At 40.3% G+C, this 72,089-nt stretch overlaps 1 protein-coding gene across 1 annotated transcript; it reads right to left on the bottom strand.

The window, feature by feature from the left end:
• Positions 1 to 36,425: 36,425 nt before the first annotated feature.
• Positions 36,426 to 61,671, bottom strand: LOC134222960 (uncharacterized). Its single transcript, XM_062702101.1, has 4 exons — positions 61,582 to 61,671; positions 61,278 to 61,469; positions 38,085 to 38,515; positions 36,426 to 38,010 (listed from the first exon to the last, which is right to left on the bottom strand). Exons 1-4 carry the CDS (start codon positions 61,669 to 61,671, stop codon positions 36,426 to 36,428), a joined length of 2,298 nt encoding a protein of 765 aa, XP_062558085.1.
• Between the last annotated feature and the right edge of the window lie 10,418 nt (positions 61,672 to 72,089).

The raw sequence follows: 72,089 nt of genomic DNA, 5'->3' as shown, positions 1-72,089 counted from the left end.
GCTGAACGGCATTTTTCGTCAAATGCACGACTTCTTAAGGAAAAATCACCTGTTCCACCTTACCACATTTTCGAACAAATGACCTTTTCTGCCAAATGACCATTTCTGTCAAACTGTATTTTCGACCCAATCGGCCAAACAACATATTTGGACACACAACCAGTTCGGCCGAACAATAATTTTAACCGTTTGTCCTTTTCGGCCAAATGAAATTTCCGACCAAACCGTTTCGCCATACTAACCGTTTCGGGCAAATACAATTCGTTCACGGAGAACCGAAACAATCCAAAATTAGGTCGTTTTCACTCAACTTGACAGCAAAGTGCAACCACTCAAAATTGAGTTATTTGCATAATACTTAATTTTGAGTTATTTGAAAACACTTTGCTTTGGATGAATTTTACTTCTTCTAGAAGAGTTGATTTTGGGTGAAAATTTTTATTAACCGTGATTTTCGTTTTAATTAAATATAGTACAAAAATTCAAACGTCCACGCCAAGGTCCACGCACATGTTTTTATTTTAATTTATAAATAATGTTATTCACAAAAGGAATCTACAATATAGATAAAAAATGCATATCATCTTCACCGAGATCTTCACTGCACTCTACTGATGGCTTACTTTCAAGCATGATCTTGACATGGAGTCCGGTCTTTGTCCTGACAACGGGAAAAGTTCCGGCTTCAACGTGGCCCACTGATTTCACCTGCTCCTGCGCCGTGAGCTCGAACCATCAGTCGTTTTCGATTTCAGGGTTTCCTTTACGTATCATCCTGAAATTTGACTTATACAAATTATAGATGTTTTTATTTATTTTAAATCAATAACTTACCCGTTGAGAATCATTTTCAATAGAGATCATTAAGAAATCTTATATTATATTTGAAATTGACTTGAATTAAATTTATCAGCAAAAATAGCGTTTAACCAAAATGGCGACAAGTAAATTTTCATCCAAATCTGTGTGGCAACTTAACTTTGGATAGTTTCATATAAATCAGATAACTCATAGGTGAGTCTTTCGACTAGACTTCAAAGCAAAGCAAAAATCACCCATCTACATAAACAAAAATATATCCAAAATGGGAGTGTTGAGAAAACACTCAATTTTGAGTAGTTTCACTCTCAATTTTGGATAGTTTCGAATTTCAGTGTTTAAATGACTTTCGGCCTTACACGTTATTCGGTTCAGTGGCAGTCTGTTTAATGGCATTCGGTCAAATGACTTTAGGCCAAACAACCCACAGTATAATGCAACGATAAACGAAAATACTAATGAATTTGCCTCCAGAAATCAGCAGTAAATTGCCGCCAACAATTGTCACTCATGATTCACTCCCGTGATGGCGAATTTCTTTCACACAGTACTTCACAAAGGCACTTACTGTTCGGCATCAGTGTTTTTAATTTTGCGAAGCACACAATCGCACCGCACATCGCACAATCGCACCACGGTTTATCCGGCTCGAAGGTCCAATTATGTTCACTCGCATAGAGTGAATTCTGTACTTAATTGACAGATGATCAAATCTGTTTTGCTGCCTCTACGCTAGATAATCTTGGTATCAAGATGAACACGATAAGAAAATTATAATTTGTGTTTTAGCTATGGCTGGAATTATTGTATTGAGACGGTAAGAATCTCTTGGAGAGGATCAGTTAAGTTGACACATATATATTTTTTGTAATTCCGGACCATAATACCTGATTTACATTTGGAGTTTGAGTGACAAAACACACTACTTTGCTTTACAAATAAAATATGTGCTTTAATGACCATTGTGGTCTTCGCCGATGGTTCCGGTCCGTACTCTCTTGTTGATTGTTCGTTGCGTGAGTTTTTTTTTGGCTGGCTTGCAGGGCCTGACACCAAACCCCCTAAATTTCCGGAGGATCATTCCTCCTTATTTCCGGTGGACCATGGTGCACAGTTTCACTTAAAGTCCCTCGCTGGCACCCGGACGATGATCAGCCGCCCCTAACATGGAGAACAGACGCTGTTGTGAGCCGATCCTGACATGGAGAACAGACGCTCAATAAGATTTGCACCTCCGGAGGGAGCAAACCCCTTCCCTGTCAACATACGACCATAGTTCCCACCGGGGTTGGTTACCCGATCTTCCCTAAGGTTGCTCGTATCCCGGCCAGCACCGCGGGGAGGTAGGGATAGGAGTTGCTGGGTAAGAGGCTAAGGACCGCGAGATGGGGTCTATTTTATTCCTTCAGGTACGCGAAGTACCAATGATACGCTTTACCCAGCATTTGCCGTGCCATTATGCAACTTAAATGAGTGGAATACAATTCGTTTTATTTATTACCAGACTAGAGTCGGAGTGGCCTGTGCAATACACAGGGATTGCAGAAATCGCTCTCAATAGATAACGAACAACTATAAAAGAAAGGCAAAAACCTCTTCGAATCATAACAAGCCATGAAAACAAAACGCACTTGTATACAAAGCTGTGTAAAACAAGTTTAAATGCATCATCATGAAGACGGTGGATAAATAAATAAATAAATCAGAAGCGGTGCCCCCGCGATTGGGGCAAAGATTTCCTGCCATGATGCGTCTCCGAATTTCTCTGCTGGTATCGTTATCGGACGTCACCAGTGAGCCCAAGTACACGAATTCTTCAACCACGTCGATTTCGTCACCACAAATACCAATACAGTCCCTTCCCGATTTTGGCAACACGACCGGATTTTGATGTTTCCAAAATGGGGATATTGCCAAAAACAGGAAAAAAATTCAAACTAAATTTCAATTTTTCTGTTTGCATGATTGAAGCTAAATACTTAGAATATGTACTACAAAGCATGCGGAGTGTGTTTAAGTGATGCATGTGCATCATAATCGTCATTTTTGCGATATTCATAACTCGAAGATTGTAGCTCAAACAAAATTGAAACAAACTCAAGAATGGTAATCAAACGATAATGTAACTAATTAGCTAATTTCATAATACAAATTTAATAATAAATAATATTTGAAATTAACAATAGCGTCGGCCATGTCCTTACAAAAAATTGTAGTGATAAAAAAACGTTTATATAGTAGTCCATTGAAGTGCTGACTTCAATCTGACATCTCGTATAAATTTAAGTCCACCGAAAATGCTTGTTTTTATCATAATTCACTATATAAATCAAATAGCCATCCGACGGATACAAGATGACTAAATGTGCTACAAATTTCGGATTCTTATATAATGGATTTTGATAGAGGCAAACTTTCTTGTGGTCGGTATGATTGAGAGTAAAGTTTTGTGCACTATTTTTGCTGACATTATGGAAAAAAAGAACGCAAGGCATAAGACGTTCCATTGTTTTAGAAAATGGTAACGGAAATCTGCATTCTGCACATTGGTCAAGCGTAGTGCGAGTATGGGTTAACTACACTCGACTCACTAAAACCAAATCCCTTTGCACTAGTCGGTCTCCTAGCACTCAACCCAGGAATATTTTAGGCGGCAATGATTGATCCATGAGCACTATGTGCACGTGTGCACCTCGCACTACGAGTGATAGTGTGGCCGAGTGGAACCTGGCGGACCATTTGCGGCATGCCACCTCTGACACTCGATAGCAGTCAACTTACTGGTGCTCGCTGCAGGTCATCGCACTCCATGCACTACTTTCATTATTATAACTTTGAAAAGATGGAAGAATCCTACATCAGACTGAAGAGGGAAGCAAAGCAGAGCGGACTAGTGATTAATACGTTGTAGGCTCAAGAGAAGACAACGGCTATTCGACAAAATCAAGGTGGTTGAAGAATTCGTGTACTTGGGCTCACTTGACCTCCGATAACGATATCAGCAGACAAATTCGGAGACGCAACGTGGCAGGAAAGCGTAAGTACGAGATCTGGACTATGCTTGTGGAGGACCAACGCGCACTTGGAGTAAAAATGGATCTCTACAACGATCCGACAGGCACAAGAAGGCGATGTGTGCAGCGATCAAGGTGGATCGATCAAGTGGAAGACGATTCACGAACCCTCCGTAGACTGCGTGACTGGTAACGTACAGCAGTGAACGGAGGCGACTGTTATATACCTTAGATATACCTTAGATATACCATACCTTAGGTTATATACCTTTGGTTTTATACCTTAGATATACCATCACAAACAGAACACTCGAGAGCAGAAATTGGAAGTGTGAGTGAGTCTTGTGAGCATTGATCTATTGCAATCTATGCTACATCCATAGCCAATGAGTGAACTGCCTCACTCAGATGGATGCCAAACAACGAGTAGGAGCGATCGTTGCTGTGAAAAACAATGAGCCAAGCCGTGGTGAGGTATCCATGTAAGCATAAGCAACGATAAGATAGTCGAGAGAAAGTATCAACGCCTCCCATTCAGTGTACTAGAGTTCCAGACTCATAGAGGTCTTCTTTTTTAGAATGCTTAAATAGCTTCTGCTATCAGTGCACCGGAACGACGCTCATTGTTGTGTTACCAAGTGATTCGCTTCACTCAATAGGCTTCCATTGGTGAGTGTTAAAGACCATTAAACGGTAAATCATCTAACTCCAATTTCAAAGATCTTAGGAAGCTCATAACTTGCCCCGCGGAAGAGCATCAAGTTGGCTTAGATTAACCCGATTTTTTCTCATGATCTGATTTTTTTCAATGCCTGCTTGAGAGCCTTACGATTACATGTTACCAAACTCTTACCATTACTGTTGAACTGTTGGCAAGCATGCTGGAATCAAAAGGCTCGTTATGCAATTGACACATCAGGAAAATGGAAAAGCCAACAGTGTTCTGATATTAATCGCTAGATAAATTTGTGTAAATTTTAAACAATTAGATTCAATAATAAAATTGTTGCTTATTTTCTATATGGAAATTCAGCAGAAAGACGGATAAAATGATAAAATGACAGTTTCTCGGCGCGTAATGAGCAAAACGACTTGATGGCTAAACAGCGTATTTAGAAAATCGAATGTGCCAATCACTAGCAATTAAATCTACTGGAATTGCTTGTTCCTGGATCACTCATGCAGTATCGGTTGCATTGTAATGTAAACAGCGGGCTTAATAGATGTTGTACTATGTACAACGGTGTGAGTCAGCTTATCGACGACAAAATTAGTGAGATGCCAAAAAATACGACATTCTACGGTGGGCTGGTTAGATTAGGGTAGTGTGAATAGGGACATGGAAAACGTGAATAAAAAGAGCAGAAATGTTTTAATAGACATTGTTTGCAATGAGCGGTAATACGAGTGGTGGTTCATAATTTCAGTGGAAGTGCCCACTATTCGAACAGAGCCCAAAATACGCATATGAACCCTAATGACATTCACTTTTGGTTTTGTTTATCCTATTAGATATTAATAAAAAGGTTTTAGCTCTAAAAAGTAATAAAAAAATATTTTCGAGGTTGTTGCCAAAATCAGGAAGAAAATGTTGCCAAAATCGGGGGTAGACAAAAACGGGTGTTGCCAAAATCGGGATGGGACTGTACTCGAGGTGGGCGGCTTACATTGTCCTCTCTTGAGCCTCTTCCTATCATGTACTTCGTCTTCGAAGTGTTGTTGGCTGGTCCAATCCGTTTAGCTTCGTTTTTCAGTCTGATGTGAGCTTCCTCCAGGGTGCTATAATGGAAAGCCCACATTACAACAATAATTTCATGACTATATTTCGCTTAGTTAGCTCGGGTGAGTGTTTAAATAGTTAGTAGCTCAAAGACTATTGAATCCTACCCTCCACAACCAACGTAATGGATGAAAGGCTATGGGAGAAAAGATCAAAAGGGCAGAACGATGAATGAATAACTTTTAAAAATCTTCGATGCTATCTACCTAATTGAAACAAAATGTTGAATGATGAGAATATGAATATGAATATGCTTCTGAACTAAAATTTAGAGTCTACACGTTCGGAAGCCTCCATTTAAAAGACATGGAGGCTTTTTCCGAAAAGCTCTGTTGCTTCGAAAGCCTACTATTAAACAGCTCGGAGAACTCCTTTCAAGAGGATCGGAGGACTTATTCCAAGAGTTTCGGAAATCCACTTTCAAGAGGTTCAGAGGACTCGAAAACCTTCTTTCGAGAGGCTGGGAAACCTACTTTTAAGAGGCTCGGAAACCTCTTTTCAAGAGGCTCGGAAACCTCATTTCAAGAGGCTCGAGAGCCTCAAGAGGCCCGGAAGCCTCCTTTCAAGAGGCCCGGAAGCCTCCTTTCAAGAGGCCCGGAAGCCTCCTTTCAAGAGGCCCGGAAGCCTCCTTTCAAGAGGCCCGGAAGCCTCCTTTCAAGAGGCCCGGAAGCCTCCTTTCAAGAGGCCCGGAAGCCTCCTTTCAAGAGGCCCGGAAGCCTCCTTTCAAGAGTCCGGGAAGCCTCCTTTCAAGAGGCCCGGAAGCCTCCTTTCAAGAGGCCCGGAAGCCTCCTTTCAAGAGGCCCGGAAGCCTCCTTTCAAGAGGCCCGGAAGCCTCCTTTCAAGAGGCCCGGAAGCCTCCTTTCAAGAGGCCCGGAAGCCTCCTTTCAAGAGGCCCGGAAGCCTCCTTTCAAGAGGCCCGGAAGCCTCCTTTCAAGAGACCCGGAAGCCTCCTTTCAAGAGACCCGGAAGCCTCCTTTCAAGAGGCTCGGAAGCCTCCTTTCAAGAGGCTCGGAAGCCTCCTTTCAAGAGGCTCGGAAGCCTCCTTTCAAGAGGCTCGGAAGCCTCCTTTCAAGAGGCTCGGAAGCCTCCTTTCAAGAGGCCCGGAAGCCTCCTTTCAAGAGGCCCAGAAGCCTCCTTCCAAGATGCTTAGGAGACTCGTTTTATGTGGCTCGAAAGCCGCCTTCCAAGAGGTTCGGATGCTTCTCTCCAAGAGTTCGATATAATGAAAATTTCAGCCAACCTTAGGGAGAGTCATAGGGGAACTGCTCCTGGAAATCATCTCATGGCTCCGATATTCATCCTATCAAAAACAAAGCAATATAAATCAATCTGATTTGTTTCTTATTTTAGCATTTTTTTCAGCAGTGAGCACGTATGTTGACAAAAAGAAGCAACGAAATTGCTCCTGTATTTCTTTGTTTCGCGATGAGATGAATATATATTCAATGAGATGGAGATCGGGACAGTTCCCCTATATCCTGTTAATTTTCAGTTCCATTTTTCATATATCTTATGAGTTACACTAATTTTCATTTACAGCAAAAAAATGAGGGGTACCCCAATTGATGCAAAAGTGCGAAGGGGTACCTTTCAAGAAAAAGGTTGAGAACCGCTGATCTAACCCAATTCCATTTGACTGACTTGAACGATTGACCGAAATGGTCATAAGGCCAAAAACTATTTAGCCTTCAGGCCATAAAAAACATTTGGGCAAAGAAAAAAGCTTTCTGAATGATTTATCATTGGCAGTGTGTCGTCTGTCTCTTTCCGTGCTTCGAAAACTTGTGGTTGTGTTAGTGAAAAACCTGCCAACGTCACAAACACTCATTCGAATAATACGGATTTATGTAATGGATTGATGCCAATTTTCTTTCCTCCTTAAATGTCTTATGGTCGTAAGTGACATACAGTTGAACTGGTTAATTGGCCGAAATAGACATTTGGCCGTAATGATCCTTTGGCAAAGAGGACCATTTGACCGAAAATATCATTGGAAAAATTTTAAGCTCTTTTTAGTGATTAAGTGATTATAATTGGTGGAATTAAATGGAGTTACTTAACTCGTCTTAGACGATTGAATATCATTGAGATGAAAAGTCGTTTGAGCAAAATGCCGTTTGACCGAAATGGTCTTATGGCAAAATATAAAAAGTGCCTAGTGTTCAATAATAATTCTGAAGTGAGAAGTACGAAATAATATATTGGAAGTGAAGCATCTCATTTCTCACTGTGAGAAGTGAAATGTCCCACTTCTCAATACTCACTCGTTTCTCATTTCTCACTTTACACTATACAAAATGAGAGGTAACAAATGAGTGAGAAGTGAAAATGATAAACGATAATGAAAAAGGGAAAGTTATGAACGTGAGAAGTCTCATTTCTCATTACTCACTCCTCATTTCTGACTTCTTATTTATCACTTCGCACGTTTTACTATTTACAGTGAGAAATTTTTTGTAAGAAATGGGGAATGAGAAGTGAGAAGGAAATCGTCTTTCTTTCCACTTCTCATTTTTCACTTATTATTTCTCACTTTGATTGTTTTGCTACTCACTTCTCAAATATCATTAATCACTTCATACTTTTTATATTAACTATTGTTTGGTCAAAAAAATGTTCAGTTATGAGATTTGTTCAGCCAACAATATTAACGGTCGTATGACCTGTTCGACCAAACGAAGTTTTCGGCCAAATGACCAGTTCGGTTGAACGACGGTTTCGACCGTGTGTCCATTTCAATCAAATCAAATTTTCAGCAGAGGGGTTTCACCCTGATTGTTTTTACAGTGAAATGCCATATTCGGCCAAACCATTTTCAGCCTAGTGGCCTTCGGTCAAATGTCTTCCAGCCAAGCAGAACTTTCTCACCTAGCAACATCACAAACATATTATTATTCTCATTTACTTTGATATTTGCATAACATGTTTCTCGAACAATTTTGTAAAACGTGGAACGTTTTGCCTTTCTCGTACAACAAAGTTGTACCGGCTATCATTGAGCTTAAGCTTGAGCTTGATTGACTGCTCGTAGTTGCTACTCCATTATGACCAGATCAGCTATTCTTGCACAGAGAACCGACAGATGTTTGCTTGGGACTGGCACTTATTAGGTCACACTGGCGCCTGCCACGTCAGAATGCAAGCCAATGAAGCGGAAGGGGGAGGAGTGATTGCATCACTCGCCCACTGCAAGCCGAATATACCTCTGCACTTGTCACGAGTTCATACGGAATTTATTGGAATTATTGGGTTGGTTCGAGAGGCAGAGGTCCGTCTTGGTTAACGAGCTGCCAATGTGATGATAGATAGGAGAAAGCAATTGATGGAATTTCTAATTGGATGTAGAAAACGAGCTTTATAGTTTATTTCCAATTCTAGCAGATTATTGCTCAAGTTGAAGGTATAGGATATAAATGGAAACGGTATGGAAGTCCATTTCTAGTTCTAGCGATTGCTTGAACATGAGAAATATAGAGAAAGATACAAAATAGGAGAATGGAACGGACTTGGGATTGAACCCACGACTTCCTGCTTATGAGGCAGTAGCAGTAGCCATATGACTACCAAGCCCATTGTAACGGTTATCATTTCACTCCAAAAACGAACTTTTTATATAAGGTTCAGAGACCCATCGTGTGATATACTAATCGACTCAGCTTGACAAACTGAGCAAGTGTCTGTCTGTCGTGTGTTTATATGCACAATTGTCATAGAAAATATAAGCCAGTTTTTCACATAGTAATTCTGTGTGTGATGGCATTTCAACTAATTCTTCGATAATCTATTTGATTGATAAATTGTGCTGTTCAAAATGCACGAGAAAGGCATAATCACTGCTAGGTGGATTAATTTGGGTTTTTTTTTCAAATTATTTGAAGTTCGTTGGAGAGTAACACACATGCGGGGTGAATCTTTTGCTGTCATAATTCACAATTAATATCTTTTCTACTTTCAATAGCGAAATCAAACAGAAATCCGCATTGGTTTAAAATTCACGATCACTTAAGTAATTTACAATTAAGCTAACAAGCAATGGAGGAGGTGGGGATAAATCGGACAGGATGGGTAAAACGGACAGGGGTCCCATTTAAGCTCAATCGTTTCAAATTTGGGACTTTATCAAGTGAATATTGCTTGTTTCAAATTATGAGTGCAACATGTATTACTACATTCAAATCATGAAATCCATTCTTATGAATATTTAATGTAAACTATGACTGACATGCCATGGTGATGTCCCAACAAACATTGGAAGCTAATGGAGCGCTTATTCAATCAAAAATAATCTTCTTCAGCCAGAAAACTAGCTTATTCAGCTAAAATTGTTTTTTGGGGTAGTTTTCGATGTGCAGTATTTATGCTTTTTAAAAAAGAAATCGGCAAAACTAATCCGCATGATCCTCGAGGATCTCAAACTTAGTCTATTCAAAGATTGTTTACAGGTTGAATTATTAAATTATCTCAAGTTCGATTTTTTGGGATATTTTTAGGAAATCGGTTCATAGTGTCGTAAAACGGACTTGTTCTAGTTTGGGTAATGTGGACCATATGAAGCGCATAAATTTTTTTCACCGAGATTTTATTTTGAGAAGATTGTATTGTTTACCTCCGAAAACGTCAAGAATTCATTAGGAAATTCGAATTTCCGAGTTTTGTTCAGACCAATGACTGAACTGAATGACCAATGACTGAAAATCACTTTCAAAGATTTTTATTGATGTAACATGATTTCTTGGGAAAATAGAAGAATAGAAAATAGATGTCTGGCCTGTGCATACAATTCATCAACTAAATTAATTGTTTTGAGCTTTATTTCTTAACATGTTCGTTTTATTCAAGCAATTCGTCCATTTCACACGCATACTTTCAAACAGAGTTTTTTTTATCCGGATTTTCATTGCAAAAAAAACACAAAATCCTAATGTTTTCCATTCAGTTGATTACAAGCCATCGTAGTGATTCTATTTAACGTAAGTGGTTTAGGTCCCCAATATTACGACGTTTTCCTTGTCGTTTTCCTTCCTTTCCAAATATAAAACTTCAAGAATAAGACACTCATCTCCGCTCATATTCGTTTGGCTTAAAATTTACCTAAATTTTTGACAGGCCAACCTTGGAATAGCCGATCATATGAAGGCTTGAGCCTCATCAAATATTTCTGTCATCGGAAGCAAAATGACGAGCATTTTCTGAGCGGAAACTGCTCAAAAAATACCACTAACAACTAGGAGAAATATTGTGAAATGATTTTGTGAATCTGATTCACCAGCAAGAGAAAATAAGACCAAATTTCAGAAAGATCGATCTACAAAAACCCCTCTAAATGAAATAAGAAGAACTTTTCAAATTCTCCCCTTTCCATACAACTCATTCGCACGGAATTTCATTCTAATCGCTGCCACTGCGGCCGTGATTAGTCAGACAGGAATTGAAAGGTTGTCGGGCAATGATTGCAAGTAAAATGAGCATTTCTTCGCCGTTTGCACCTTTGACTGTCCTTGAAGGCCTCATTAGCTGTAGCCGCGCTGGCCGGTGTGTCGTTTTCGCATTATTCAACTGATAATAGAAACGAAACGCTCGCTTTTGAATTAATTCGATTGAGTTCTATTAATACCCCGATGGAAGGCGAAAAAAAAGCGATTGACGATGCGACGACAACGCATCGCCGGTCGGCTGAGTCTGGTACCAAGTCCTGCCAAGCGCTTACTCATCCATTGAATCAGCAGCAGCGTACCCGCACTTGTTGCGGAAACTTTTTTATTTTCTAGAAGCTTCCCGCTGCTGACCATCGTTTGTTTTTCGCCAAAACCCAACGGCAACCGCACCGCGAACGGTGTATATAACGTTGATAAGCGAGCGATATCAATACGTGTTTCGTTTCGCAATAATCGAGCGTGTTCGTCTGCTTCGCGCAGTTGTTTACCGTAGTTCCGCACTACGGAAAATATTGGTCACACCTCGCAACTGAGGTTGTTGCTTTTGATGCCCTAGAGCCATTCATGAAGCCGGATCATAATGGCAGCAGATCCGCAACTTCTTCGAACGCGAGGTGGCTACGTGCGAAGGTCTCAATGACTAGACGTGTGAACCGGTGGTGGTTTTCGATAGACCGTGACCGTGAGAAAAATCAACGATTACACTGGGCGTTCTGGTGTTCAGAACTCAATGGTTGGGGAAACTGATTACCTATACAGATATCAATGACAGCGTATTCTGTCCAGCGATAAAACAACTCAAATGTGAGATACCTAAATTGAAGTTACAGAAAGCTAAAATCTTTTCATATCTATAGAGCTTCAGAATATATAAACACTAAGCGCAGAAATTACTTACTTATAGATAGGCTAATTACTTGTATGAGGTGTTATGCAAACTCCAATAGACGACAAAAAACTAATTCTATAAAAAGATAACAAAAAAAATTGTTTTGTTTCATGATATCATATATTTATCCCAAAGTTGCCTTTTTTATGTGATCTTAACAAACATCACCTAATTGTTTGCTATGCTGACAAAAAAAAACCGCTATTCCCTTTATAGCATTGTTATAGAATCATAATGGATATCGAAGAAATGTTTCAAACGTGTCCGCAAACACATGCCCACGCTGGTCTTCGACTAGGACTAGCAAACAATAATGTCATCGAGGGGAAGAACATGTCGGCGCACATGTCTACCTGACATTGCCTCGAGATCGCGAATCGCGAGACAACGCGTTTGATGGACAATCGGGGGCAGGTCACACGACTCCATATCACATCGCCACGAGCCCCAGAACGGAAAACCATACGCGTCGTGGTGTGATGGTTGGTAAGCAAATAAAATGTTCGCGGTTAGAGCTCTGTGAAAGTGTGGAGCAAGATGAATACACAGCTAGGTGTTGCAATGTGCTTAGTTTGTGGAAGAGAGGAACGCGGGGTGAAAAATTAATTTTCAGTGCAAAACGACAACAAACCGGCTGGCTCTCCCATACTAAAATCCAAGATGGCTGAATCGTGAATTTGGCAGATTGGAACACCTAGTGGTGTATTCATCTTGGTGTGGAGACAGAAAAAAAAACCGTTGACGTTTCGCGCGCGTTGTTTTGTGGGTGCCCGCCGTTGCTAGGGAGCAATCACGTTCAAACAAGTAAACGTGCACACGCGGCGGTGAGTCGCGAGGCGAGGCTGACTAAACTTAGTGCAAACCAATCCAACGAACGGCTGCTGTTGCTAAGGGGAATCATCGCGGCAAACACGATGACGAGCGGCGACGGCCGCCGGTGAGGTGCGGCTTATGAGTTGAAGCAGTTGTAATGTATGGAAATATCGTGCAATAGGTTCAAGTTCACTAACGGAACGGAAAAACCTTTTCATCCTTGAATCTGGGTGATGCAATTTGCTTCATCAATGTCGCAAAATTCGAAGAAGGACATTATATGTCAAGGGAGCTGATAACAGCTCACTTGATTGCCACGCACCTATGTATGTTTATCAAGAAATACTTTTTCGCAGCTCGAAAATGTTATAAACTGTACCAGTTTTAGCCATGTTCCTAATTTGGTCAGTTTCTCGCATAACTCAGAAAATAAAGTCATTTTTAAGGGTTTTATTAGCCCTAACAGGAGATACATCCCTTATGCTTCTTCGCATGTTGAAACTGATCGATAGTTTTTGGAAAATATGCATTTTTCAGGGTTGGCCAAATTAGGTACTAAGGTGGCCAAAACCGGTACACTTACCATAACTATTGGAAGTCGGAAATAAAGGAGATTTTACCAAGATTTGAAATGGACTAAACCACATTTTTTTTCAATTTCAATTAATAACTATGGAAGTACTTAAGGTCCAAATTGGGGTGATTGGTTGCCAAAAGTTATTAATAAGATCCGAGCTGCTACAGATGAGCATGGTACAGTTGAGTAAATGTTAGCATGACATTGATAACGCACAGATAACAAGTGTGGCCTTATAAGTGATTAATAGAACACTTTTAGAACGGTTATCGTTACTTTTAGAAATATGTATATAGTTGGATTTCAACACATTACGTACATATGCTGGGCACCTATTGAGCTGTCTAAAAGATATAGTTTTTTTTTCCACCCGTGAGTCTCAACGTTCTAACAATAAGCTCAGCTTTGTTCAAGAAGGCAGCAAGGTGTATAACTTTTTTTTCTCGACCTGCAATCATAGATCGTGGGCAAACAACGAACGCATAAAGAAGTAACAATCCTATTTCTTGGCAACAAAGGTAACTTCTACAGTTCGTTTGGATCGTTTCTCGCCCGACATGCACAAATCTGCCTGATTTCCTACTATAGGGTACTTTGTTCGGCATCAGGGATGCGAGCCCAGATAAAGATGCATGACTGATTCTAGAGCACACTGGCTTGACGATTTTTTTTGTTGTGTTTCGGCATTATGCGTGTGCAGGCACCCGATCGTATATATAGGAGCTGAGGCAAAGGCGTTCTTTATTCGATCGTATGATGAATCACTTGGGCTCGCTGGATTGTGCGATGAGTAGAGTTCGCTTATTATTGTTACACAGTTTTTATTCACCTCATTGACGTAGGTACCCACGGGAAGGGATGGAAACATCAGTTTTTTTTATTGTGGATGGGCACTGGGATCTGATTTCTTTCTTCTAGTTGATTGCACAAAGCTGGCAGCGTGATTCATCGCAAGTTTTTGTGTAGCACGGTGAACGAGTCATAAAGCAATTAATTGTTCAAATATGAAAAATTAAATCAACGTGAATTTTTCTCTAATTTTACACTCATTAATGTGTAACTGATGATGAATAACCGAAAAACAGATGTTAGTTATGATATTCATCACCTATTCACAATTTTCTCATAAGGAAATTGTCAAAAGCATGTCATTCGAAAACCAGAAAATAAATCATGAGTTCATTTTATTAATACTTGTGCTCACTTGTTGCTGCCTTATCCTACATTTCAACTGGAACTTGGCCTGCTTTTCAACTTAGTATCAGATGTTGACTGAAACCTTTCCTGCATTGCATGAATATGTATCTTGAGTAGCAAGTGCAATGGATACACTATGCCCAGGGTGTCAAGAATGTTTCCCACCCGAAAACAACCGGGACCGGACCGAGAATCTAACTCGCCATCTCCTTTGCTCGCAAGGCTAACTGGAGACCATACGGTTGCTGCCTACTGCTTCAAAATACTTATAGATAAGAAAAATTTGGGCTTCTAAATCTAAACCGGAACGGTAGTCTTATCTGAAAATTATATTTAGAAAAACACGTCAATGGAAAAATTCTAACGAGTGAATGTTTTCTATACGTAATGAAATTTGCAAATCGACTGAACCAAGTGTTGGGATTTAGTTTGATAACCAGGGCGTTAATGAATAATCCGGGATAGGTATCGGTAATCCCCATTGGCGTAAACAGGGGGAGCTGAACCTCCCCAGACCTACTTGCGCTCCCTACCAGAAATTTTTAGAGGAAGTTCCAAAATAGTAAATTTTCAAGTACCAAATGAATATTTTTTCCTTCAGATTTGGAATTTCAACCGAATTCTTTTGTACGCATTGAATCGTAAAGTTACGCGGTTTTGGAAAAAGTTCGTTTCAGGTGAGTTCCGCGAATTTTCAAAAAAAAAATCGCCAGCAAAAACTAGCTTTTAACGAAATTGAATTGATTCCAAACTTCATCTAATCGAAATATATCGGCTGCGCCACCAAACAAAACATTGAAGGTTGTACTCACGATTATATGATATACATATTCTTCTATTTACCTTTTCTCGAAATTCCACTCTTAAGGGTGTTGCTAGAAATGTTCAAGCAAAAACAAAATATGCACTTGTTGATTTAGCAATTTAACATATTGTTGTGCAGACATATCGTCGATATATAGGGGAGGAGGTTCGGTTGGGGGCACCGTTCGGTTATGAGCATCCATACCTATCATTTTACAGATAACATATGCTGTCAGTCTGACAACCGTCATTTGTTTGCTATAGTAAGATGTTTTGTGCTCAATTTCAAACCGGATGGGCATCTCTACTTTAAACTAGGCACAAATCTTTTTTTTTCTAGAAAAACAACACGAAAGTTTTTTTTGCCTTTTTAAAAGTGTCAAAAATTGAAGTGATTTATTTCAAAAAGTGAGTTCCAATGCGTATTTATACAGTAAATTTAATCCATTTTAAGGCTCAATGACGATTACCATCAAAATTTTAGCACGATTTTTTTTTCTTCACATTTTGAAAAGGCTGTGAAATTCGGTTGGGGGCACCATTATTGGTTCGGTTATGGGCACCCTCATTTTATTGACAAATCATTCAAAACCGTTATGGTTGTCCCCTTACTTATTTAATGACGTTTTTATGCAGTTTTAATAATTATTTAGACATAACTTTTTGAAACGAAGCGTTGACCGATTTACTTGCAACAAATTGCATTCGACGGGGAATCTTGTGCTATTATTTTTTTGTTATGAACGAGAAAGGTACTATTACCGCTAGGGTGATAATTCGGGATTTGTTTTGACTGTGATGCATATCAATGAAACGTAAATCAATTGAAACTTATTTTCCTAAAGTGCTATTTTAGACCTTTCTTATGTGATATTTCTCAATATCCTCTCAAACACACGAAGGGAGGCATCTTCACTTCTAGGTGGATTGAACTGAGTTTCAATACCTCCTGGCTATTAGAATGAATAACTTATTCCTTTTATTTATATCTGGGTGGTTTTTATTCATGCTTCTTTATTTTTAGCTGAGTTTTCAAGGGTGCCCACAACCGAACCATAAAATTGAAGTGTCCAAAAATGTCAAATTTGCAAAATTGCCATTTTTTTTCAAAACCGTGAAATCAAACTAATTTGTTCGCTAGTAGTAAGGTTATTCGTCTAGCTTTCCATTTGTATACAAATGTCGGTATAAGATCAACTAGGATCAAAGCTATGGACCAAAGACAAAAGGGTGCCCACAACCGAATCTGTTCCCCTAACATTATGGATCATCTGCACAATTTGCACAGCTTTTATGGATACAATCTAGTAAATATGGCGATCAACGCTTATCTGAATGATTTTTTTTATGTTGAATGGAAATAATTAATCTATAAAAATATTCTAATTTATGTCCAACGAAGGACTTCTTGATCAAAAATGTAATTACACGGGGAACTACTAAAAATAACATCCTCATTTCATTTCATTTATTTAGTTAACATCTAAACAGATAACACTGAATCAACAATTTGACGCCACAATGCACGGTTCGAGGCCGCATCTCTCCATCCTCGGATACGCCCCACGCTCGCCAAGTCGTTCTGCACCTGGTCTGCCCATCTCGCTCGCTGCGCTCCACGCCGTCTCGTACCTGCCGGATCAGAAGCGAACACCATCTTTGCAGGGTTGCTGTCCGGCATTCTTGCAACATGTCCTGCCCATCGTTCCCTTCCGGCTTTAGCTACCTTCTGGATACTGGGTTCGCCGTAGAGTTGGGCGAGCTCATGGTTCATTCTTCGCCGCCACACACCGTCTTCTTGCACACCGCCAAAGATGGTCCTAAGCACCCGTTTCTCGAATACTCCGAGTGCTTGCAAGTCCTCCTCGAGCATTGTCCATTTTACATGTCCGTTGAGGACAACCGCTCTTATTAGCGTCTTGTACATGACACATTTGGTGCGGTGGCGAATCTTTTTCGACCGCAGTTTCTTCTGGAGCCGGTAGTAGGCCCGACTTCCACAGATGATGCGCCTTCGTATTTCACGACTAACGTTGTTGTCAGCCGTTAGCAAGGATCCGAGGTAGACGAATTCCTCGACCACCTCGAAGGTATCCCCGTCTATCGTAACACTGCTTCCCAGGCGGGCCCTGTCGCGCTCGGTTCCGCCCACAAGCATGTACTTTGTCTTTGACGCATTCACCACCAGTTCAACTTTTGTTGCTTCACGTTTCAGGCGGGTGTACAGTTCTGCCACCTTTGCAAATGTTTGGCCGACAATGTCCATGTCATCCGCGAAACAAATAAATTGACTGGATCTGTTGAAAATCGTACCCCGGCTGTTACACCCGGCTCTCCGCATGACACCTTCTAGCGCAATGTTGAACAACAGGCACGAAAGTCCATCATCTTTTCTTAGTCCCGGCGCGATTCGAACGAACTGGAGTATTCACCCACAATCTTCACATAGTGTTGCACACCATCCACCGTTGCTTTGATCAGTCTGGTAAGCTTCCCAGGGAAGCTGTTCTCGTCCATAATTTTCCATAGCTCTACGCGGTCTATACTGTCGTATGCCGCCTTGAAATCAGCGAACAGATGGTGCGTTGGGACCTGGTATTCACGGCATTTTTGAAGGATTTGCCGTACAGTAAAGATCTGGTCCGTTGTCGAGCGGCCGTCAACGAAGCCGGCTTGATAACTTCCCACGAACTCGTTCACTAATGGTGACAGACGACGGAAGATGATCTGGGATATCACTTTGTAGGCGGCATTAAGGATGGTGATCGCTCGAAAGTTCTCACACTCCAGTTTGTCGCCTTTCTTGTAGATGGGCCATATAACCCCTTCCTTCCACTCCTCCGGTAGCTGTTCGGTTTCCCAGATTCTGACTATCAGTTTGTGCAGGCAAGTGGCCAGCTTTTCCGGGCCCATCTTGATGAGCTCAGCTCCGATACCATCCTTACCAGCGGCTTTGTTGGTCTTTAGCTGTTGAATGGCATCCTTAACTTCCCTCAAGGGTGGGGCTGGTTGGCTTCCATCGTCCGCTGAACTGACGTAGTCATCTCCTCCGCTGCCTTGACTTTCACTGCCTGTACTCTCAGCGCCATTCAGATGTTCCTCGTAGTGCTGCTTCCACCTTTCGATCACCACACGTTCGTCCATCAAGATGCTCCCATCCTTATCCCGGCACATTTCGGCTCGCGGCACGAAGCCTTTGCGGGATGCGTTGAGCTTCTGATAGAACTTGCGTGTATCTTGAGAACGGCACAGCTGTTCCATCTCCTCGCACTCCGCTTCTTCCAGGCGGCGTTTCTTCTCCTGAAAAAGGCGGGTCTGTTGTCTCCGCTTCCGTCTATAACGTTCCACGTTCTGCCGGGTACCTTGCTGCAGCGCGACAGCCCGCGCTGCGTCCTTCTCCTCCAGAATCTGTCTGCACTCTTCGTCGAACCAATCGTTCGTCGTCGACTTCGACTCATATACCCGACGTTGTTCTCCGCTGCGTCGTTAATGGCTGCTTTGACTGTATTCCAGCAGTCCTCAAGAGGGGCCCCATCGAGCTCACCCTCTTCCGGCAACGCTGCCTCGAGATGCTGCGCGTATGCAGTGGCGACATCAGGTTGCTCCAGTCGCTCTAGGTCGTACCGCGGCGGTCGTCGGTACCGAACATTGTTGATGACGGATAGTTTTGGGCGCAGTTTAACCATCACCAGATAGTGATCAGAGTCGATGTTAGCGCCACGATATGTCCTGACGTCGATAATGTCGGAGAAGTGCCGTCCATTAATCAGAACGTGGTCGATTTGTGATTCTGTCTGCAGTGGTGATCTCCAGGTGTACCGATACGGGAGGCTGTGTTGGAAGTAGGTGCTGCGAATGGCCATATTCTTGGAGGCGGCGAAATCAATTAGTCGTAGGCCGTTTTCGTTCGTCAGCCGGTGAGCGCTGAACTTTCCAATAGTCGGTCTAAACTCCTCCTCTTGGCCAACCTGAGCGTTCAAATCACCTATGATGATTTTGACGTCGTGGCTTGGGCAGCTGTCGTACTCACGTTCCAGCTGCGCGTAGAATGCGTCCTTATCATCATCAGTGCTTCCGGAGTGTGGGCTATGGACGTTGATTATGCTGAAGTTGAAGAACCGGCCTTTAATCCTCAACCTGCACATTCTTTCATTGATCGGCCACCACCCGATCACGCGCCTTTGCATATCGCCCATCACTATGAAAGCTGTTCCCAGCTCGTGTGTTGCCGCAGCTCTGGTAGATGGTATGATTACCTCTAAATGTTCGCACCATTGATCCCTTTCAACAAACATCCTGCAGCGCTACGATGCCGAATCCACGGTCCTTGAGCACATCGGCGAGTATGCGTGTGCTCCCGATGAAGTTGAGAGATTTGCAGTTCCACAAACCGAGTTTCCAATCGCTAGTCCCTTTTCATCGCAGTGGTCTTCGCCGATGGTTTCGGTCCGTACTCTCTTGTTGATTGTTCGTTGCTTATGATTTTTAAAGGCTGGCTTGCAGGGCCTGACACCAAACCCCCCAAATTTCCAGAGGACCATTCCTCCTTATTTCCGGTGGACCATGGTGCACAGTTTCACTTAGAGTCCCTCGCTGGCACTCGGACGATGATCAGCCGCCCCTAACATGGAGAACAGACGCTGTTGTGAGCCGATCCTGACATGGAGAACAGACGCTCAATAAGATTTTGACCTCCGGAGAGGAGCAAACCTCCCCTTCCCTGTCAGCATACGACCATAGTTCCCACCGGGGTTTGGTTACCCGATCTTCCCTAAGGTTGCTCGTATCCCGGCCAGCACCGCGGGGAGGTAGGGATAGGAGTTGCTGGGTAAGAGGCTAAGGACCGCGAGATGGGGTCTATTTTATTCCTTCAGGTACGCGAAGTACTAATGGTACGCTTTACCCAGCATTTGCCGTGCCAAAAAATAACATCCTATTAGATTCAATTTCTTACAAAACATGACAATCCAAAAACTGAATACAAGGGAGAAGGAACATTTAGCCGAATACCGTTCGGCCGAATGCCATTTGATCGAAGGCAACTATGCCGAAACTTATTTTCACGAATATACCATTTGGCCGAGATCATGGATCCGAATAAGCCATTTACTCTAATACGACATTTGGCCGAATACGATTTTTGGACGAATAGGAGAGAAGTGAGAAGTGAAACGTCTTACTTTTCACACTTAATTTCTCATTTTTCAAATGAGCTTTTCGTCCATATAACATGTTCGGTCAAATGACCTATTCCGTCAAATGTCTTATTCGGCCAAATGTCCTCTTCGGTCAAATGACCTTCTCGTCCAAATGACCCGTTACCTGATAGAGAGAAGACAGCTCGCTTTATTTACGTTGTCACCGCGAACCAGTCACTGCGAACCGGAAAAGTAAACACTGCGATGCAACTTCATATGGCCGTAACCAAAATTATTTATTTGACAATTTACGTTCGCAACTTTTCTTATATCCACTGCCGTGAATTGAAACCTTAATTATCCATGTGAATGATCCCGTATTATGAGAAATCGGTTTTATTCCACGTTAGGAATTTTATAACCATTAAAAACAGCTAATTCGAACAAGTTTGTATTGGAGTGAAAAATTTTGTTTTTCGACGTTATGAAATGTTAACTTTGATTTGTTGAGTTTCCACGGTTTCTACATAAATAAAGAAGAAGAAGACATAGTAAATAAACGATCTGTCAGTGAGCTGGCTTCTCTCAGTGCGTTACTACTAGGAATCCTATATTAAGAGATGTGCGAATACTTTTCCAGACGATTTAGCAACGCTGTTACTTTCGTAAACAAACACTGCCAGCACTTGCCGCAGTGAAAAATGTTTAGGCTTGCACATGACTTTACATTCGAAGACACTTTTTGATTATTTTGTCTATCCTCTAGCAGTGCATTTTTGCTAAAACTAAAGAGCAATACGAATGAACACAATATAAAACATCAACTAGACTACTTTTACATACGAAAGCAAAAAAAAAAAAGTTTATTCAATAAAACTTTTCATAAAATCTATTTCACCAAAATCGCAATACCTTTCGATCTGCAACAATAACGATGTTCATTTGGCTCATATTTTGACAGTTCTCAATGCTCGATTGGCTCAAGATGGCCGCTTTCGCATATCTCTGAATGTAGGATCCCTAGTTACTACATTCTACGGCCTTTCTACGGCGAGTTTTAAACAAACCGTCGTGCGGGACTACTTTCGACAAATCGGGGGCTACTTTGGACATTTTTAAACAAGAATTACTACGTAAATTACTGTCAAATTGCCATCATCACCATTTGGGTGCCTTAGTTGACAATTGGATGGCAACTTCTGTTTCAAATTTAATATTTCTTTCGTTTATTTTTTCAGAAAATCAAGAATCCAAACTAGTCCCCGGAGTTAAAAGAATTGATTTTCAAAAGTAAACAAAAAGGCAATCAAAGAAACCCAAAGCACTCAGTAGTTGTTTTGTTTCCACAATTGTTCCAATCCAGGTCATCCAAGAATTCCCTAGATTATAGGCCTTAAAGTCTTCATGCGTATCCAAAGGACTGTTATCTCTTTTTTTAAATGGATCATGCTCTATTGGACACACAGAACCCAATTGGATACTACTTCAACATTTGCTCAATTCCATCATCCGAGCATAGTTTACATCAAGGTCTTCATGCGAAATCAATGGTGTTTGCCCTATTCGATCCATGAAACTAAATTGGACACGCCTAACTATTTTGTTCCAGCACATCGCAGAATTCCCTGGATTATGTACTTTAAATTCAATGGTTCTTAGTGATATATAGAACCAAACAGGATAAGCCTTAAACATGAAATCAAATTCTATTTTATTCAAAAGACCACTAAGAGCATATTTCACTACTAAAAGGAGTCAATTGATCTTTCGTTACGCGTATATACCAAAAGAACTATACTCAAATGCTAGAAATTCTTGGATGGCAATAGAACAATAGAACAAGCATTCAAAACATATCTTATTTGGTTTGAATTAACACTAACCGCCTTCATTAGCTGTGTGGTACGATGCGTGGCTATAAAGCAAGACCATGCTAAAGGTGGCTGAAGCATCATGATATAAAATGCAAAAATAGTAAGTTGGTTTAGAAACCTCGCAGTTAATAACTGTGGAAGTGAAATAGCATTTTTCTCATAATTGGAATCCGAATATTGGAAATCTCACACTTTCAATTTCTGTACTTACCTACGACAAGAAACACTTCGCATTTATCAAAAACTGACATAAAAATGACCAAATTCGGGGAATTTTGAATAACCTTAATTTCGAATCTTTTCGAAGTCGCAGAAGTAATTTATATTGATTTATATTTCGCTTCGTTTCGTTTCGGATCAATATCAACATTTCAAATTCCATTTCGTTTCGTTTCACCAAGAAAAGTGTGTAATCGCATACTTTTATTGAATCGTATGACTTTTAGACCATTCGGCATTGGCACAAATCTCCCAAATTGAGGTGAACGTGCCCCTGTAGCCGACGTTCTGATACTGTCATACAAAGCACGCCAAGTTTCATGAGATGGTTTTTGCTAAAATATTACCAAACATTGATGAAAAACTGAAGTGATGCTTTCTTATTTCACACCTTTTTTTTAAGAGTTTTTCAGCTTAAGTGTAAATGGTCAGCATTAATGCCAATGTAAGTTGCGACACAAAATGTGCTTACACTCTGGATTGAAAAAAACCGTCATCTGTTCATAATTTTAGACTGAACGATTGATAAATGAATTTAGGACTAGTGGAACGGTTGAAACATAAGAAAACTGAAATGCGATAAAATGAGTTTCTTAAGCTTCAAAAAATGTCAAAATTCTGTCTTCCTTCAATGTAATTTAATCACGAATAATCAATTCTCAGTATTTTTCGTTTATTCTGTATGTTCACATCTATTTTTTATGTCTTCCGACTGCGTTTTCTCAGTTTTCTATTGCCTAACATTGCATAAACATTTTCGAAAAGGTTTTAATCAAGTTTACTAGGGGCTGTCCATAAACCACGTAGACTCTTGAGGGGGAGGGAGGGGTTTCAAAAAAGTCTACGTTAGTCTACGAAGGGGGATGGGGGGGTATACCAAAAGTCTACGTAGACTTTTTTAATTTTTTGGAAAAACATTTATACACCAGTATTGTGCAAAATTTACTATTGTTTGATTTATATTAGGATTTTCCCAGATTTTTTTGAACGACTTTATCGAAATAATCTCTTGAATTTCTCTAAAAAAATCTAATGAATTTCACTGATGTAACAGTCTGAACTGGGGTCCTCCTTAGCCGTGCGGTAAGTCGATTCCCGGTGCCGGTCTAAGCAATTTTCGGATTGGAAATTGTCTCGACTCTCCTGGGCATAAAAGTATCATCGTGCTAGCCTCATGATATACGAATGCTTAGAAAAAGGCTATACAAACTTTCGAAAAAAATTCAAAATTTCCAGTTGGATTTTATTGCAGATTCTACTAGAATATCTTTTGATTTTCGCCGGGAACTTCTTTAGAATTTTCACGAAAAATAATGTCGCACTTCAACGGGGAAGTCCCCGAAATTTCCGCGAGAAACTCTTCACTGGAAATTTCCTGGGAAGTCCCCAGGAAATTTTTCGTAATAAGAAATTCTTTGGATAGATAAGCGAAATTCTTCGAAATGTTCATGGGAAATCTTCGTATATTTCATGGCAATTTCTTTGGAAGTACTAATGCGAGTTCTTTGGAAAAATCGATGGAAAATCTTCTGTATTTCTAAAGAAACTATTAAAATTTTCCACGAGAAGTAATTTGAATATCCTCCCAAAAACTCTTTGAGTTCCCGCAAAAACAAATATTTGCAATTTTTGTAAAAAGCCTTTGTATTTTCATGGAAAATTATTCGATTTTTTTACGAGAAATTCACCAAAATTACAACTGAAAATACTCAATAATTTCCACCGCAAATTATTCGGAAAAGTCTTTGGAATGTCTATAGGATTTTTTTATTGTCTCAGGAAATTGTTCCAAATCTGCAAGAACGTATGAAACCATTCTAAAATTCCACGGGAAATATTTCGAAATGTCCATTTAAACTTGAAATTACCTCGGGAAACAATTCTAAGATTTCACGGAAATTGAAAAAATATTGACGGGAATAGCTTTAGAAAGAATTTAGAAGGAAATTCTTGGGATTTCAACGGATGGTTATTCAATGGGATATTGCAAGGAATTTGCCAGAAAAGCATCGGAATTTTCACGGAAAGTTCTTTGAAATATTATCGGGAAGCTTTAAAGATTATCAATCGGGATCTTCTACGAAAATTTCCACGAAACATTTATTGGAATGTTGACTTGGCATTCTCGGAATTTCAACTCGAAATTTTTCGAAACTCTGAAAACTATTCACTTTTCTACATATTTGAACCGGCGTGGAGATTTATAGGTCAGATGCGTGACAGATTTTAAGCAGTGGCGCGCCGATGCAAAAGTGTGCACATCTCTAGGAGGAGTCGAATTCAACAGAAATTAAATTAATTTACTTTGAGATTTTGTTTCAGGAGTTGTGAACAGAGGATTAAATTTGATTTCGATTTTGATTGTCCATCCCATATGATATTTTGTAAAATTTGAAAAGTCTACGTAGACTTCAAGGGGGTGGGGGAGGGGTTTCGGAAAGGCTACGAAAGTCTATTAGGGGGGAGGGGGGTTTTGAAAATGTGAAATTTCGGTCTACGTGGTTTGTGGACAGCCCCCTATTAAAAATCCAGATGTTTCAATTTAAATTATGAAAACACACAGAAAATCAACAGATTCGTACGGAAATTGATGTAGAATGTGGTATTTTGATCATCAACTCGACAACAAATCCTGAATATTATTCAACTGATCTCACTTTTTGTGAGTTTTTTTCAAAAGCATGTTTCAATTGTGGTTTTATAATGTTTTGATTTAAAGGGTAACTGAGCATACAGCAGCAATTTTCAATTTATTCACGCAAACAAACATAGTACCACCTCGGTTCACCGAAAGCACTACTAACAGTGTCGATGAAAGATATTTTAGTTGCAAGATAAAGATTGTCGCTGTCGTCGCTGTCCGGAACATCTTTTACTGGCGAGGACAGGATGCTAAATGCCAATGTAGGAAAACTACATGCGATTTGACAGTTCGGTACCCAACATGTTTCAGACAGCAGAACAAAGGGAACCGAAGCGACAATCTCTATCTTGTAACTAAAATATCTTTTGTGTCGATCGACTTCAGACTGTGTTGCCAGTCTTCTTAATAATGTGGTGTAATGGAACGTACACACGGTCAAGCAGTTTGATCAACATTGACTCCACCTCTCGTTTATTAAAACATCCATAAAGTTTTACAAACAGCGGCACGCACAATAAATTTATTCGACCAACAATATAACCCACGAACGACCGACGCGCCAACTTGAGCACCAACCATCAAAAAATATATGAGGGTTTGTGCAACTTCACTACAAATGCACAAACATGTTCGGCGAACCTTGACTCCACCCCCGACAACTCAAACCAAAATCAAACCGTTTTATTTTTTTTTTTCAACCGAGCCGCCAACTGTCAAATGGTTGTTCGAACAATTTCACACACGTTCAAACAAAGCAGCAACCGAAGCGTTTTCTGGGGGGCGGAGTTAATGTTCGTCAAACTGCTTGACTGGTGTGTACGTTGCATAATGTGGTCTTCGTTTTACGTATACTTAGTATACGAGAAGGGCAAAATATCATGCATCATACAAAAACATTAGAAAATGTTATAACGGTAACGTAAGAACGGAAGTCAAGGTAAGACCAAAGTTCAATCGATTGTATCTAATTCAGTCATTTGTACTTGTTTTGAAGTATGGCTTTTTAGTTAAACTTAGGGGCGATTCAAATATGACGTCCACTACTTTTTGGGATTTCTAGACCCCCTCCCCCCCTCTGTCACGCTTTTTTGTATACCTAGTACATGTACTGTCACAAAATCTTAGACCCCCTCCCCCCCTAAAACCTGTGACATCATTTTTGAACGACCCCTTAGCGAAATTTTGCTTAATAATATATATGGTCATATGTTGTATGCTTCTCTTTCACTTCTTTATAGGGTACAGGTGGGAGAGATTCTGGTTGGGTTATTGGAAAAGAAACAGACCTAAGGTAACGGTTGACCTACACGAAGTTCAGTTGAGTGCGCGTCTTATCGTGTTCCGCAAAAAGATCGCGCGATCATCGGAAAGCTTTGTTCTGCTGTATTTCGGTGAGTAGATTGATTTGCAAATAAAAATCAATGTGCGTCCTATCATCAGTGGAGAACATTCAACGAATGCAGGTGCTAATCAACAAAATGTCCATAAAAACCAAGTTCTTGAGTTGGTTTCTTTGGTAATTCTGTAACTCTGGACAGTTTTTTAAATCACTAGGAGGAATCTCGAGAAATCTTGATTTAAAGTTTTGAGCTAAGGAATTTCAAAAGAATCCATAAATGAATTTAACAATATCAACCGTCTAAGACGAGATTAGTACTCTCCATTTAATTACACTACGTTTTGTCATTTTGCAGACGGTTGAATACAATCCACTAAAAAGAGCTTAATAGTAGTTTGTTCAACTAGTTGCAAAAAGATGATTTTTTTCGGCACGAGTTTTACGTTTATCCAACGAGGCTTGCCGAGTTATCTTCCAAAACTGACTTAACCCGTTTCGGCCCGGACCACGATTTCAAATTATAAAGATGCATTATACTTTTGTGTAGATGTATTGATCTGGTGGTTGGGTACATGGAAATGGTTTTATCGAGGGGTCCTCTGGGTCAAATGGGGTCAATAATAGGCCAACTTCCTTTAAAACGTAGGTAACTACAATAGTAAATGCTCATAATAATAATGCAATCACTTTTATTCATTACTAGCAGACCCGACGAACTTCGTTTTGCCTAAAATTGATCTATTCTCAGATTAGTTTTCGAGTTATGCAGAAATTTCAGTTTCATTTGTATGGGAGCCCCTCTTTCCAAAACGAGGAGAGGTCCGAACCATCTTGAGAACCTTCCCCGGCCCCATAAACCTCTACATACAAATTTTTCTCGCCGATCGGTTCAGTAGTTTCCGAGTCTATAAGGTTCAGGCAGACAGAAATTCATTTTTATGTATTTTTATGTATATAGAAACTGAACGTTTAGACCTCCAAAATCCGGTTACACATGTTCCAGGAACCTGATTCCCCCAAAGAATGGTTCTTAAGCTCAGCTTGAGACACATCAAACTTAATGATTTTTCAGCACTAACACAATAGAAGACCTTTGAAGAGCATCTGGGGCACTTTGGCCACTTCCGGAAGTTTCCTTTAAATCTGGTGCGCCTCAGGGAAGTAGTCACTTTTTGAATGATGGCTTGTCGAGTTAAGTACGAGACACTGAAGACGGCCTCACAGTTAAGATCGAAATACGTATCTGTAATCTGATTACAAAACGTGGTGGAATTAAATGAAATAGTTCCAAACTCAACTTATAACAGATGATTTTATCTTTATTAGATTTTCAGCCGGAGGTTAATCTTCGTGCATGATTGGCTGTATATCAAAATGAAACCGTCAATTTCTTATGTCTAATTTAACACTCCAGCACGGGTACTGTTGTATTTTGTACAACACTAACGGAAAAACATCACTCGCGGTACACAACACGAAGGAGTATGAAGGAGCGCTCCAGGACCGCGCACGTAGAAATGTCGTAAAATCCCGATTAATCGATTAGTTACTAATCGATTACTCTTGATTCTTGTCGATTATTGAATCGATTAATCATTGTGTAGTAATCGATTCAAAATTAATCGATTATCACAACGATGAATCGATTAATCGAAATAATCAATTAATTTTCGACATCCTTATGATGTCGTAAAATTCTGATTAATCGATTAGTAACTAATCGATTACTCACGATTCATCTCGATTATTGAATCGATTAATCGTTGGGTAATAATCGATTCAAAATTAATCGATTAATCGAAGTAATCGATTAATTTGCGACATCTCTACGCGCACGTGATGAGCGGTTAAGGTAACTTACGACAGAGCCCAAAATGGCTGCCACAATGGCCGTGCTAGTCATCACTTCGCGTTTTTGCTCGCACAAATGTAAATTTAAAGGGGATTAGCTCATCTGAAAACCATTTTTTCGTGTAAGCTGCAAGTGAGCAAAGGTCGAAAACGTCTTTTCGCTTTTGCCTATCGTTTGCTTTTGGGGCTATATGCCCATGAAAGCGCTATGTAGTTTTGAAATTGGATTCCAACGTGATTCACATTAAGTAAAACCCTAATTTTAAAAATACAAGCAGTTTTCATGAAACAAAATGTAAAAAAAAACAATAAAGGCGTAGGGAAAATTACATGAAAAATACAAAAAAACAAGCCGAGATTATTTTTAATTTAATAACGGGCTTTTCCAAAAATGGAGCAATCTGATGACGGAAATTAAAACCAAATAATATCGTATTTGAAGATATTAGAGACAAAAGGACAACAAATCGTCGAAAATGACGAAAGAGCAAAAAGGACAAAAGGTCGAAAGGACAAAACGAGGAGATCTTTCAAGACGGGCCATTGCACCACCGGAGGTGTACAGGACCCATAAGTAAGTAAGTAAGTTTCGCATATGACTTATTATACGAGATTTCACCATAATAATTTTCGAGGCACTTGATTAGCCTGAAGCCGTAAAGATCTTGAAGTCATCGGAACAGATCATGCGGCAACAAAGATACCTTAAAGATATGATGCAAATTAATACGTAAAGTAAGAAGAAATACCAATCGTTTCGAGCCATCTCAGCAGTATCCCGTGATCAACTCTATCAAATGCAGATTGGAAATAAATTTTCTCAATACCTTCTCCTTGGATAGAATCCATGTTGTACTATTGAGATAATGTTTTCTGAGAATTTGTGCGTTTTGGAAAAAAAAAAGCATAATTACCTCGCAGAAACACTTAATTCAAAATTAATGAGTAATCACTTTAATTCAAATTTTCATAAGACTTGCCGACAGATCAGTTCGTTGGATTCCAATTGGATTGAAATTTAAGACTCCGACGTTTGATGGGTTTCCGTGGCCTACGTGACTATCGTGGAAACACGAAAAGATGAAATACAATCATCTTTGTTTGCTCGTTTTTGGTAGTGAAGGGTTTATTGGGAGAGAAAGAAGCTGGAGAGGAAAGTTTCCACAAATATGGAATAATGGAACCATTCAAGAATTGACCTCCTTGTGGAGTCGCCTCATATTTCGAATCGAGAAAGCACCTTCACAAATAGCGCACAATGGATAGCCGTAGCTTTGGAAATGCTTCCAGCGGCACATCAGGAGTAATGCGTCTTGAAGTAAGTATGTATAGCGATTCAAGACGTAAAAATTTAACAGAGGAAGAAAAAGCAAAAAAAATAATACTCTAACGATGTGCAACTGTCTTTAATCTTCTACTAGTCTCACACTTTATGGGTTGTTAGTGCCATACTTCACTCATTAGGTTTAATTAGGACCTATTCTTAACATCGACAAATCAATGAATACAATTCGGATAAACGGGACAATGGATTCGACTGGATACTTGACCAAAAAGGATTCTCTAAGCCGTACATTACTGTGATCCGCAAAGTACAGCTGTTTCGATTTTATCCCTTCCCCATTATGCAGCCTAATCTGAAAATGGATTACCTCGAAGAGGACAGTTTAGGATTACACAACCATTGTGTCTGCAAATTAGTGCAATTGATTTGTGGTATTTATTCGAGTGGGTTAGATTTGTCAAGTCTAAGATGTTGGCTAATCTTGGTAAGAGCTTTAAGGACAATCCTTACGGAATCCAAATTTAAAAGTACTCGAGTTTTCAAGGCACATACCTCAATACGGTAGAAACAAACAACATGCATCGCAGCATGCGTGAAATAATAAAAATGACAGTTGTTTCCGTATTGAGTGATGTGCCCTTGAAAACGCGAGTACTTTTAAATTTGGATTCCATGAGGATTGTTCTTAAAGCAGTGAACGATAACTTCTACCTTTTCCTCATTCAATTTAACAACTTTGATCAATTTGCAGAAATCTATATGTAATGTTCACTTCCAAGCTTCCCATTGCTAGCCGCACTGCCTAGAAAGGCATCAATTTATTCCTCGAAATTCTAACTTGCTAAGTGGGAAAGTTTCGGCAAAAATATTTCTCCACACCAACCCAAATAAGTAGGCAATTTCTGCTCGGCATTTTTGGAAACCGCTCCTCGGGGAGCGACACCCACTCATATTGCGTGTCTTCTCCGCGTTTACAGCACCACTCAAACTCAAGGATTGCGGGCCGTGGTGGGTCGGATTTATACAGCATGAGTTGGTCTTTTTTGGCTGTGGCTGCGGCCTGGACCGTTGCCGTGGGTATTTTCCACTGCATACACAATGACAAACCGTAGGACCAGTGGACCGTATAGTACCAACACAAGCGATGTTCAGTCGAGAGTAGGAAAAAAAAACCTACACGAGGGAGACACGAGCGGAAAAATTTTCCATTTCTGGGATGATCTTTTTTTGGTACCTTGCGTTCGTTTTCCTGTTGGAACCGTAAAGTTAATTTTCGATTTACACAAAAAGGTCCATTGAATGCTTATTGGAAAGAAATCCAACCCAACGGAAACAGAACCAAAAAGGATGGAAGGCTCCCGAGCTCTGAGCTACAGCGGTGGACTACGTGACTGTGGTAGGAACATGGAAAATGAAAAGGATGTTAATTACGGCTTACCTTTTCATAGGGCTATTTTTGGACCTTTCCCATTTTTGTTTGTCGAATGGAACTTGAGAATCGGAAATCTAAACATCATAAACAACATCATAACTTTCCTTCCAATGGATCTTTGGAGGCTTGTTTTCTTTTTTGTTGTAGGTTGATTTGATTAGGAGCGTAATGCGGTAGCGCTGTACCGGTCGAGGGATTGAATTAAAAAATGTGAAATATTTCTTACGTGGGCCATTCGGTTTATTTTAATTTATGTTGAATATGCCTTTCTTATTCACTGAAAACATCTCATTGTTCATCTGTTTTATTGAACAAAATAATAAGTATTGTTTCAAACGACATTAAAAGACATGAAATTCAAAAATTGCATTGAAATATTTAGATAGAAGTCTTACGATTATGTTTGAAAAGCGCGTTTCTGTTGAATATAAATATATTGGAGGGACACTAAATAGAACAGTAGGACTTCATCAGACGCGTAAAGAACAGTTCCGCCTATTGCTGCAGAGAAGACAATAAGCAAAAATGGAATAGCTTTACCGTTTTTTTTAATTTTTTTTAACAGGCATTACTCAATGTATTCTGAAAATGGTTCACGTTGTAATCTGAAATATGATTAATGAATAAAAATTAATGGATCGATTGATGAGCCCATTGTCCCTCAATGAGCACCTAAATGATGCATAAATCTGACGCAGTGGAAGAGATTTAAATTTCAGTTCTGTGGACAATGCATGTAAGGGGAAAGGATGATGTTAAGCGACTTGAGCTTCAGCAAATATATTTTACTACTTTCAAACTTTGAGAAGATGGGATTCGTTTAGTTTTAGAGCACTTTCAGAAAATGATATTTTTTTAATCTGGCAAGTGATTATGGTGTTATTCACTACCTACCAGTCTTCAAAAAAGATGACCTTCACTAATGACAAACATATCGTGGAATTTCATCTTATGAAAGAGAATCCTCTGTTAAACTTAAATATCACCTGAGTGAAGATAGCTTTTATCCAACCCGTTCCAGGCGCGGTGTTCTTCACTTCCAATTCTGAACAGTGATGATTCAACTCTTCCACTCAGATAACGACGAAGAAGGGAAGCAAACAGAGCTCTGCCGGGTGAGTGTGGTTATTTTTTCTCATTTTCTTATGTAAGCAAACCACATAGGAACTCCAATAGTTCGAAAGACGGAACAGTGAGCAAGCAGCAGTCCGGGAACGAAGGCAAAAAACGCTTTACGAGTAGATAGACTCAAGTAACCAACAGCACCTTCTCGATCTCTGGACATCCTCCATCGTCCAGCCGGGCTGTGGTTCGAACAGCGTTACTCATCGTCTAGGGAACAAGTCTTGGTTGTGAGCACTAAACATGTCTGTTATTCAATTTGCCTTTATTGAACAAACCTTTTTCTTCATCCGGAGCTTGAAGTTTCAACAAATTTCGTTTCGTGTCCTTTGACTAATTTGTCGATTACTTCTTTCAAAAGTCATTTCACAATTCAGGATTCATGATAAATCAATAACGCTAAATGATTCTATAACCTTGTTTAACAGAACATTGTGAAGCGCGAGAGCCAAATTAATATCAAGTGACATTACCATCATGATATTTTGGTAATTAGGCTCCTACATTTGGTGTTTGATTTGAAGTGATCTTGTCAGAAGTCACCGTCAATACTATGGACCTAAAATCAATGTTTCGATCTTATTTATTCAAAACTGTTTTGGCAATTCAGCATAAGTTAATTAGCACTGTTTGTAAGATATTTTCGTTACATCAAACTGTTGCAACATCATTCTGCAGCAAACTTGGACCATTACTGCTGCACCCACCCTATCTACCTAGGAAAGTAATAAAGTGTTTCTTCTCTTCGTCACTTTGTGCACTGCCTTTTCATCGTCGTCTTTCTTTTTATCATCAGCGTGCGCTCTGTCTGTGGTCATCGTCCAGCCCTGGCAAGGCAAGGGGGTGAGCGTATGATGGCATAATAACAAATTTATGTGTTTACTTTCGGCTAACCTTGACGGAGCCGAAGTGTTTGCTTTCTTACGCGCTTCTCCGCTTATCGCTCGCTACAAGTCAAACCGACTCCGTCCCAACCCGGCATGTCCACGTTCGACATCGGTCATCATCATTAACGACGGACAGCGGAAGTGAGTCTACGAGAAGAACGCAGAATCTACATTCATTTTTCCATAAGGCTCGGTACAATGCTCGATCCTTTGAACACTTTTCTGCTCTCTACGTCTTTATATTGGTAATCCTGTGGATTCTTCAGAAGAAAAAAAACACACTATTGTAGATAAAATTTATTTGCGATGCCTCTGACAGTGGTTTATGCACATCTTCGTCATTGGTTTATGCAACTGATATGTGACCAGATTCAGTCACAATCAAGTTGTTGTAACCATTTTTGGCTGACTTGTGCTGCTGCTAATTTTAGAGTTCTACTGTCAATTTTGACCCCTTTGGATTCATAAGAAACATCCCGGAACACCCAGAACCGTTTCCGCAGGTGAAAGACTTCACGCAAAAAAAAAGCGTCCATGAATTCGTGAACTAACGAGTTCACGGTGTATTTTTTCGGGAACAACAGTCACGGATTCGGGAATACAGTCACGTTTTCTGGAACGTTCTGGAAAACGAATTCGGGAGCGCTTTTTTTGCGTAATGAATCCGGTTGAAAAAAAAACATGACATTGTGGTCTTTTTCGGAACGTTCCAAGACGATTTATATCGAATCACGTTTTTAACTAAACAAAAGTAGACGTGTTTAATGCGCGACGGTTTGGTCGAGAATGAATTTACAAGTCGTAACGGAAGTTCTTCTCCCGCTTGCAGAAGTCCTAACATCAGGTTGCTACAGCACGTCCATCCTGACACTGCTGTCGGCCGCGACAGTTTAGAGAAAAGCTTATGCTTAAATACATTGTTTACATTTTTTCTTACAGCTATTTCTTCACCAATACTAATACAGCTTGTGTTTAGATCTATCGTAGAATAATTTGGTCATTGAAATTCTTTGTCTAAGAATTCGACTTCTTCATACTCGAACTCTGAGTCTGTAAAATCGTTAACCTCATCATTGTCGGCCTTTTGGTAAAGTCTCATATTCATGGGATCGAATATGCCTTCAAAACGTCGGTTGGATACTTGGTATCCGTCTAAATCGGAAATCAAATAACGATTGCGATCAAGAACCTTCCTGATAACGTAAGGGCCTTTAAACTTCGGCTGCAATTTTCCTCTAACACCTACTTGTTTCACGTTACGAATCGACCAAAGATCGCCTTCGGAGTAATGAGTTCGAACCTTACAACGTTTATCGTATTGCTGTTTATTGTAATTCTGCAGCTTACTAAATAATCGCGATGCGTTTCCTCGGATTTCGGTCAAATTCCGTTCGCATTTTGCATTCAACTCTTCCACGTATTCAGTCAATTCATCAGAAACATGGCGCTTCTGAAGCACACCAAATAGCAAACGCGATGGTATATCACCAATAGAACGATTCAATGTATTGTTCAGCAGGAATTCTGCCTCAACGAGAACAGTATCCCATTGTTGCTTCCGAGTCTCGACGAGTTTACTAAGCAAAAAATAAGAGTGCGATTATATCGTTCGATTTGGCCGTAGCCACAAGCTGGTGCCGAAATCCATGGTCGCTAGCGAACGGTTTGAATAGTTCCGATGTGAACGCGGAGCCTCGATCCGACACGAGGACAAATGGAGTCGAGTAATTGATAAAATGCGATTTAAGATGCTTCAAAGTTTCGCGTGTATTTGTCGTCTTTACCGGATATAGTTTCAAAAACTTCGTGAACGCGTCGATCACTGCCAGAATGTGCTCATTCTTCCCTTTCGTCTTGTCCAATGGACCCAAGTGATCTACATGGATCGTCACGAATGGATCGTTTGGCTTGTCAACAATATGTAACGGACCATCTAGTCTTTTCTGTTTCGGGTTGAACGAAATGCACATCACACATCTCGCGATATGCTCCTTCAACTTTACACTCAAACCGGGGAACCAATACGACCGTTTGATAAGCTCGCTAACCGTATCTATCCTCCTTAGCCGTGCGGTAAGATGCGCGGCTACAAAGCAAGACCATGCTGAGGGTGGCTGGGTTCGATTCCCGGTGCCGGTCTAGACAATTTTCGGATTGGAAATTGTCTCGACTTCCTTGGGCATACAAGTATCATCGTGTTAGCCTCATGATATACGAATGCAGAAATGGTAACTTGGCTTAGAAACCTCGCAGTTAATAACTGTGGAAGTGCTAATTGAACACTAAGCTGCGAGGCGGCAATGTCCCAGTGGGGGATGTAATGCCAATGAAGAAGAAGAAGAAGAACCGTATCTATACCGAAATGTCCAAGATTATCGTGGTATTCAAAAATCACCGAATCTTCCATGTTCTCCGGAACATACAACAGGAGTCGGTTCTTGTATTTACGGAAAAGCAAATTATCGCGTATTTCGTATTCTTTACTTTCCGACAGCTCTAGCTCTGACTTTATTTTTATGATTTTTGGATCTTTTATTTGATTCACGTACAACGCGTTTTCGAATACGTTGCTTGATTCTCCCGCTGGGTCAATCATTAGGCAGTACATACGAGACAGTGCATCAACGTGCTGCATTTTAGATCCGGAACGATGCTCGATTGCGTAATCAAATTGTTCTAGAAAAAGTGCCCAACGCGCGATTTTTGGATTTACGTCTTTTCTATCCAAGGTCGCTTTTAGTGAATTACAATCGGTCACAATTGTAAAACGGATACCGAACAAATAAACGCGGAACCGTTGTAGGCTGTAAACGATAGCCAACGTTTCAAGTTCGAAAGAATAAAGTACCGATTCCGCTGCTGTAGTTTTACGCGACAAATACATAGTTGGATGAAACTGATTGTCATACGTTTGACGCTGTACAAGAATACCGCCGAAACCGTTTGACGACGCGTCCGTGTGAAGCTGCGTTTCAAGCTTCGGGCTGTAAATGCTCAGAACCGGTTTCGAGGTTAACGCCTCCTTGAGCTTTTCGAACGATTCGAAATGCTTCGCTTCGAATCTAAAATCCGAGCCGCGCCGATTTTGTAACTCGTATAATGGACTCGCGATGTAATTGTACCGATAAATGAATTTACGGAAATATCTCATCAATCCCAAGAACCGTTGAAGCGCTTTTTCGTTTGTTGGTATAGGAAAACTACTCACATTTTCTATGTGCCTATCACTCGGACGAATCTGGTTAAACATAACGAAATAACCCAGGAACTCCACTCCGGTTTTCAAAAAACAACACTTTTTTACGTTCAGATTAATGTATCGGATAAGGTACGGAAGACTCTCGATAACAGATCAAAGTGTTCGCTAACGGTCACAGTACTTAACAGTATGTCGTCAATAAAAACAACAATCTCATTGGAGTCAATGAACTCCTTCAATACCTTCATTACGTATCGCGCGAATATCGACGGGGAGTTTGTATAACCGAACGGTAACTTATTGAACTCAAACTGGCCCTCTTCCGTGACAAAGGACAAGTACTTCTTGGAATTTTCCGCGATGTCAACGTGGTAAAACCCGTTCTTCATATCGAGCGACGTAAAATATTTACGGCCCTGCAATTTCGAAATCTGATCTTCGATAATCGGTAATGGGAAATGATTCCGCTCCACCAACTTATTCAACGGTTTAAAGTTCACGCATAGGCGATACTCGCCGCTTTTCTTACGAGTAAGAACGACACGACTGGAATATGGAGATTCACTTTCGCGGATAATACCGTTCGACAACATTTCTTGTACGATTTTATTTTGTTGCTTACGTTCGTAATCACTGAGACGCAGAGGAGTTGCATTGTAGTAACGATCTTCTTTTAACTTTGTCTCCACGCAATGCTTTATCAAAGCCTCAAGGGGTTTCGCGCGGTTTAAATAATCACGATTGAAAAGTTCGTAAACGTCACCTTCCAACGATCTGGTCTCGACTGTATCACCGATGTCGAGCTCAACATTTGCATCGACAAAAAAAATGCTTGCATCTGCTACGTCGCCATCAAAAACATTCCTCATCGCATCGACATCATACGAACAATCATCGGAAAGAAAAGCTAATCCGCGAAAACAATTGTCTTGTAGAAATCTTCGTCCCACGATTAAGTCAACTTTCATGGTGTTATCAGTAACTACAGTCAAGTTAGCTACATATACAGACATATCAATCAAAATGGTTGTCGAGTACGTCCCTACTATCTGTATCTTCGAATCATTCACGCCAGCTAGATCCCTATCACTGGCCCTACTAAGCTTAATGCTTTCAGAAATACAAGATTGCTTAATCAGACTCACCGGACAACCTGAGTCTGCCAACGCCTGCATCGCCTTCACTTGTCCGCCTATGATGACGTTGCACGCCACCATCGAGTTGGAATTAACTTCGAGAAACTTCCCTTCAGTCGTCGGTATCAGGTCGTTCTGCTTGCTGATTGGATACGCCGTGCTTTCGTTCCTAGCTTCGACTGCTTGGTTCATTTCCGATTCGTCGATTGCCGCTTGACGGTCGTTTCGGGTTCGCTTGAAACAATGCTGCTCGTCGTGTCCCACTTTGCGACATATTTGGCACCTTGGTCGTCGTTGTGGCTGGGGACAATTTATCGAGATGTGCCCCGTTCCATGGCAATTAAAACACTCGTCGCTCCGCTTGTTCGAAGTCGCTGAGCTTCCGGACAACTTACTTTCCTCGTGTGACTTTTTCGGTATCGGATTATTCATTTGCTGCTTCTGGCTGATGCTCCTAGACGGAAAACTTCGACGTTTACACAGCTCCTGATTGGCTTCACAGTACCGGATATGATCCAGTAACTCGTAGATGCTACCGTACTGACGAGACGCGATGCTAGGGTAGAGCGCATCGTACGAAAGGCATACTTGATAATAGCCGCACTGCTGAGTTTACCCTTCTGTCCTAACGCATTCATCCGGAACACATAGTTGTCGTACGTTTCTTTCGTGTCCTTCAAACATCGAGATAGCTTCCGATACACATCGGCTCCATCTTCACGATCTGGGAAAGCCAACAGAATCGTCGCCTTGAAATCTTTCCAGCTTAAAATATGCTGACGCACACCCAAAAACCACTGGTTAACAGCACCTGTTAGACGGCATGTTGCATACAGCAACGTCGATTTATCACTCCAGGCATACAGTTGCTGATAATGATCGATGGAATTAATCCAGTCCATAACGCCACAACCTTCTCGAAAAACAGGAATCAACTGTTTCAGCTCCTCCGGATGGAAAAACCTTTCACCGCTAATTCGACCGCCATCTTGAGCTCCGTTTTCGTCTTCATTTTCGTCGTCCTCCATGTGCTCGTCATCGCCATCCCACTTCTGAAAATACTGTGGTCTTTTTCGGAACGTTCCAAGACGACTTATATCGAATCACGTTTTTAACTAAACAAAAGTAGACGTGTTTAATGCGCGACGGTTTGGTCGAGAATGAATTTACAAGTCGTAACGGAAGTTCTTCTCCCGCTTGCAGACAGGGATGCCAGATACAATTTTCATAAGTCTGTATCAATCTCAGTAAAATGTCTGTATTTGTCTGTATGGAGCTCAGAAGGTTCATACAGGAATTAGAAAATTATTAAATAATCATGCACTTTTGACAACGTAGAATATCGAGGTTTCAATAATCCACACACTTAGTTTTTATTTCTGCAGCTCAGCAAAAATCCGCACAGCCGTGCGTCAGCAAAATAAAAAACTGATATTTCAGCAAAAATGACGTTTGTTAGCTGATTTTCAGCAAAATATTTGCTGATTTTCAGCAATTTTGACAGAAATCTCGGCAAAAAACATGTTTGCTGGGGCACGGCTGTGCGAATCTCGGTAAAAGTTCAACATTTTGCTGAGATCCCGGTAAAAAAAAATTAAGTGTGCAGAAGTCGGTCAAGTCAAGTACGAGATTCTGAAGGCAAATAAGGTTGCTGTAGAGGTCGGAATACGTATTTTAGAAGTTACTGCAAAGCTACAATCTAATGGTGAAATTAAAAGGGATAATACTAGTTCGTCGTATGGCAAGTGAAGATATTCAACTACACAGCTCTGAATAATGTTCTTGCTTATTAATACGTACCGTTTTGACTCAAATCCCGAACGTGACTCATATTCTGAACACTGGCGTTTTAGCGCCCTCAAACTAAAGGTTCAAGATTACAAACGAATTCAAGATCCAATGATGAAAAATACACGAATAAAGCCAAAATGGCAATTTGAACGCGAGTGTTTAAAATATGAGTAATGTTTGCAATTTGAGTCAAAACGGGTAGTTACCTTAGCATAAATTGATCATATTCACGCTATTTTCTAACTGAAAATCCGTCAGGAAGCTCAAAAGAGTTCGGTTCCGAGGAGAGGCATAGAAGGAATAAATCCGTTTGGAAACCCAAAGAACTGAACGGACATCTTTTGGATTCACAAACGGACAACCTTTGGTCTTTCGAACTTCTTTGGGCCTACGAACTATTTTTGCGTTTTTTGAACAAAATTCTTTTGGCTTCCGAAAGGAATCTTTTTAGGCTTCGGAATTACAAAAGGATATCCCTTGTACAGAGAAAGAAAAAAAATCCATTTAAAAGCCCAGCTGGCTCTACTCGGAATTCTAAAAGTATTCCTTTCGAAAGTCTAAAAGGAATTCCTTTGAAAGTAAAATCCAAGATAATTTCGTTCAGGAGCCCAACAAGGTTTCGTTCGGAAATCCACATTAATTCTGTTTTGGAAGCTCAAAAGAATTTATTTCAGAAATATAATAGAATTCCTTTCAGAATTCCAAATAATTTTATTCGGAAAACCAGAGAACGGCCTTGCTTTAGGTTTACGAACCGATTTTTTTTTGGTTTTCTAAACGGAGCTCTTTTTAGGTTTCGGAAGGAACTCTTCTAGGTTTTAGAATCGATTCCTTTTGCGCTTCCTAACAAAATTCTTTTATGGCTTCGGTAGTAAATCCCATAGATATTCTAATCGGGATCATTTGTCCAGAAACAGAAAAAGACTCCGTTCAGCCCAGAACGCTTCAATCGAAAGTTCAAAAGTATTTCTTTCGAAAGTCCAAAAGGATTCCGTTCGGAAAACTAAAAGTTTTCCGTTCGGAGAACTAAAAGTATTCCGTTCGGAATTTTAGAATGATTTTGTTCAGAATCCAAAAGGATTTCTTTGGAAATGAAAGTGAAATGTAGTGATTCGTTTCGAAAGCCCAACAGAAACTCGAAGGGATTTCTTTAGTAAACCCAGAAGGAATACGTTAGGAAATTCACATAATTTTGTACGGAAATCCTTATGAACGGATATCTTTTGGGCAACGTAATGGTATTCTGTTGGGCTTTGAACGGGTTTCTGTTTGAAAAAAATAAAAAATAAAAGATTCTCTTAAAAGAATTGTTTTAAATTCTAGAAGGATTCTGTTTGGAACTCCCATAAAGAAGCCTAAAATGCTCCGCTCAAAATTCCAGAATGATACTGTTTGGAAACCTAATAGAATTCCGTACGAAATCCCCACAACGATGTTTGAATTCCCTAAAATGGTTTAATTAGAAGCCCAAACTAAATGTCTGTAAAATTATGTAACTTCAATCAAAAGTCTGTATAATGTCTGTTGTAATCTGTATGATGTCTGCATGCAAGACCAAATGTCTGTATAAATACAGACATGTCTGTATGTCTGGCATCCTTGCTTGCAGAAGTCCTAACGGATACACATAAACGCAGAGTGTCAAAGTGACAGCTTAACGCAAACAAATTTTTTGAGGGGTAGTACTCTACTGAGGATGAGGATTGTATACATCAGGTTGCTACAACATATCAAACTTCATGATTCTTCATGTAGGATTTCTTTTTTTTGTATTGAGACTACTTCCAACCACTTCCTAGAATATCCCAACTCGAAAGGAACGGTTTTGGAGTTTGTTGCTTGTTTTCAGAATTGTAAGACCGGAATTGTAAGTCCGAGAAACTAGTTGGGGACATACATAGATAAGCCATATTTATCAACCTACAAGAAAAAAGCCGTTTTTTACGAAGAATATAAGGAAGAAGGCTCCTCGTTTGACTGAAAGTCATTCGGCCGAAAGCCGTTTGGCTGAACGTTTGGCCGAAGTTGTTATTATACTAAAATCCAGTTGGCCGAACATACCAATCGGCAAAATAAGACGTTTGACTGAAAAGGTTATTTGGCCGTATGAAAGGTTTGGTGGCACAGATCATTCAACCGAAAATGTCGTTAGATCAAAAATGGCCGAATGAGTCTACGGCCGAAAATGTCCTTTCGCCGATCAGGTCATTTGACAAAAATATGATATTGGTCGAGCATATCATGTGGCTAAACCGTTTATTTTGCCAACAATGTCGCTCGGTGGAACATATCATACGGTCGGGTATGTCATTTGGCCGAAAATGTAATTTGGCTGAACTTACCCATATGGTCACAAGGTCGAACTGATCATACCCTGAAAGGGTCATTTGGCTAAAAAAGCCAATAGGCTAAACGGTTCATATATCCGAAAATGTTGTTTTCCTGAACGGGTGATTTGACCGTATGTAAAACTCGTTCGACTGATCGAGGGTTCGTTACTGGATTTTTCTCAAGAGGTGTTTTCTCAACTATTCGGCGAAATGGCATCGTCAACAAGGCGCTAAATCGTTGGACGACACCAATATTATGGTAGTCGGGTAGTGGGGAGTTCTGAAAACTTTCAATGACACGATTCAATAAGGCTGCTTTTGCAAGTTTACGAAACATATGGAGGTTCAATCAGATTAGTCAACGCATCAAATTTCTTGGGTGCCAGGACCCATGAAATCACCGTCAATCAGCATACTGGCACTGAGTCACTGGGATATAAAGAACTAAGACAATCACCTGCTTTTTGTGAGTTTGCATCATGTGTATTGCGTTTGTTTCTATCTGTTCGGGTCCTTATGGGCTGATAGATTTTTTCGACTAATCTCATGGTCATCCAAAATGGCCTATTTCTTCAAACGACCTAATTGGTTACATGTTAGTTCTAGATCATAAAGTTTATTCGTCTTTCAGTTTTCCGTCATCAAAACTGTTCTGCCAACTGACATCAACGGTCAAACGGCATTTTCAGCGGTATGATTTGTTCGGCTAAATAACATTTGCGACAGTATTACATTATGACATGTTAGACCAAACAATCATTTCGACAGAAAACAATGAACATTTTCGACCAAATGACCTGTTCGATCAAGCGTCATTGCGGACAAATTAAATGTTCGGCCTCATGACTTTTTCGGTCTGAAAGGACAATTCCAGCAAAACGGCATTTTCAGAAAAAATATTTTGTTTCGTCAAACCTCTGTTTGGGATAAATTACATGTTCTGTCAATCGAAATATTCGTCCAATTAGTTTCTGATAGACATCCAAATAATATCTACAGCTCATCTCCGGAACGAGTTCCAGGTGGCCACAGAAATAAGAACAGAAAGTTTTTTTAGTTTCTTTATTAAGGAGACTTTTAGCGCTAGGGTGGCTGGTCTCCGGATATGAGAAAGTTTGAAGTAGAAGTGGGATGTGAAACGCTTTGCTCATTTCTCACTTCTCACTGCAAGTATCTTACTTCGCATTTCTCTTTTTTCACATAACAGTGGGTCAGAAGTGAGAACTGAGAAGTGAGTCTTTAGACTTTACTAAACAATGAACAATTATTATTGAGCGTCTTAGAGGAAATGTTACAAAATTAAAAGACTTCACTATTCCATTTACTTCCACTATAATCACTTTGTATCAACAGATAGGTTTTTCGTTTTCTACTTCTTCAGTGTTTTGTTATCGACTTTTTACCTTCGACGAAACAAGTTTTTCGGCAAAATCACCCGTTCCGGGAAAACCCTTTTGTGGTACGATCTATTCAATCAAATGACATTTTCGACCTATTCCGCCAAATGCGCTGTTCAGCCAAGTAATCTGTTCGGCTTAATGACCTTTTCGACCGGAGGATCCACTCGTCCAAATAATAATTTCAGCCAATAATATTTCAGCCACATTCGGCCGAGTAACATTTTCGGCCCAATGGCCTGAAGTCATTTTCGGTCAAACGTCATTTTCGAGCGAATGATCTGCTCTGCCATATCTTTTTGTCGACCGAACGACTTTTCCGGTCAGACCTCTTATTTGGCCGATCGAAATGCTCCACTAACAAGGTTTTGGTTAACCGTTTCAGCCAAAGCTTAAATTCGACCAAATAACTTTCGGCCGAATGACTATTGATCAAATGGGCCTTTTTCCTTATATATTCCGTAGAAAACGTTCAAGATTGATATGGATTGAAAGTATCCTGAATCCCGATATATGTCCCTAGATACTGCCCTGGTGATTCCGGGTCCTCAAAACTGATCAACAAGGTCTAAAGTAAATTCAGAGGCAAAAATTTGTCTTGGTTCGATTTTAAAAAGTCGAAATATGCGTACAACCAACAGCTCTGGAGATAAACATAAGTCTTATAAAAGTAACTTTAAAACCGCTTCTTTCGAGGTCCAAATTTTCCCGGAAGTGGCAAGAAGTTACCAATATTTTTTTATCAAGAATCATAAAGTTTGATATGTAGCATGCTTTATTTTTTTCAAATAAATTAAAATGAATTAAATGAATATTTAATCAATAATACAGTCCCTTCCCGATTTTGGCAACACGACCGGATTTTAATGTTGCCAAAATGGGGATGTTGCCAAAAACGGGAAAAAAATTTCATACAAAATTTCAATTTTTTTTTGTTTGCATGATTAAATACTTAGAATATGTACTACAAAGTATGTAGAGTGTATTTAAGTGATGCAAGTGCATCATAATTGACAATTTTGCGATATTATTCATAACTCGGAGATTATAGTTCAAACAAAATTGAAACAAACTCAAGAATGATAATCAAACTATATAGTAAATAATTAGCCAATTTCATAATAATAAATAATATTTGAAATTAACACAAGCGTCGGTCACGTCCTTACAAAAAATTGTGGTGATAAAAATAACGTTTCTATTGAAGTCCATTGAAGTGCTGCCTTCAATCTGACATCTCATATAAATTATAGTCCACCAATCAAATGGCGATCCAACAGATACAAGATGACTAAATGTGCTACAAATTTCGAATTCTTATATAATGGATTTTGATTAAGCATATGCGGTATTTCGAAAAATTTCGTTTCAGGTGGTTCGAAACGAAATTCCGCGGAATTTCGCGGAATTTGAGCATGGCAAAATCTGATTTCTTGATTTCGTTTCGTTTCGTAAAATTACAAAAATTTCGCTAGAAAAAACTAGCTTCTAACGAAATTTAACGGAATTTCGCGAAATTTCGAAACAAATTTAAACTAATCCATACTTTATATTATAACAAAATTTTGGCTGCGCCGCTGAACAAAATCGTAAAGTTCTTTCCAAAACTTCAAGTTATATTTTTTTTCTATTAACGCTTACTAACCCCATTCTTAGTCGACAAATACGTAAGTAGTTTTCTTCTATAAAACGTCTTCAGTGTTTCCATGATTAAAATTTTGTGATATTTTTTTACTATTTGCACAATATGAACGCGGAATCGATCGTGTTGCTGCTGGTCATGGGACGGCAGCTAGTCCGGGAGAACGCGAAGTGATAAAAATCTACCTCGCGTAGCAGAAATTTGTTTAACCAGTGTGCAATCGATCGTGTTGATGCTGATCACGCCAGCTAGTGTGGGAGAACGCGAAGTGATAAAACTTATGTCCAGCGTTTGTAATGCTCACTCAATCTCAGGAGCACAGGATGCTCCCTCACGAAAACTTTCGGGGAGAAATCACTTTTTGGGAAAGAAAAACAATCTGGAGAGTGATAACCATTTTTTGCTCACTTTGATTGCCGTCGGAAATTGGTTTACTCGTTTTCTTTCATATCCGAGCATTTTCGGTGCCTTTGTGTATCAAATAACCTGGTACCAAGCAGATAGCTTGGTGGTGTGGCTAGAGTCAGCGCAGCTCTATGGCTATTATTGTTAATATGCTGGGTTTGAGTCCCACCGTGGCCATACAATTTTTATAATTGTTCTGCGATAGTTCTCACGAAAAGTGAGTGAGAGGTTAAAGTGATGAAACGAAAAAGGAATTTCATCCAATTGGCACGATTTTCGTTTATCCTCCAAGGCTAGCTCCAGAGAAAAGATTGGTGGGTGAATGATGTTCCTCACTATAAACAACGAAAATAGATTCTCCCTGGGCCTGAAAAACGCAACGAAAAGAAAAGTCGGAACCCTGCTAATGTATGCATCAGAGAGCACAAAATTATTTAGTGCGGAATCGATTGTGTTGTAGAAGATTATTGAACGAAGCACATTGATCTTGCGTTGGATTGATTTGAAACACACTTTTCATCTTCTTGTTTTCAAAATAACTTCGTTTACAATAAATATTTTGTCGCTTACCAAGGGGTTTTACAGGAATTTCCTTCTCAACTAACCAACGATTCCTTTTCCGCAGCGCTCACGGAGATGCAGAGCATACCTCGGTTTCTTAAAGCAGTGAATGTTACACTAATTTTCCTCTCCTAATACTAAATTGACTATAAGCACCGTTATTGACCAGCATCGTTATTGTTCATAACTTTTTTGTATCCCAAGAATATTATTTAATTGGTGAGCTATGCATATTTTCTGTTTCTCGGCCAATCATGATTAGCAACTACGACGTGTACAGTTAAGAAACGTTATCAAGCTCTTCTTCGACTATTTGCACAATATGTGAGGAACATTGCAGATTTGTGGGCATTTCTAGATCTACGCATGGAATTTGCAAAAAAAAAAATCCAGAACGGAGAAAGAAAATCATTAAAATAGCTGGAAATTCTTTACTTATGATTGCTTTCAGCACATACTGACCATAACAGCTGTTCTCATCTGCCAAGGACACACACACAATAGCTCAATTCTTCGAGCTGATTGTATATAAGACTATCGGTCTGTGAAATTCAATACATATCTTTGTGCATTTTAGAAAGGTGCACATGATTCTTCTAGTGAGCAAATGTATGCTATATATGTAGACGAGGAATAAGAAGGAATAAATTTTGGCAGATCTAGTAATATCAATTCTATATCTGCGTATACGCCTGGCAGATGTGGATACATAGTTAAGTATCCCACTAAATAAAAAATAAATCTAAGCATTCGTTTTCAAATTTTTACTAAGTCAATACTGTAAAACCACGCTGACAAGACAATATGAAGTACGCTTCAGCATAATTACCTAATTCTTATGTGAACTAAGGTTTTAAACGAAATTTGAAGCCGTATTAAAAATCCCACAATTTATTTATTTTTATATACCTACTTATATAAAACTGATATAAAATTGATCAGATTCAGAAGCACACGCTCCACGATGAATTCCTATGAAAACGGCACAAATTCTGGGGTATTGCCTTATCGCCAATGGTATATGCGGCGAGAATGAGGCGATTTATCACAGATTGTCTCTTCAGTTATTATAACTCTTTTGGTCGCAAAACAGTTATTCGACTTTGAAAAAGTGAAATCAGAATTGCGTACATAATGTAAAACCAATTCAATAAAATTCCGCGGAAAAAAAAAATCAAAATTTCGTTTCGTTTCGAAAAATTTCGAATTAAATGAACCTTGATTTCGTATCGTTTCGAAGTCTCGAAAGAAATCTATATTTCGTTTCGTTTCGATCCGAATCAACATAGACATTTTAAATTTCGTTTCGTTTCGTTTCGTTAGGAAAAAGTGTGTTATCGCATACCCTTAATTTTGATGGGGGCAAACTTTCTTGTGGTTGGTGTGATTAAGAATAAAGTTCTGTACACATATTTCGCTGACATTATGGAAAAACGAACGCAAGGCATAAGACATTCCATTGTTTTAGAAAATGGTAACGGAAATCTGCATTCTGCACATTATTCAAGCGTATCAAATGTAGTGTGAGTATGGGTTAACTACACTCGACTCACTCAAACAAAATCTTTTTGCACTAGTCGGTCTCCTAGCTCTCAAGCCAGGAATATTTCAGGTGACAATAATTGATCCATGAGCACAATGTGCAACTCGAACTAGGAGTGACAGTGTGGCCAATTGGAAGCTGGAAGGCCAGTTGCGGCATGACACTCGACAGCAATCAAGCTATGGATAAACAGGTGCTCGCTGCAGGTCATCGCACTCCAGTTCTCGACGCACTACTTTCATTATTATAACTTTGAAAAGATGGAAGAATCCTACATAGGAGGTACTCCACTTCTGATCTATGATTGATCTATTCCAATCGTAGCATCCATAGCCAATGAGTGAACTGCCTCGCTCAGATGGATACCAAACAACGAGTAGGGGCGATCGTTGCTGTGATAAACAATGAGCAACGCCGTCTAACAAGCCAAGCCGTGGTGAGGTATCCATGTAAGCTACGATTTTTGCATTCGTTTGCTCTAGTACCATGAAACCAAACTATCAAACCACATCATGCGTTCTGCTTTATTCGATTCGATAACACATTTTTTCCTGACGAAACGAAACGAAACGAAATTAGAAATGCTATTGTTGGTTCGAAACGAAACGATACGAAATTCCGATTTACTTCCGAGACTTCGAAACGAAATCGAGGTCCATTTGATTCAAAATTTTACGAAACGGAACGAAATTTATTTTTTTTCCGCGAAATTTTTATTCAGAAGTTTTTTTTTGCATAATGCAAAAAAAACAAATAAAAAAATTTCTGCGGGCAGAATTAATTTTGATCAATATTTTTAGAGTCAAATATTGTTACCCAAATGCCATAGGAATAATCTAGCTTAATTTTACAAAAGGGCATAAGCAAACAAATCAGTTTTGGACCTTCATTACTTCACCTCTCACTCACTTTTTGTGAGTTCAACTAGAAAAATTCTATGGTGCGCTGGTGAGAGACGATCCTTAACAATAATAGCCGTGGGATGCGCTTACTCTAGCAACACCATCACGCTATCTGCATTTAGCGGGACAGTCTCAGGTTCAAGCTACTTGCATCGCATTGCCTGGCGCCTCGGAAAACGTTCCGCATTCCATAATGAATCTGTAAAGCCTGGGGATTCAATCCATTGGAAATGGAATATAAAGAAATATGTCACAGATCTGAATATTTAAGAGAAAAAAACAACAAAACAACAACATTTATAAATCTTTAACCCTTATGCGGCCGACGGGGTACCCGTGTTCCTGTTTCAAATTCAAGTGGTGATATTTCAATGAATTTGTATAGCTCAAAGCTGAAACTCGGTGACATCTAAGAACTCCATAAAATGTAGCATCTGTGAGAAAATCACGTTGATACAGTGAGGAGGGACGTGGGGAGGGTATCTGATTTTTTTACCACGTGGATGGCCGACAGGGTACCCGTGTTCCACTAAATTGATATTTTCATAACTTTAACAATTTTCAACCGATTTAGATAATTTTGACAGTTTTGGAAACAGAAACTCATATACCTTTTGCCCATAGTCAAGGTTTACAGCTTTTGTCCATGGTTATACAAGAAATCTTTGAAGTAAGACTTAAGAGTCTACACACGTAACCGAAGGACTATCAACCAGTTTCGAATATATATCATGCTCATTGCGCTTCTTAGAATAGTCGGTGTTCACAGTATACATTCTGGGTCTCCAAAAACCCCTGGAGTAAGGCCTAAGTCACCCAAAAAATCCCTGGAATAAGATCTTATGGTCTGCTAACGTAACCAAAGGTCTATCGTGTAAATTCAAAAACGGTACATGCTCTTTATGGTGCTTAGCTGTGAAAGCAGTATATGTTCCGGGTCATCCAATGACCTTTTCTTAAAACATGTTTGCATTCCAAGTAGTTCTTGTTGCTGTCATTGATTCCAGGTAGTCTACGAACTCCATACAGTCAAGGTCTTCGGATCAATCTCCGTAATGGAGGCAGTTAACGAAGAATAAACCAGTTGCGTGACCCCTTCTTGGTATATGTTTGTATTCAAAGTAGTTCTTGTTGTTGTCGTGGGCTCCAGGTAGTCTACGAACTCCATAGAGTCAAGATCTGTGGATCAATCTCCGTAATGGAGGCAGTTATCGAAGAATAAACAAGTTGTGTGACCCCTTCTTGGCATATGTTTGTTTTTCATGCAGTTCTTGTTGTTGTCGTCAGTTCCAGGTAGTCTACGAACTCCATACAGTCAAGGTCTTCGGATCAATCTCCGTAATGGAGGCAGTTATCGATGAATAAACAAGTTGCGTGACCCCTTCTTGGTATATGTTTGTATTTCATGTAGTTCTTGTTGTTGTCGTGAGTTCCAGGTAGTCTACGAACTCCATAGAGTCAAGGTCTGGGGATCGACCTCGGTAACGAAGGCAGCGTTTGAAGAATAACAAAGTTTTGTGACCCCTTCTTGATATATGTTTGTATTCCAAGTAGTTCTTGTTGTTGTCGTTGGCTCCAGGTAGTCTACGAACTCCATAGATTCAAGGTCGGTGGATCAACCTCCGTAATGGAGGCAGTTATTGAAGAAAAAACAAGTTGTGTGACCCCTTCTTGGTATATGTTTGAATTTCATGAAGTTCTTGTTGTTGTCGTGAGTTCCAGGTAGTCTACGAACTCCATACAGTCAAGATCTTCGGATCTATCTCCATAATGGAGGCAGTTATCGAAGAATAAACAAGTTGCGTGACCCCTTCTTGGTACATGTGTGTATTCCATGTAATTCTTGTTGTTGTCGAGGACTCCAGGTAGTCTACGAACTCCATAGAGTCAAGGTATGGGGTTCGACATTGGTAACGGAGGCAGTTATTGAAGAATAAACAAGTTGTGTCACGCCTTCATGGTAATTGTTTGTATTCTAAGTAGTTCTTGTTGTCATTGGTTCCAGGTAGTCTACGAACTCCATAGAGTCAAGGTCTGTGGATCAATCTTCGTAATGGAGGCAGTTATTGAAGAATAAACATGTTTTGTGACCTCTTCTTGGTATATGTTTGTATTCCAAGTAGTTCTTGTTGTCGTGGGCTCCAGGTAGTCTACGAACTCCATAGATTTAAGGTCTGTGAATCAACCTCCGTAATGGAGGCAGATATTGTAGAATAAACAAGTTGTGTGACCCCTTCTTGGTATATGTTTGTATTTCATGTATTTCTTGTTGTTGTTGTGAGTTCGAGGTAGTCTACGAACTCCATACAGTCAAGATCTTCGGATCAATCTCCGTAATGGAGGCAGTTATCGATGAATAAACAAGTAGCGTGACCCTTTCTTGGTATATGTTTGTATTCCATGTAGTTCTTGTTGTTGTCGTGGGCTCCAGGTAGTCTACGAACTCCATAGAGTCAAGGTCGGTAGATCAACCTCCGTAACGGATGCAGTTATTGAAGAACAACTGGGAGGGACGGAAGGTAGCGGTTTTCCTCCAATACCTTTTCCGAACTTAATCTATTACATGTTGTGCATATGCATAATCGAGTTTCAGACATAGTAATTAATTTCCACTCCGGGTGGCTCAATACCCGGAACATAGGCAATTAACTTTGAATGTACTGAACTCGAAAGGCGATCTCTCTTCGCTTATGTGGTCGAGTTGGGATCTGACGACCAACTGGCCCAATCTCACACAACCCTGCTTCATAGTGCGCAGTTGGTGATGAAGCAAACGTGTGTAGGAGCCAGACAATATTAAATACTCATCCTATTTGGTTGGCATTGTACAAAAACATATATGAGAGAGTTAGTTCTGAGAATGTATTGCGAAAGTTCGGCTACATGCCCGGTGCTGTGAATTTGGTTTCATCAGTACCCGCTAAGCTGCGGAGGACGACGGAGGTCCTTTGTAGCTTAGTAGGGAAAACACCTGTCTAGCGTACTGGTTTCGTTGGATCAAATATATCTCTGGTGTCGATCCTAATGCCTTACTTCAGGGTTTTCTTGGATGACCATGAACATTTGAAATGGGTGCATTCTATTCTACGTACCATAAAAGGCATGCATAACTATTAAAATATGCCGAAAGAACTCTGGTTACGCGTTAAGTTGTTGAGGATTGTTCAAGTGTTCTCTTGGATACACATGAAAATATGCAATGAAAGCAGTATATTATATGTACCATAAAGGGCATTTGCCACTTTTGAAACAAGCCAAAAGATCTCTGGGTACCCATGCAGATTTAAAGGCCTATTCCAGGGTTTTCTTGGATGACCATGAACATATGCAATGGACGCAATCTATTCTATGTACCACAAAGGGCATGTAACACTTTTGAAAAAATCTGAAAGATCTTTGGTTACGCGTGTAGATCTTAAGGCTTTTTCCAGGGTTTTCTTGGATGACCATGAACATATGCAATAAAGGCGTTCTATTCTATGTACCACAAAGGGCATGTACCAGTTTTGAAACAATCTAAAAGATCTCTGGTTACGCGTGTAGATCTTAAGGCCTTTTCCAGGATTTTCTTGGATGACCATGAACATATGCAATGAAAGCGCTCTTTTCTATGTACCACAAAGGGCATGCACCACTTTTGAAACAATCTAAAAGATCTCTGGTTACGCGTGTAGACCTGAAGGCCTTTTCCAGGGTTTTCTTGGATGACCATGAACATATGCAATGAAGGCGCCAGAGGACTTATCCGAGAGATTTCTTTGATAGCGCAGAACATATGTAGTGATCACATTTGATTTCAAGATGCGCAAAGAGCATGTACCACTTTTGAGACAAGTCCATAGACCCATGGTTACGAGTGTAGACCTTAAGGCCTTACTCCAGAGATTTCTTGGATGACTCGGAACATATACTGTGAACGCATTCTATGCTAAGTACCACAAAGAGCATGTACCGTGTTTGAATTTGCACAATAGGCCTTTGGTTACGCGAGTAGATCTTTAAGCTTTACTCCAGGGATTTCTCGGATGACTAAGACTTCATTTCAGGGATTTTTGCATTACCCGAAGCATATACTGTAAACACCTTCAATTCTAAGAAGCGCAAAGAGCTTGTAGCATATTTGAAACTGGCTGAATGGCCTTTGGTTACGCGTGTAGACTCTTAAGCCTTACTTCAAAAATTTCTTGTATAACCATGGGCATAAGCTGTAAACCTTGACAATAGGCTAAAAGTATATGAGTTTCTGTTTCCAACACTGTCAAAATTATCCAAATCGGTTGAAAATTGTTGAAGTTATGAGAATATCAATTTAGTGGAACACGGGTACCCTGTCGGCCATCGACGTGTGTTTTTTTTGTTGGCCGCATAAGGGTTAAAGATTTTGAGACCTTGAGCCTTTGGCTATTGAATATAAACTAATTTTATGCCAACAAACTCGAATGCAGAGACTGAAGATTTACTTCTTCGAGATGTGAGCTGTTCGCACTAGAAAAAGCTAAGTTCATCAAATAGTTCATAACATCATATCTTCATCCTTATTGATCTAATATTCGTTTGTAACTTTCTTTGAATAATGAGCAATCAACTTTGGAGAATATTGTATTTGTGATATGAATGAAAATTTAAGTAACACTAAACTACTAGTTTTTTGAACAAAAAACATAATGAAAAATGAAGCAAAAATTTGCCAGTTACATAATCTATAGCTTCAGGGTTGGCGAAGAAATAAATTTACCAGTTAAGGGTTTAAAAACAAATATTGATCTCGAAATCATTCTGTATGACCAAATTTTGGTTTCGTGTTTACTTATAACGTGATCTGTGGTTTCGCATAACCTTTACAACAGCAAACATTTTCTGTATAGGAATCTCTCAATTTTGTGGTTGCCACGATTTTGTATAAAATTGAAACTCAACCAAGCTTGGGTGAGAGCTTGATTTTGAACATGCGACCCGGCTATATTCTATGTTTTTGCGAGTCACTACAATAATATCCCGATTTTATCACTTTCTGGTGAATTTTGGGGTGGTAAAATAGGAAATATGAAATAAAACGGAAAAAAATATTTTCAATTTTTTAATTTGTTTCACAAATAGTCGGGGTTCTGCCAAATCACACAAAGCGCTAATGAAACATATTTTTATCAAAGCTGTCGTGTAACAAATTCAATTAATTACAAATCGCATCGGACATCGTTCAACGCGAAAACTGAACCAAGTTTGGCTGAACCCCGACTAAAAATTAATTACTTCATGTCTTGGAAAGGCAAAATACGTGAACAGAACCGGTAATTTCTTGTAGAAAAGGCTTACAAAATTCTTGACAGGTACCCAGATATTCAAAATAAACCACGGACGGTGAAAGTTATTTCCTGAAAATTATTGTTGTATAATAACGAATAATAATAACGAAATAATAATAATAATAATAACGAAAATATTATTTAAAAAAATAAAAAGAACGACTAAATTTTCCAAAATTTTTTGGGGTGACAAAATCAGGTCGAAAACGCGATATAAATAAAATTGAGGAACATACAAGGGAACATCGAAATGGTAAGATACAACCACTGGTTAAAAATATATGTATAATGAATAAAATTAAATGCGCGCTGGATTCAAAATATATTATATGAAAAATATATTATATGAATATATTATGAATCCGGAAGTTTGATTATGATACCTTTATCCATTTGCATACCAAAACATACCAAAACGATGAGATGTACAAATTATTTTTACTTCACTGAACAATATTATCAAAATCAACAGATTTGCAGTACGATTTTTACTTGAACACTTTCAACAAAACATTGAAAAAAAATTTCAAGTGGAAAGCTAAATGCGTTTTTGTTGAAGATACAGAATTGTATTACGCAATGACATTAAGTGTAGGAATTTATTGTTAAAAATTTTGAATAAAGTTGAAATGTTTTTATTCAGCGGCGCAGCCGAATTTTTTTATGATACTAAAGTTGAAATCATTAAAAATTCATTTCGAAATTCCGTGAAATTCCTTTTAATTTCGTTACAAGTATGCTTTTTTGTCGATATTTTTGAAATTTAACGATACGAAACGAAATCAGAATATCAGATTTCGCCATGCTCAAATTTCGCCAAATTCCGCGGAATTTCGTTTCGAATGCCCTAAAACGATTTTTTTTTCGAAATACCGAATATGCTTAATTTTGGGACGCTAAATTCATTTTGAGGTTAGAGTTGTAACCCAACAAGCCTTAAGGTCTGAAGCATTAACAGCGTCCTCATTCTAACATTGAAGCAGTCAATTTCCTACCTTGGAGCAGCTAGGAGCAAATCACCACACTAACCACCGAAGAGGAGACCAAAAATAGGATTCAATACATAATACCAGATCGTTCCGAATCGTTCCCGCAAAAACTTAAGTCAAATTTTCTTCTTCAATACAAATTTGTTCGGGAGATGCTTTACAGCATTAACTTCAACAAGCCACCAAAAATTTAATTTTCAAGTTACAATCATTAAACTCTGGAATCAGTTCATTTAATATATGTGTGAAATTAAAAAACTACGAGTTTCGCGAAACGAACGAAAAAAATTTGAGGTTTGTCCGGGTTTTCGCCATGTGCGCCGCTCTTGTTTTCGTGATGACTGCTCCTCCACCATGATCCCTTCAAGTACGATACAGAGCAGTAGCTTCTTCATCCCAACGACTTCACCCAAATTGGGTTCAACCAAAATTCCTTGCAGGATTCGCCTCGTTTTCTACGCTTTTGGTCACATGTTTTGTCTAAATATCGCTACCGTAAAATCAGTGCACGATCTATCAATGTTGGCTCCACTAGCGTTTTGTTATGTATTTAGAACAGTCAGGGCCGGATTTAGCCGGAAGGGGGCCCCTGGGCCGACAGCTTTTGGGGGGCCCAAAATGTACAATGTTGGTTTTGGTACATAAGATTTGTGGGGGCCCGGGGCCACGGCCCTCCCAGCCCTCCATAAATCCGGCACTGGGGACAGTAGGCGGTTGCCCTAGGTTATGACTGTCATAGCGAGACTACTTGCATCGATATAACTGGGGAGCGGCCGCAGGATGCAAATATAGATGCTGTTTGAGCCACACCTTCTTGGCGAACAAACGCTCGATCACGTTTTCACCTTAACAGAGGAGCAAGATATAGCTGGCATATTGGAAGTGAAAAGTCTGAAAACTAGGGACCCGAGGAAGCTGACTATCTACAAAACGCTTATTAGAAGGTTAGTTCTCTACGGTCACGAGACCTGAACGATGCTCGTGGAGGACAAACGCGCACTGGTAGTTTTCGAAAGAAAAGTGCTGCGTACCATCTATGGTAGGGTGCATATGGCGGACGATACGTGGAGAAGGCGAATGAACAACGAGTTGCATCAGCTGTTGGGAAAACCATCCATCGTTCACACCGCGAAAAACGGAAGACTGCGGTGGGCCGGGCACAGAATGTCGGACAGAAATCCGGTGAAAATGGTTCTCGACAACCAGCCAACGGGAACAAGTAGGTGAGGTGTACAGCGAGCAAGCTGGATCAATCAAGTGGAGGACGATTTGCGGACCCTCCACAGACTGCGTGGAAGTGGCTGCGATAATAAAAAAAAAATAATGTCTGTCTATCGGGATTCGCACCAGAAAAATCAACCTGGAGGTGAAAGTGTATTTTTCGTGTAATGTAAAAGTAATGAAAAATACACATAAGATAGGTCAAAACGGCACATGCGGGGTAGATTTCATTACATTTATCAATTTATATCTTTTTTCGTAGTTTAAAATGCATGGTAGCAATTTCCAAAGGAAAACAAATTTCAATTTTGATAAATTTTACTTTGGGTATGTACCACAAGAAAGGCAAACAGTAAATGAGTCGATATTGAAGGGACCGTCGACTCATGGAAATATCGAGATGATGAATACAAAATCCCTGGGAAGCTGTATGACGGGACCATCACAATAACCCAGAAAATATGTTTTAATATGGAATAATTTGCTTTCATGAGTCGATATCGAGTCATAGAACATCGACTAATGGAGGTATGACTGTATTTTCATAGAATAGTTGTGAAGACTTTCGCCTGCCTGCGGCAAGATTGACAAGCCTTAGGTCACTGACAATGGTAGTTCGAGGAGGCTTTTCTTTCAAATGGACGAACAAAATCTTCCCTTTCAACCTGTACATTTGTGTTACCGATTATGAGTTTTACATCGTGTTTTGAACACTCACCGTAGATCTTGTGTAGATATTGAATCCTTCTTCCTCATAGAATTATCCGTTTACCTAAACGGGTTAGCTGTAGCTGATGAATTTCCTTTAATTCTCATCACGCGTATTGGATCACTTACCGCCCTCTGTCTAATGATATGACGCTGCTGCTAACCAAACATTATGGAAACAAAGTCAATGTTCCACCTTTACGCCGCTACTACACTGTCGTCATACGCATAATTGTCATGTTTGCTGGTATTTCCTATGTAAATGGAACAATTATGCGAATAATGGGGAAGAGACATTTCTTAAGATTTTAATATTTGATGCCGTAATTGGGTGATTTTCCTTATAAACAGCGAAGATCAACGGATACCAGGAGAGGACTATACGAGCGATCATCAACAAGAAGGAAAGGACCCTACGACGAAATGGACATACAACGCTGACACCGATAGAGGAGCCGCTGAAAAGAGTTTCGGTCCCATATGATAAACACATCACCAACCAGCTACGCCCTCGACTAAGGAAATTCGGCATCGATCTAGTATTCTCCAGTAGAAGCAACCAACTCAAGTCTCTATTGGGTTCAACGAAGGATAAAGTAGAAATGTTGAATAAGGCAGGCGTTTATAAGATAAGTTGTTCCCAATGTGAAAAAATCTATGTAGGCCAAACAAAAAGATCATTAAATATAAGGTTCAAGGAACATATGGCGGAAGTGAGTAAGGCGAAAAGAGAAAACGATAAGGGATTACATTACGAATTTAGATCTAAGGTAGCAGAGCATGTGTATAAGGAAAATCACCCAATTACGGCATCAAATATTAAAATCTTAAGAAATGTCTCTTCCCCATGGAAACTCGATGTAGCTGAGAGTTTAGAAATCCACCGACAGGTACAAACAGCGCTGTTGAAATAAGGATCAGGGAAATGGCAGCTCTTGGCTCTTCAAGTTTCTACCTAAACAATAAAGTAATTTACTGTATAGGTTAATAAAGTAGGCAAATAAGATTAGATTAGGTACCTAGCGTAGTATAAATAGTGTAAGTTGCGATTGTTTTCTTCAAGTCGAGTCAAGTACAAGACACTGAAGACGACCACACAGTTGTGGTCGAAATACGTATCTGCAAAGATAACGAAAATTAACTGGTGGAATTAAATGGACAGTACTTAATTCGTCTTAGACGTTCGTACAGGTTTGCTTACAGTCCCGGGGTATTGCGCTCTGAGTGGCTCACGGTCGCTATGGTTTCGAGTAAAATTGGGAACTCGAAGGCTGTTGAGGAAGTTTGTAAATGAATGGATATCATAATATGTTCTTATCCAATCAATGACAAGCAAGTCAATTAATTAGCGAGCATTATGGTTTTATATTGGTTTCATCACATTCTTGTAGAGTAAATATGGTCTTCCAGAGCGTTAAAAAACTTAAAATTTTATTTGGGATATTTCCCATTTAGTTGTGGATAAATAAACGTTTAAACAGCCACGAAGAAATTATACTTTTTCAATGTACCAGGATTGTCAGGGAGAACGTGAAGTGAAAAACTACGGCCACCATATTATCCTCACTGTCTCCCTCAACTCTTTCGGGACGGATTGGTTATATATGTTTTGGCGTTATTTTAGATTGGCTGTGTAAAATTACATAGAAGTGCTAGATCCCCACTTTCTTCAGCAAAATTGTTCATCAGGATGTTGACTTCACAGAAAAAAACATTGGAGATCAAGTTGAGGACCCAGGTATCCGAGTCCTTGGGAAGATTTTGCTACTGAAAGTATGCAAATGAATCTGAAATGTTTGAATCATTTACCACATTGTTTGATAATGCTGAACACGCAATCAAGTTTATTCACCCTGAACGGTAAGTCAATGATAAATTTTCAGGAACAAAAGGAACAGAAGGCGCTCAAGGTTCTCGAGCATAGCCCACAGTATCTATCAGATTGACCGAGGCTTTTATAATGTCCTCATCATCGGTACCTTAGTAACACTCGTTGTTTATCGGACGTTCGCATTATTTTAGGTCTCCGATGGCGCTTTTCTGTCGCAGAGGAAGCAGTAGATCAACGCACTGGATGATAAAGCTTTCGTCAATACCGTGCCCTTCCGTTTTCTAATAGGCCATCTTGGGTTGTAATTGCCAGTTTTTTTAAGCAGCTGGATACTGATTTATTGATGATGGACACAGTACACAAAACGGCACATGACCGTTCACTGTACATTCAATTGGTCTCCTATGACGCAATGGAAGAATCGATGAAGAAAAATACAGTGCCCAGGAAGTTTGTTAATACATGTGGGACATCGGTTGAGCTGCAAAAGGAAGTCGTAGGTGAGCGATGAAAGTTTATCGCTGGTGATCAGACTGTTTGGAAAAGATGATTACGTTGTAGGTACGAGAAAAAATGCATGCTGAATTGGGATTAGGTCATCTGTACACTGGAGCTCGAGGTTTATATATGGAGGGAGGAAAAAGTATTCCTACATATGCTGCCGTAGTATCTGGAAACGTCGGATGAGGACTTCATCGAAGTCCCTAAGGAAAGTCCGAAATCAGGAAACCAGAAGCAGTTGGTAGTTCATGATAACGCACATCCGGATCATATTATTAATTGTATTTTATATTTTATATAATATTATAATTGTTTGCTCTTGGATCCGCAATGAACAACTAAGCCTAAAAAATAAACAAACTGAAAAAGCATATGTTCCTAATTTTCTTGAACATGAGATGTCCAAGGTTCCTTTGTTCCTTTTGTTAAGATCTAGTTATCTACCAAAAGCACAATGACTAAGGTGGTGGACTTATTTTGTCTAGGCATAGAACTACTGCGATCGATTAATCGAGATGTGGAACAGAACTTCCTTGAAAAATTGTTGTTTAAGAGCGAGGAAAGTGAGGAAAATCCGATTGGGTAGATCGCATGTTCAAATGTTTTGAAGACCCTTCAATAGTTTACGGGCTTTGAAAAGGTGATTTGACATGCAGGAAAGGGCGTCTAATATTGTTTTGGTTCTCCCAAGTTCCAAGTTAAGGGCCCTCCTTAGCCGTGCGGTAAGACGCGCGGCTACAAAGCAATACCATGCTGAGGGTGGCTGGGTTCGATTCCCGGTACCGGTCTAGGCAATTTTCGGATTGGAAATTGTCTCGACTTTCTTGGTAATCATCGTATAAGTATCATCGTGTTAGCCTCATGATATACGAATGCAAAAATGGTAACTTGGCTTAGAAACCTCGCAGTTAATAACTGTGGAGTGCTTAATGAACACTAAGCTGCGAGGCGGCTCTGTCCCAGTGTGGGGATGTAATGCCAATAAGAAGAAGAAGAAGAAGTTCCAATATCCACGGGTCTGCTGATGACAATCGTCCGCCAGTTATAGGTTGCATGCTTAACTAGTAGTGTAGCCTGGGAACTGTTGTTCTTCTGACATCAGCTAGAATGAGGGGGTGTATCTTGTGGTGTCTGCCTATGGTGTGGTGAGGTTTGTCAGTGGGCTCTGTTGAACTTCTATAAAAAGCTGCAAGTATCCGCAAGCACTCCCTATCAAAGCGACCGTATGCCGCTTAAAGCGCACTAGCTTTGCTCTGGTGTTGGGTAGGACTTCAAACCAATTTCACCCGACCGATCAAGCGTCTGTTTACCATGGAGGTGCGGTGATTCCAACAGCGTTTGTTCTGGCATCCAGCGTCTGAATATGGCTATTCCCCGGAAGCTCTACCTAAGATGGCAGTCCCATCCCGGTGGATAGGGACTATAGGCCAACAACCTTCTGCTCCTGAAACATAACAAACCATTCAAGAAACCAAAGGTCGAGATCTTATTTAACGGCAACGACTTCCGGGATAAAACAAAGAACACGAATTGGAACAAGGAATGTTTCATAACGCAAGGTTAACTCGACAACAAGGTACGGCGCATGATGCTTGAAATTCGGGACTGAGTGAAGTCTGTTGGGCTATACTTTCAAGAACACAAACTACCGTCGGGACAGGTATTATTATATTCCGGTATTCGAGGGAACTACGTTATCTGGCAACGAGGACTTGCGGTGCTCATCAAATGGGAGCCAATTTATGAGAGAATAATTATTGCCATATTCTGAACACGGAACCTTGCGATAATACGATGTTATGCGCCAGCCGATGCTGCCGAGTTACAGGACAAGAAGAATTTGGTGATTGGAGGATGGCTCTTTGCCCATCACCAGTTTGTATCAGCAGAAATCACGACACAAAAAATGCAAGTATCCTTCAACCGATGTCTACATTTTATAATTCTGACCTGGTGGCTTCACAACTGGATCTCAAATGCAGAGCTATCAACAGAAACTCAAGATCGTAAATGGAGGTGGGCCGGCCATACATTACGAAAGAGCGAAATCTGAAAGCAAGCACTGGACTGGGGACAATCAAAGGTTCAGAATATTTTTCTTATTGGTATTACATCAAGTAAAATACAAAATACGTTTCTGCTGACATAAACTTATACTGAATATTAAAAGAAAACTCAGTACTTTGAAACTACATCTTAAATAACCATTCCGGCTAAAAACATACTGACTAAGACAAAATGATTAAATTTTAATAATCCGTCAAAAGGTAAAAATGATAAGCCCCACACAGCGTGATGAAAACTCCAAAGAAATATAAGCTTCATCAGGCAACTGCTTTAAGGAATTCATCGAGGTGGAAATTTCCCGGCAGGTAACATATTGCACGACCGACTTCGCGGCGAGTCCAATATAAGCGCTATTATGTGCTCCAGCTCTACTGAACGAGAGAGAAAAAAAAGTTGTTCTCATCAAGCATGTAGTTCCTTTCTTCCTGGAGGCACTTTGTGTAACATGACGGTGTTGATGATTGCGAGGATGTTGAATGCCTGTACCTAAGCTAGCAACGAGTGTACACATCACCTTTCTCGTACCAATTCCGCGAATCCCCAAGGTGCGCATAAGGTGCGAGATGCTGCGGCCTCGTTCGATATCCCACAAGCCACACAGAACCGTTCTGAATCCGAATAATGAAGCCTACGAATATTGCTGCTGCCGCTGTTGCTAGGGCGGTCAGCTGGAAGCGACCTGCTGCGGTGGTTTTGTTCACGTAGCCGGAAATAACCTTCAACAAAGTACGAATATAGCCGCAGTCCGAGAACGAGTCAGATCGGACGGTCGCGCGTCCTTTGCGGCAAGCATCGCCGCCACGCTGCACGTCGTCGGTCGGCAACTGCGGGGTAAATCAACTGACGGAGTGCAATTAGTGCGAATAGGAAGCTCGTTTGGTGATGACAGCAGTGGGGAAGTTGCTATCGCACGAAAAGCCTCCACCTCAAGCGAACCCAATGAGCGTGGATATTGTTTCCTATAGCCGCGAGCTGATTGCTGATGTTGCTACTGCTGCTGCTGCTAAGGCAGAGCGATTTCCTCATAATAAGCGTAGGATAGTCACTGTACTATAGTCTGGCGTAGCGAAAATCTAAAGTTCTAGCAACACGTTGGTTGTCTCAAAACAATCAGGATTGATTATGTGGTTGAAGTTATCAAACAGATACTGACAATTCCAGCGCAATTTAGAAAACGTAGATCGTAGAACTAATAATTTGATCACATTGATAACATGCACTCGCTCAATAGTATGAATTTGATCAACAGATCTGAGCATGTTTTATGGAATTTTGAAATAAAACCTAAATAGATAAAAAATATTTTGCGAATTTAAATGTATTTTTATGCACATATTTGGAACATGCAAATACACGTGACTTTCAATTGAACTTGCTGCTGTTTTAAATCGAAATTAATTCTAACCGCGAATTTTCTTCAATTGACTATCGAATGCTTATTTACTTGTTTTCTCAGTTACTTTTTCACATGTTCTCGAATTTCCAATACTTTTCACTGTGTATTCTTATCATAACGGAAACTGTATAAAATTTCGGAAGATTTCAGAATAACCATTGTATTGAAATCTCACAATTTTGTATTATTTTAATACAGTATCCGTATAAAAAGCTTACACTTTTTGTATTAAAACCTTGCAGAGTTGTATATGCCAAGATATTAAACAATAATTGTAAGATTTGGCTTTTAGGTGTACAGGCTAGATTGGATTGGATAATTCACGGATTCATCTGATCTGGTTATTCTTATCGCCAGACTATAGTGAACCGATCATATGATCGTGTCCAGTAGTTAAGTGTTGTCAAGTTGAAGAAAATGCATGAATCATAGAAACTAGTGTGGCATTTCGTGTAACATGCGAAATCAGGAAAATAATACATCCAGCCAGTCAAGTCGAATGACAGCTGGGATTGATTTACTAAAAATAATTGCGGAGCTTGAGTGTACCGCCTCTTCGTTGTAGTTCGGTTAAAAGATTCAGAGATGGACGCTCAGGCTGCTGTGGAAGGATTAATTTTCAAATCCTGTTGGAATATTTTGATTCATATTTATTTATCTATTTATCAAATCAAATAGTAATCTTCGTTCCAAATTATCATTATTCTTGTACCTGAAACATCCATGCATTTCATTGTATATTTTGTGGTCCAATGGAGATTTAAATTTAAAACTTAGTATCATTGTTGTAAAAAAGCAATATTGCTGGAAGAACCCGAAAACACAAATGTGGGTCACTTTTCCCTAGGCGGCGAGGCGATACAGATTCGCTCGGTACATGAAGGCAAATACAGTAAACTTCTCCTTACTCGATATTGAAGGGACTATCGAGTTAGGGAGGTATCGAGAAAGGGGAACATATTTATATTTTTTTCTAGAATATCAAATACTTTACATAGCAAAATTAGAAAGAGAAGCTAGTAGTGGAACGTGGGAAAAGAGAAGTGAGATGCGATAGTTGCGAAGTTAGAAGTAGGAAGTTAGTAGTGAGGGAAACAGTAGCAAGAGGTGAGAAGTGAGGAATGATAATTGGTATGTAAGAAGTCAGAAGTGAGTAGTGAGATATAAGACAGAAAGAAGAAGGAAGAAGAAAATAGGAAGAAGTAAGAAGTAAGTATAATAAAAGTTAAAGGAAGAAGGGAAAAATGACAAAAAAACAGGAAGAAGAAAGAAGGAACAAGAAAGAAAGTAGAAGGAAATGGACGAAAGAATAAGGGAAAAGGAAGGAGGAAGAAGGAATAAGGGAAAAAGGAGAATGAGGAATGATGAAAATGGAAGAAAGCAGTAGGAAGGGGGAAACGAGAAATAAGAAAAAGGGTGGAGGAAAAGGAAGAAGGACAGAAGTAGAAGAAAGAGAGATTTAAGTAGAAAAAATAGGTCAAGGAAGAAGAAGGAAGAAAATAGGTCAAAGAAGAAGAAAGAAAAAGGAATAAGGGAGCAAGAAGAGTAAAGCGAGTAAACTTATTAATTCCCCAATTTTCAGTTCTCACATCTCACTTTTCTCCAGGAACATTCAACTTCTCACTTCTCACTCCAGTGTCCTCAGTTCTTACTTCTCACTTTTCATTTCTCACTTCTCATTTTCTCCTTCTCACTTTCACTTTTCATTCCTCTCTCCTCGCTTTGAATTTCTCATTTCTCAGTTTTCACTTCTTAATTTTCATTTTTCATTTCTCTCTTCTCACTGCTCACTACTCACTTCTTACTTTTCAATTCACAATTCCCAATTCCCACTTCTACTTATTACTGCTCACTTCTTTCTAACCAAAAAAACAACAAACATTGGAAGCGAGTGAAGCGCTTATTCCGCCAAAATAGTCTTCTTCAGCTGAAAAACTGACTTATTCAGCTGAACTTATTTGTTGGGAAGGAGGAAGAAGGAAGAAAGTAGAAGGAAGAGGATAGAAAAACCCAGATTACTCCACCTACAGTGAGATTTAGACCCTTCCTTAGTCGTAAGGAAATATTGTCTGGCTCCATTATTTAAATCGAGATAAAAGTCAACTTCCCACGGCGATTGAACGTATAAAGTGACAAATTGATTGCCTATCGAAAGGCGAATTTCATAGGTTAAGTAACAAGAAAATGAACGAATACGCACTGTACGTCATGCTGCCTATCTATCAGGCTATCGTAACGCTGGTAGCATATGCATATAAGTGTAATTTCCGGAGACCTCGATATTAATTAATCCAGAACTAACTAAATCAGTCATTGATCTGAACAAAACTCAAAAACGTTCAATAATATTTCGCCTTATAGATGCCTAATTTTGTAATACTAATCTTGTTTAATACCTTAAAAATGAGTGAGATTTATATGTTAGTGAATTTCAGAATTTGGGGCCCTCCTTAGCCGTGCGGTAAGACGCGCGGCTACAAAGCAAGACCATGCTAAGGGTTTGATTCCCGGTGCCGGTCTAGGGAATTTTCGGATTGGAAATTGCCTCGACTTCCCTGGGCATAAAAGTATCATCGTGTTAGCCTCATGATATACGAATGCAAAAATGGTAACCTGGCTTAGAAATCTCGCAGTTAATAACTGTGGAAGTGCTTAATGAACACTAAGCTGCGAGGCGGCTATGTCCCAGTGTGGGGATGTAATGCCAATAAGAAGAAGAAGAAGAAGAAGAAGAAGAAGAAATTTCAGAATTTGTACACAAATGCACACATATATGCATATAAGTGGTCTATTAGTGTCTCAAAACATGTTCACATTTGCTATCTAACTTCAGCTGGAGAAATTTTTGAAATCCCTTTAAATTTTTACGTTTTTGCTTTTCAGAGAAGATGGTTTGGTACATGCTTCTATATGTCCTTCCATCCTCAATAAAAATCAATTGTTCCTTTGAAACAAATCAATAAAATAAGCATATTTACATATCATGTCATTTGTTATAATTATATTTTCAAAATTAAAGTGAAATTGTTCAAAATACCATACATTTTATTTCATAACTCAAGAGATTTATTGATATATTAATACGTAACACGCCTGCGTAACGCAACACGTAACACGCATAATACGTAACGCGAAATTATAGACACTTTCGAAGGAAGGGTCAAAAAGAAGAAATAAAGGAAAGGAAACAGAAAGAAAGTAAGTAGAAGGACGAGGGATTAAGCAAGAAAAAATCTCACTTAGCACTTCTCACATTTCTATTGTCACTCTCACTACTTACTTCTCACTTCTTCTTTTCACTATTCACTCTTGCTTCGAATTTCTGATATCTAAATTCTCACTTTTCACTTCTCACTGATCCCTACTCACTTCTCACATTGCACTTCTCACTTCTAAATTCTCAATTCCCACTTCTTATTTTTTTGCTCTTACCCAGCAACTCCTATGATAGGGATAGGAGTCCTATCCCTATCTCCTCGTGGTGCTGGCCGGGATACGAGCAACCTCAGGGAAGATCGGGTAAACAACCCCGGTGGGAACTATGGTCCTGTGCTGACAGGGAAGGGGGGTTTGCTCCTCTCCGGAAGCATCGAACAATCAACAAGAGAGTACGGACCGGAACCATCGGCGAAGACCACTGCGACGAAAAGGTTGGAACTGCAAATCTTTCAACTTCAGCACACGCATACTCGCCGATGTGCTCAAGGAGAGTGGATTCGGCATCGTAGCGCTGCAGAAGGTTTGTTGTGAAGGGATCAATGGTGCGAACGTTTAGAGGTATTCATACCATCTAGCAGAGCTGCGGCAACACACACGAGCTGAGATCAGCCTTCATAGTGATGGGCGATATGTAAAGACGCGTGATCGGGTGGTGGCCGATCGATGAGAGAATGTGCAGGTTTAGGATCAAAGGCCGATTGTTCAACTTCAGCATAACCCTAGTAATATTTTGGTTTTATGCTAGTCCCGTCTACCCTTCGGTCTTACCAACAGCCCGGCCACTCTGTCCAGACTTATGGATAAGATTCTCGAGGCGGGTGCACTAGAGCCTCAGATATTCGTATATCTTGAAGAAATAATTGTGACCAGTGATACCTTCTCGATGAAGTAGCTAGAAGGCAGAAAGAGGCTAATCTTTCGATTTTTGACGCAGTTTTGCCGATCTGAAGTTCTTTTTCTTGGATACCTTCTTTCGTGCGACGATCCGTCCAATGTTCAGGCCATACTGGACTTTGAAGCCCCCAAAACAATCCGGCAGATCCGCCATTTTCTAGGGATGGTAAACTATTACCGGAGGTTTATTGGCGACTTCAGTCCCATCACTGCTCCAATCACTGCTGATGAAGTGGAATAACAAAGCCGAAGAAGCCTTCCGGATCATCAAGGAACGTTTGATCACTGCCCCAATTCTTTCAAATCCGAACTTCGAAAAAGAGTTCGCGGTACAAACAGACGCGAGTGATCGTGCCGTAGCTGGCGTTTTTACTCAGGTGCAAGAAGGGTCTGAGAGAGTAATATGCTGAATTCGGCTCAACAGAACTACTCTGCCACCGAGAAGGAGGCCTTAGCTGGTGCTCTTGGCAATTGACAGATTTCGCGGCTACATTGAAGGATCACACTTCACGCTGTTCACTGACGCGTCAGCATTGCAATATATCCGCAACAACAAGTGGCGTCCCGCTTCTAGACTCAGCCGCTGGAGTCTAGATTTGCAACATCTAGACATGCCAATAGTGCACCGGAAGGGGTTCGATAATAATGTCCCGGATGCCCTTTCCCGTAGCATATGCGTTGTCAATTCTTCCGAATCTCAGATCTCATTCGAAGAACTTATACAAAAAGTTCTAAAAACCCCAGAGCAGTATTCGGACTTCAGATTCGAAGACTACCAACTGTGGAAGTACGTCGCCGTCGATGAGGAGCCGATCGATGTAAGGTTTGAGTGGAAGTTTGTTAGACCAACCTCAAATCGAAACACTATAATCCAAACGGAGCATTTGAACAGCTTTCACCTCAGGGTGGTGAAAACTTTATCCCGGTTGAAACTCCGGTACTACTGGCTACATATGGTGTCGGATACCAGGAAGTGGATCCAGAAATGCCAAACATGCGAGGAAAGCAAGCCAGCATATGTACCAGTAATACCCACCATGGGGAAACAAAAGGTCGCAGGCCATCCCTGACAAATCATCGCCATGGACTACGTGGGTCCGCTACCGAAAAGCAAAGCAGGTTATATGCACATCTTAGTAGGAAGCCGGACTCGTCTCCTCTTTTTCTTCTCTTCTGGCGCCAGATATCAAATCAAGGCACTTTAACCATTACGAATTGTCGACGGCGTGTCAATGGGCAGATTAATAATAATAAATCTGGCTCCTATTACTAAAAGTTTTCATTTAATTTTACTATGTTACATTGGAAATGTAACAATATTATTCTAATTAGTCCATTAAAAAAGTCTAAAGGAGATAACTTGAACAATTTATTGATCGCCGAAAAGAAACTTATGGCTCACCGGGATATTACGGTCCCCACCAGATTTGAGAATAGGAGACACTTTCGATAACCTCGAGGTCTGTCATAACCGTAACCTCCGAGCTGGTACGCTGCCTCTCGGAGGTAATAAATCAATAGTTGAAGTCATCAAGCAGTTGTACTTTATTCGTCTGGATCCTGGAGAAAGTTAACACAACGTAGGGTAAAGTTCACACAACGTAGCCACCCTGGACGAAACATTGGAAGTAATCTCTTCAACCTGCATGCAACGAATGTTTGCCAGAAGGATGAATGTCTTAAACCCAATAATGTGTTTTAGGACTCTTTTGAATACCTCTCAAATCCTGAATTCATGTTGTGGGTTCGCTGTGGGAGCGTTAAGGCGATTCCAGTCAACGCGATTGTATTGTTGGTCGCGGTCGTTTCCGGCAATGATCCATTCACTTTTCCATACCAATGGTGACGGAATCATAGTCCCCAAGCGATAAAATCGCATCGCGATTTTCGCATCGCGTTTGTTTGGGGGAATCTTAATGATCTTCTTCAGTTCATCTGCTGTTACTTTCCGATCATCATCAACTTCATTCAGAAGGGTGGGCAGTTGAGTGATGCTGGCCCGACTCACCCAAGCTATTTATTTATTATCAGACTAAGGCTGGAGTGGCCTGTGCGGTACACAAAAATCTTCTCCATTCAGCTAGGTTCATGACTGCACGTCGCCAACCACGCAGTCTGCGGAGGGTCCGCGAATCGTTCTCTACCTGATCGATCCACCTTGCCTGTTGTGCACCTCGCCTTCTTGTTCCCGCCGGATCGTTGTCGATAACCATTTTCACCGGGTTGTTGTCCGACATTCTGGCTACGTGCCCGGCCCACCGCAGTCTTCCGATTTTCGCGGTGTGACCGATGGATGGTTCTCCCAACAGCTGATGTAACTCGTGGTTCATTCGCCTCCTCCAAGTACCGTCCGCCATCTGCACCCCACCATAGATGGTACGCAACACTTTCCTTTCAAAAACTCCCAGCGCGCGTTGGTCCTCCACGAGCATCGTCCAGGTCTCGTGTCCGTAGAGAACTACCGGTCTTATAAGCGTTTTGTAGATAGTCAGTTTGGTAGGACGGCGAACTCTATTCGATCGGAGCGTCTTACGGAGTCCAAAGTACGTACGATTTCCAGCCACTATGCGCCTCCAGATGCCTGCGGTATATAATTCGGGCCTGGTGGCCTCACAACTGGATCTCAAACAACGAGCTCCATCGTCGTTGTCACCAGAGGCCGATTGCAACAGAAATTCGGGATTGGAAGTGGGGCTGGGTCGGCCACACTCTACGTCGGGGCTTCGGAAACGAAATCTGTAAACAAGCATTAGACTGGAACCCAGCGGGACATCGCAGCAGTGGCAGATCCAGTGGCTCATGGTGGCGAAGCCTCAATAAAGAAATATAAAAGAAGTCGACCGAAATCTAACTTGGCAACAGGTTAAAGCGATAGCCGGGCATAGTTCAGAATGGAGATCTTTCAAGTTGGCCCTTTGCAACACCGGAGGTGTACAGGTTCCATAAGTATGCGCCTCCGAATTTCTCTGCTGGTATCGTTATCGGCGGTCACCAGTAAGCCCAAGTACACGAATTCTTCAACCACCTCGATTTCGTCACCACCGATAGAAACTCGTGGTGGGTGGCTTACATTGACCTCTCTTGAGCCTCTTCCTATCATGTACTTCGTCTTCGACGTGTTGATGACTAGTCCAATCCGTTTAGCTTCGCTTTTCAGTCTGATGTAGGCTTCCTTCATCCTCTCAAAGTTACGTGCCATGATATCAATGTCGTCGGCGAAACCAAATAACTGGACGGACTTCGTGAAAATCGTACCACTCGTGTCAATCCCTGCCCTTCGTATTACTCCCTCCAAAGCGATTCGAAGGGACTCGAGAATGCCCCTGAAACTCGAACTACGCACATCACCCGATCCATCGTCGCCTCAACCGTATCAATTTGTCCGGAAATCCTTTTTCGTGCATTAGTTGCCATAGCTGGTCCCGATCGATTGTATAATATGCGGCTTTGAAGTCGATAAACAGATGATGTGTGGGCACGTTGTATTCGCGGCATTTCTGCAATACCTGACGTATGGCGAACACCTGGTCTATGGTTGAGCGTTCACCTATAAATCCCGCCTGGTACTGCCCCACGAACTCTCTTGCAATTGGTGTTAGTCGGCAGCATAAAATTTGGAAGAGTACCTTATAGGCGGCGTTCAGCAATGTGATTGCGCGGTAGTTGCTACAGTCGCTTATCACCCTTTTTGTAGATGGGGCACACCTTCCATTCACCCCTACGACAGAACCTCCTTCTCCCAAATCTTCGTAATCACTCAGTGCAGCGCTCTATCCAGTTCCTCACCACCGTATTTGAACAACTCTGATGGTAGTTGGTCAATCCCAGAGGTTTTGTTATTTTTCAGCCGGCCGATCTCCCCCTGGATTTCCTGGAGATTCGGAGCCGGAAGTCGCATGTGCTGCGCGCGTGCTCCTAGGTTCTTTACCATACCGCCACCGTTGTCTGCCATATCGCCATTCAGGTGCTCTTCGTAGTGCTGCCGCCACCTTTGGATCACCTCACGCTCGTTTGTAAGAAGGTTCCCGTTTATGTCCTTACACATATCGGGCTGTGGCACGTGGCCCTTACGTGAACGGTTCAACTTCTCATAGAACTTTCGTGCGTTATTAGCGCGGTACAGTTCCTCCGTCTCTTCACAGTCTCGATCTTCCTGCTGGCGCTTTTTCCTCCGGAAAATCGAGTTTTGTCTGTTCCGTGCCCGTTTGTATCGTGCCTCGTTCGCCCTCGTGTGGTGTTGCAGCAATCTCGCCCATGCTGCATTCTTCTCCTCAACTAACTGCTCACATTCGCCGTCATATCAGTCGTTCCTCTGATCCGGAGCCACCGTGCCTAGTGCAGCGGTTGCGGTGCTTCCAATGGCGGATCGAATATCTCTCCAGCCATCCTCAAGAGACACTGCGCCTAGCTGCGTGCCACTTCCAGCTGCTGCGCGTAGTCTTTGGCTAGTCTACCGTCTTGTAGCCGCCCAACGTTAAGCCGCGGCGGACGACTCTGACGCGTGTTGATCACCGTCGTGAGTTTTGAGCGCAGACATACTGCAATGAGGTAGTGGTCGGATTCAATATTCGCACTGCGGACTCATCCAAGCTATGAGAGGCCATAAATTGATTAGACATTATATTGGCTTTTTATCAGCCTTGGTTCAAACTTGGTCCCAATGAGTTAAATGCCTGTAATTGCATATTTGTCCCATCTTTGCTTGGTTTTCTATTCCTGCGGGACAAATATGTGATTACTAGTAGCTTAGGTCTGGTTTTAAATGCTTTCGATCAAACAAGTCGAACACCTCTCTACAATACAACACATTAGGCCATTGTCGAAACGAGTTCCATTTGACCGAGTTGAACGTTTAGCCGAAAAGGTGACTAACGAGAAATGGTTTTTTCATTTTCATTTTGCAGCGTTTGGTGGGGCAATGAGAGCGCAAGTCAATCCAATGCGGATAATAGAGATGGTAATGGCAGAAGAGTCCTTGCAGACCACTTGAACGCCATGAGGTAGGATAAGGATGGGGTGAAGTGAGGTTTGGATTTGGAATCGACTCGACACTAATGCAAAATGTAATTGAATGCAAACTAGTCAATGATCAAAGGCTAAAATGATAATTTTAAGATTTCTAGTACAACGTTTTTCTAGTTATTAAAAGCAATGTTTAAAATGCAATTTCTTCTTTTTTGCCTTGGAAGCATCTGATGCGGTTTGAAAGGCCACTTAGTCATATAGTACAATTATAAGTTATTTAATGTGTTAGCTTTTTGTGACCACATTGAAAATATAAAAAAATATATCGCGTATTAGTGTTCTATTTTATAACTTTTATTTATGCAGAATGAAAATTAATTGATCTTGTTTGCTCTGAGTGTAGGTTATGCGTTCGTCAAATCACTTTGCTTACTTAAGTCATTGTTCCGTCAATGTTTTTAAGCTGTGTCGACACTACAAACTCAATGTAAGTTGTATCATGTAAAAGTGGAAACTGCTAAAGAACTTAGTTTGTTCCATTATATTTTTTGTCAAGGTTGCCTATAGCTTTAAACTGTTCTAACAAGTAGCTTTATCGTTGATAAATTACGATGATTAGCTATTAAGTTCTAATCAAGGTCAGCTATAGGATTCACTTTTCGGTGGCAAGCTAAAGCTTCATCACGCCTATTGCCTATCTATTTGCAAAAATTATCGAGAATGAAGCCGTTATAAGATTGCTCGTATACCATAATTATAATTTATGGTATTTTTAATTGTGGCTCTACGAAGTGGCACATATCAAAACAAGACTGGTGCCACATTCTTAGTTTCGAAAAAAAAAACTAGGTACTACTCAGTGAATCCTGCAGTCGATTCCTTACGGATGTCTTGAACACATTGATTATCTATAAATGCCTAGCTAGCTAGATGGAGGCGCGGCTACGACTCAGCGTCACAGCGAACGCAT

Source organism: Armigeres subalbatus, chromosome 3 (genome assembly GCF_024139115.2).
Source record: "Armigeres subalbatus isolate Guangzhou_Male chromosome 3, GZ_Asu_2, whole genome shotgun sequence".
NCBI lineage: Eukaryota > Metazoa > Arthropoda > Insecta > Diptera > Culicidae > Armigeres > Armigeres subalbatus.
This window is presented reverse-complemented; position numbering and strand designations above follow the sequence as displayed.

Bases quoted from the DNA above. Each gene is read 5' to 3' on its own strand.
- LOC134222960 (XM_062702101.1), bottom strand. From the start codon at position 61,671: ATGAGGAAATCGCTCTGCCTTAGCAGCAGCAGCAGTAGCAACATCAGC. The intron at 61,470-61,581 runs GTTCGCTTGAGG...TTTACCCCGCAG, and splicing joins ACAATATCCACGCTCATTGG to TTGCCGACCGACGACGTGCA. The intron at 38,516-61,277 runs GTAGGCTTCATT...AAAAGACCACAG, and splicing joins CAGCGGCAGCAGCAATATTC to TATTTTCAGAAGTGGGATGG.